Here is a 72,089-nt window from a genome sequence, read left to right on the forward strand (position 1 = left end):
ATAGACTAACTCCCTTTTGACAAAACTACACTTCCTCAAATTAATCAAAAATTTCTCTTCCCTCAACCTTTCAAGAAAACTATGAATGTGAAATAAATGTTCATCCAAAAACATACTAAAAATAAAAATATCATGTAAATAGACAATAACAAATTTTCCCAAAAATTTCTTTAGTACCTCATTGATAAGCTACATGAAGGTACTTGGCACATTGGTTAGTCCAAAGGGCATGACTAACCAGCCATATAGACCATCCTTGGTTTTAAATGCAGTCTTCCACTCATCTCCTTCTTGTATCCATATCTGGTGCTAACCACTCTTGAGATCTATCTTTGTGAAGTACCGAGCTCCACTCAAGTAGTCCATAAGATCATCTATCCTTGGCAAAGGAAACTAGTACTTGATGGTCATTTTATTTATTGCCTGAGAGTCTATACATATTCACCACTCTCCATCTTTCTTTGATACCAACACTGCAAGTACTGCACATGGACTCAAGCTCTCTCAAATTAAACCTTTCTTCAATAGCTCTTCAACTTGTTTGTTTACCTCCTCAATCTCAATAGGAGTCATTCTACGAGCAACCCTTTTTGGCAATCTAACTCCAAAGACTAAATCTATTAGATCACTAATTTTTCTTATTCACGGTAACCCTTCTGGAACATTATCAGCGATGACATCTCCATACTCATTTAATAGACCCAAAACTTCAAGTGGAACTTCACTACTACTTTCCTTATCCTTCCTAGGAATTAAATCATAACACATATGCTGATGTTTCATGCCATCCAAAAATTTCCTTCCATCAACAAGACATACCCTAGCACTGTTGCATACCTTTCCACCCTCCTTTATCAAGGGCTTCAATTTGTGGCAAACTCCATCCTTTGTTAGAGAGTATGTATTTGCATGACTATTAGGTATATTATTCCTATCAAATAGCCATGGCCTTCCCAACAATAAATTACAAACATCCATTGGGATGATGTCACAAAAAGCCTCATCATGGTAACTCACAATCTTGAACTTTACCAAACATTGCTCACTAACTAGGACCTTATGATCATCCTACACCCAAGCAATTAAATATGAATGGGGATGTTTCTCCCTCTTCAGCTTTAGATTTGAGACCATTTCTTCTGACATCAAGTTGTTAGTGTTCAGTCTCATGGCTTAGTAAGACACTTTCATTAGCCAAAACCTCTCCTCTTTCTACTTCCTTTGAAAGCAATGACTGTGAATCATCATCCACATGAGCAACCCTTGCTTGACCATCAACTCTCCTATCTACCCTTCCTTAGCTTTGAGGGCATTCGTAGGCACAATGACCTTCTTCATTGCAATGAAAATAGGTACCACAAAAGCCTCTTCTTCCTAAACCTTGTCTCCATTCTCTACCTCTTCCCCTCTCATCTCCAAAGTTATGATCACAAAAGCGGTTGAAACCATCATTCCTTTGGTTTTGGCTGGTACCCACATCTTCATTTTTCTTCTAGTTCTCATTTTGGCCTCCAAATGACCTGCCACCACCCCTTCCTCCTTGATTGTTCCCTCTTTACCTTCTATCAAACTTTTTTTTAAACTTCTCCTCAACTCAAAAGGCAAACTAGCATGCCTCTTCAATGCTAGTCATTATAACTAAAATTAAGTGCTATTGAATGCTAGGTCTTAACCCATTAAGGTAACAAGAAACCTTCTCCTTGTTTCCTTCTAAATGGCCTACCATAATAAGGACTCAACAAAACTTCACTGCATATTCCTGGATATATTTTCCTACTTGCTTTAACCCTTGCATCTTCTTGAACAAATCAAGCTCATAATCAACAAGAATGAGCTGCTTCTTTAGTTTGTCCACCATACAATCCCATCTTGTGATTTTCTCCTTTTCTCTTCTATTTCTTTCCAACTAAACCTCTTGCCACCAATTTTGGCATGGCCTTTCATTTTGGCTTTCACAAACTTAACCCTATTAGGATCCCTGATATCCTCATACTCAAAATATTCCTCTAGCTCATTAATCTAGTCGATCAACTCATCAGGGTTTAGATTTCCCAAAAAATGCCAAAGTCAATTTTAAGCCTTTTTCCTAGCTTGGAAATAGCCCTAAAAAGCTTCTTCTCCACCTAATTTAGGACTTCTCCATCACATTCCCCTTCCTGCACAATAGTTCCTTCTTCTTCATTTTCCTCCTCATTTTCATCGCCTATGGCAATATTCATCGCTCTATGGATATCCTCTTTCAATGCTTGAACTTGTCTCTAGAGGGCTCTAACCTCAAGAGCAACAACTCTAGCCCTTCCACCATGTTTCCTTCATGGAGGCATCTTCTCTCTATATCAAAACCCACAACCACATAGTCCTACTATAAACTGCCTCACAGTTGACGCTCTATCTACGCACTTAGTAAAACTTGCTCTGATACCACTTGATGAGGCACAATCGAAGACAACATGAACACAATGGGAAAAGGGGGTATTATTATCATAAGTAATATGTTAGTACATTTAGTACAACAAAAATAGACTCCACGACATGTCCTATGGGCTTATAATGTTATCAGATTCTAAAGAAAAACCCTTGTCAAAATACATTCTCCCAAACTCCACAAAAAAATTACATTTACAATTCTAGAAATGTTCTTAAGTAACTTGAATTAGGTTTAGGGTTAGGATTAGATTTTAGAGTATGCTATTTGGCATCCATTTCCTAAATAGAAGGTTGTAGAAAATTTTTCAAAATTTGGTGTAAAATTAGAAGAATCTAGAAATGGTAGTCCAACTTTTGGGAGGCATAACTTTTGATCCAGGACTCTGATTAACAAACTATTTACATTTTTGAAAAACTCTCCAAGCGCTCTATAGCCATATGAACCAGATTTTCACATCCCCCATTTATTGGGCCCGTACAAGGCCATTTAGTGCCTCAAAACTAACTTTGAATTGCTCTTAGGGGGTCTCCAAGAAACTTAAAACTACAATAAATTTCAAATCGTAAATCTTTTTTGACCTTTTTTTTTTTTTTTTTTCTTTATTTTTCTTTTTTTTTCTGGAGTGGTTTAAATTATAAGTATAATCATCTCTCCAACTTACACCCTCTAACTCATCATAATTATGGCTCAATTACAAAATAACCTATTTTCTACATTGGCATGTATTCCAGGGTGCTTAAAAACTCTAACCCTAAAAACTAATAGTGGAACTATGAGAGTTGGAATCTTTATTTCACCTATCTAATTCACCCAAGTGGGTGTATGATGGAAAAGAGCTATATTAGGTGAGTAAAGCTCACCATTGGTTATAGGAATACAACTGCATCAAAAAAATTAGAAAGCAAAACTACACAATCATTAGAGTGAGTAGTTCAAGGTCTTGACCCCATGTATATGGTTATGTAGGTAGCCTCGTAGGTGGAGGATACCTCCAGTGTGCAGACACCTTGGACATAGTATGAGAGTTGGAATCTCTAGTTGACCCAAATGGGTATCCAGAAATAGAAACACATTAAATGGAAAATAACACTAAGAATATATTTTGGGTGATACAAGATTGCCCTTACACCACTATATGCTCCTGCATTGAGCTAGAAATCAGCATTGATGTCCACTATGAATAGATAGAAGTAGAATGGTGGTCATGGAACCTTATCCATGTGAATGGACAAGATTGTTTCCCAAAAACAAGTTGTAAAACACTTAGTCAAGCTATGGAAGACAACAATATAGAGGTGATATATGGAGTGCATACCTGTTTAGGGGCAAAAAAAAATGTTTCCCAAAAACATGTCAAAATGTGAATGTGAAAGAACCTGTAGGTAAATGATTCAAGGCAAACATCAAGGTAAAAGGTAAATGTGCTCAATGGTATCATGAAAATCAATGGTCTTATAAAACACAGTCACCTCAACTAGCTCTCATGTGCGCATACCTCCAAACCTCCTACCCACAATACCCAAACAGTGAAATGATCTCAATCTTTGTTTTTCTTTGTTTATGAGCCTGATTTGGTCAAAATTTGGACCAAATTGGTCTCATAAACATAAAAAGCCAAATTTGGTCTAAATTTCAAACAAATCAAGCTCATAAATTATTAGTTTTTAACAAGGCAAGAAAGGCCTTGGTTGAAATTAAAGATCAAAAATTGACCTCAAATGTATTAGTGCTTTGACATATTAGTCCAGAGATTGTATGTTCTAAATTTATTTTTCACTTTTCTTATTATTAGGTTTTTTTAGATAGTTGTCATCTATCATTGGAAAATATTTTTTTTGGAATGATCATTGGGAAATAAGAATTTTGGAATGATTTGTGTTATGAAAATTTCATCCTAAGTGATTCATCATCTGAATATAGATGCTATCATTTGCATCTTTCTCATATTCGCGCTCTCATATTTATAAGACGATGCCAATTGTTCGGTAAATTTGTAACAAATGTATATATTTTAATATTGTGATTGCACCACTAAAATTTGTAACTAACTTATTATGATCGTGAGTTTATTTTGTAGGTCAAATCAAACCAATTCCATTATTATTTTGAGTTTTTATTTGTTGATCTTATCATGTACTACCTCTACACTTTTGAAACACTCACAACTACAACATATGTTGAATTTTCACATCTTTAGGAAGAATTAAATAAAAATAAACTGACTTAAAATTTACAACCTTATCCATAGTTCTTAAACAATAATTTTATAATTAAATATTTTGATTCAAAGTTTAATAAATATTTTGTGTTACATGTATCACAAGAATTAGTATTATTTTACATTAGTAACATTGTGATAAATAAATTCAATTTTAGTTTTTATCAAGTTTCTTAATAATTAAGCTAAGAGGCGTAACCTATAGTAGTAGAATGGGGGAATGAAGTGTTGTGACCGTGTTAATATTAAGTTTTAATGGTCGACTACTAACAAATTTAAGAACAAATTTAAGTTTATGTATCATCACATCCCGTTAAATCAATGATATAAATATAGAAGGTACAATTTATCCCTCTCTCAACCTAAACATAAGTTCATCCAATTTCATATACATTGAAATTTGAAATCTATCCGAGCTTGCAAAGAACAACATATTAGTCATAAAAGAGCAGCAGAAAAAGAAAAAAGCAGCAGATCAGCATATCAGTTCACAAGCCTTGAACCTCAAATTGAGTGGGCCTTCGATTGTCAGGTAGCTAGAAACATTTGTATTGACTATCCAATCAGATGAAAATGATCATTGACATCGGAGCTAGAAACTGAGGATAAAGTATTTGAGTTGCTTCAATCAAAGGAATGAATAATTAATGTTTATTGTTAATTGAATTAAATTAATCATCCCTCCACCATGAATTACCTTCACTTACCTACATTCAATCGCAATTAGTGCTGCTAATTTTTTATCAAAATGTTAATCTCTATCCATCGAAAACAAAAGGCAGTGTTTTCAAATATCTGTAATCTTGTTGGAGCAAGAGTAATGCTTATGGTCTGCTCTCTTTTTGTTTTCATTTTTAACCCTCCCAACCATGAATTAAAACGTGGTTTCCTCCCTTTTAGGTTTTAGGTTTACTTGTAATTTTCAAAATCATAGTAGACAAGGAGGGAAGATGGAATGGTTTACCCAAAGTTAATTAGATCAGATGATCATCCTGCTTAATGGTCAAATGTGTAGCTAAGTTAATGATACATAATTTCTTCATCCTTTGCTTTCCATGAAAATTCGCCAAGGCCATTGAATGAATAGCATACAATTGTGCTATGAAATAACAATTTACCTTTCCAATATGGTCCATTTAGGATTTCTCCATCATAAAGAGTTTTCAGTAAACCTCATTGATGTCTTTGTATTGTCATCTCAACTGTACGCGCAACTATCAAGGCAGTTTAATTTGTTTTAGGTTCTCGATTCAATGATCCATGATTGAATGTATTTCTTGGTAGTTCTATTTTGATTAATTAAAGCTTTCAGAACTAAGTATTAAGCTCGAGAGCCTAAATCTTATAGCTTAGTACTAAACGTTATGTTAATTAATCTAATTAGGGTTAGCATTAAGGTTACCTTTTAGTTTAAACTTATTATTAATATTAGGGTTAGCTTTATTCTTAATTTGGATATATGATCATGATTAAGCTAGGGTTATTCTCCTATGTCTTGGATGGCTTCTTTATCAAACATTTTCTTGGGATCTCTCGTGATTTGTGATTTCCGTAGATGAGCTAGGATCTAAAAAAGAATCACAGACCATCGATTGGATGCATGAAGAAAGGGCTCAGACTTGACATTTTAGTTGATTATATCTTTCAAGTAACAATAGATTTATATTAATCTCCATTTTAATTGTTTATAATTGTAATACAAAGATAGATTTTTGTCCATAATTTACTATGAGAAAATCATATTTATTTATGAAATATATTAATCTTTACTTCTGTAATTTTTAATAATATATAACTCAATATATTTTATGTTTTATTTGTTTATGTAAGATTACTAATTTAAATCCTATTACTTTTAATGTTATCATATTCAGATTTTCTAAAATGCCTCGTCCAAGACTAAATTTTGAGAATGAAGAGCAATGAAGACAGTATCAAAGATAATATGCTCGAAATTATATGAGACGACGACATGAACAAAAGAATAATGTTCAAAGAGAGGAAGCTAAAAGTCCTAGAAATGCTGACCAACAAATACAACATAGAGAATATGCACGAAATTATATGAGACAATGACATCAACAAATGACTAATGTAGAAAGAAAAGAAGAAAGGAATCATCGAAACCAACTTGATAGAGAAAGACATGTCAAGCGTAGGGAAACTATGATAGTGGAAGAGATTGAAGAAGAAATGAGACAACATGCAGATAAGATGAGAACACATCATACAAAAACATCTCAAGATAACCAAAATATAGTGAGAAGACAAGCAAAAAGATCTATGAGCCTAGACGACTTCAATGAAATAGAAATACAACAAATACAACTATGTAAATGTGACTCAAATCAAGGACAAGCTCAATCTCATGAAAATGGTGGGTTTAGTTTCGATGGGATGAATTCTATGAAAATAGATCGTGTTCTACAAACACCAACTAATCGAGTAGAGGATCTTATGAATGTTGACTAGGGAAATTATAATTTACAATAAGAGTTCACATCACAAATAAGAAGACAAAGACAACTGAAAAGAACACAAAATATAATGGATAAGGGGACAATCAATACTATTCAAAATAATGGGATTGACTTGAGGACATTACAAATAGTGTTTTGAAATGGACTAGATAAACTTGCTATGCCCAATATGTGCTACACTTGTCAAGAAAGTTATCTTGCAATGAAGGTTGCACGGGTCCCCGAAGGCCCTATTTGTCATTGATGTTGACAAGAAAAGAATGAACATCGATTTTCAGCATCAAACCACATGGATCCTGGTCCACAACCACTAGAGATTTCTAATCTAACACAAATAGAAGAAATGTTGATAGCACGTATCAACCCCATTCTTCAAGTTACACACGCAACTAGAAGTCAATTTAAATATAAAGGGCATACCATAAGTTTTCCACAAGAAGTAAGAGAAATAGCCAAAATCTTACCACATCGCATAAAAGATTTACCTATTATCATTGTTCGCAAAAAGGATCAACGTGCAACAAGTTATAATTTTATAGTCAATAAAGAAAGGGTTTATAGAGCACCTCAATTTAAAATAAATCATGATAAGTTCTATAGAGATGTTCAAATTGATGAAAATGCACTTAGTGAGCTTACATCTAATTCAAATGATAACATCTTTGATCAACTAAACTTAGTTCATATGGTATTTGATTCGGATGCAAATGAATATGTATTTGCAGGTCCAATAATGGAGATGGATCAAGGAAATATTATCAATCATACTACATCAATGGCCTCTAAACCACCAAATGCATGAAGAGAGATGGAACTAATTCATGCATGGATAAATAACCCAAATGTAGATCCCAGATCACTAATTGATTGGCCAGGAATTGGAACATCTCCAGTGAATGAGTATGTCACGAAAGGATTACTTGATATGGCTTTTCCAACACTATTTCCAGATGGACGATGCGATTGGATTGAACCAAGATTGAGAAGAGTATATCTTCATGAATTTGTTAAGAATTTACTTCGATATAGAGATCATCGCTTTAGAAAAAATCCATGATTTAGGTATTATATGATGAATATGATCATGCGACATCGTGCACAAAATTCATCAGCAATATTTGCCAAAAAGAGCTTGCAAGATATGCCAATCACAATCAATGAGTTACGAGAACATATAGAAAATGTCCCTCACTCACATCTAACGGATCGCTTGATGCATTTTGGTACAACTCTAAGGGGTACAAGGTCTTATTGGGAAAAATGTTGAGCTGAATTAAGTGATCTCTTGCATCAAATTGGAACACCAACAATTTTCTTTACTTTGAGTGTAGTAGATATGTATTGGCTTGACTTACATGCATTAATGCCAGGAACATAACCATCTAATCCAAAAGAGGCACAAAAATGGTGATGACAAAATATTATTGACTACCCACATATTGTTGCATATTATATGCATCTAAGATATACAATGTTTCAAAAGGAAGTACTACTGAAGGGAATGAAAGTAAAAGATTTTGGTCAAGATATGAATGGCAACACAGAGGATCACTACATGTGCATGGATTCATATGGTTAGAGGGAGCACCTAACATAGATATCCTTAATTGGAGAAATCATGATGAAATCAAGATAGTTCAAAACTATTTTGATTCTATTATACATGCATGGAATCCAAGGGAAGATCCACATCAACGAAACATATAGGTATGATATCAATTGTTCTATACCTATTCAACATATATTATGCCTTTTTTTTTTTTTTACTTAAAAAAATATGTTATATCTTTAATAATAGGTCCTACAAAATTTTACACAACATCCATGCCTTCGAAATACACAACAACTAAACCAAATAGACTTAGAACATGATTAAGAAGAGTTGCTCAATTGTGTTGAACGCCATACAATATGCAAAGAGGGTGCTTGCCTTCATAAAAAAAGAGGGAAAATGGTTTGTAGGTATGATAATTATATAGATTCATATGTTTTCTTTACTAAAAAAAATGAAAAAATAGTATACAAGCTAATAGTTTTCTTTATTTTTTAGGTACAATGCACCATGGCCATTACATCTAGATGGATCAAGATTATTTGAAGATCCAACAACAGGAGATAAAATATATGAACCAACAAGAAATGATGATCGAGTAAACACACATAATCATACCATACTTCAGTTATGGAGAGCAAATGTAGATTGGCAACCTGTTCTCTCAAGACATGCTATAATCAATTATATTGCGAAGTATGCAGCAAAAGCAGAAAAGAGTTCTAAGACATATCATCAAATGTTGGTAAGACTTGCAAATATTGAAAATCTAGATGAAGCAGCATCAAAGGCATATAAGAGACTACTAACTGAAACCCTGATTGAAAGAGACATTGGTGCACAAGAAACATGTCATATGTTATTAGAGTTGCCATTAGTAGAAAGTAGTAGAGTATTTGTTACATTAAATGTTTCAACAAAGGTGTTCAAGCTAGTGATAAAGAATGAAGAAAATAATGATGAACCTCACCTAAAACTTTTCATCGAAGGATATATGGATAGACCATATGCAATGGAAAGTGTCACACTAATAGATGCAGCTAGATCTTGGACTTATCACTATAGAAGAAAATGATATAATAAATGGCAAGCAAGGACAATGGTAGCTATTGTGAGAGTGTTTCCAAGATTTACAAATATTCCTTCACGAAACTCACAAAAATGGATTGATTTTTGTTGGTTAGAGTTATTATTGTACAAACCATTTCATAATATACAAAGAGATATTGGAATAGATGATACTGCAATTGTACCCAATTGGGAGTCCCTTAATTATAATCCATGGCATGTGGATAGGCAGACTATTGAAAATGAGTCTGAAAATAATGTTGAAACTCATGATCATTCTGAAGATGAAAATGAATTACCAAATAATCAAAATATAATTGAACATGAGTGGGGGATAATATCAAGACTACATCATGGACAAATGATGGATCTAACAGAAATAAATATGCTGGGAAGAAGAGATATTGATAGACAAAATCCATGGAGTTCAGAATATCGAGGAGAAGAATACACAAATAATGGAATACATTTTATCAATGCTATGAAACAAAATGATTTACTTATACCTGAAGATATGATGATGAGTATATCATATGGAACTTTAGGTGCTAAGCAAAAGAAAGCACTTGATATTATTATGACACATTATAATCAAGGTGAACGCGTCATGCCATTATGTATGACAATTCAAGGAACAACTGGAATAGGGAAATCATATCTAATTCAAGCCATTCGTCAAGCTCTTTATGATGCATCAACACCACAACATTCTCCCCTTTTATTATTAGCACCAACTGGAATTGCATCTTTTCACATTGGTGCATCAACAATTCATTCAACTCTAAGAATGCCTCTTACAAATTTTTCTAACTTACAGGGCACAAGGCTCACAACATTACAAGAAGAAATTCAACATATTAGGTACATGTTAATTGATGAAATGAGTTTTATTGGGAAAAATTTGTTACAAAATATAGATTCAAGATTATGTCAAGCTTTTCCAGAAAATTCAAACATGAATTTTGGAGGAAGATCGATTATTTTAGTAGGAGATTTGGGACAACTACCTCCTGTTAGTGACAAACCACCTTATGATAGTAATGTTCGTGCAAAGTTATTATGGGAAGAGTTCAAGATTATTGTTACTTTGGATAAAGTTTTCAGACAAGAAGGTGAAAGTGAAGACCAAAAAAGGTTCCGCCAATTACTCACTAATATACGAGATGCAACTCCAACTATAGATGATTGGAAGTTATTAATGACAAGGACAGATGTTTCGTTGCCCCAAAATGTTAAGGAGGAATTTGATAATAATATTCATCTATTTGCAACAAATGATAATGTTCATAACCATAATAGAAAGAAATTACATTCACTAAAAAAACTAGTTGCTCGCAGCATTGCATCAAAAGAAGGAAGTACAAATCCAAGGGGAGGTGAAAATGATGAACTAGATATTGAATTATTACTTGCTAAGGATGTAAGGGTCGTGTTAACATCTAATTTATGGATTGAAGTAGGACTTGTCAATGGAGCTCTAGGATACATTCGAAATATTATATACAAACCTAGAAATGCCCCACTAGATCCACCAACATATGTTATGGTAGAATTTGACAATTACTCTGGAATGTCATTTGAAGATGAAGCTCCAAAATTAATTCCCATTTCTCCAATACAAAGAGGATGCACACGTCAATTGCCCTTACATTTGGCTTGGGCATTAACTATTCATAAATCATAGGGATTAACACTTTCTAAGGCAACAGTCGACATTGGACCAAGAGAAAGAACAAGACTAACATTTGTTGCTATATCACGAGTTAAGTCTTTGGATGGACTTCGAATATCACCACCATTTTCTTATGATTGTTATGAAAAGATGAAGACAGGGAAGCAAGTTGTAAAAAGGAAAGCAGAGGAGGAACGACTGAAATATCTGGAAAGAGATTAATTGTATGCACTGCATATACTATATTTAATTATCCATAAAAAAAATTGATATGATAAGCATTATGCTTTAAAAAGAATAATTCAGATTAATAATATAATAGATTTCAATTTTACATGTTCCGTTGCAGATGCTACTAGCTTAGATATCTTTATACATCTATCTAAAACACGCCGAGAGATATCAATCTCGAGGTGCCTATCTATTCTCAATAACTATTTAATGAAATAGGCGCCTCGAGATTGATATCTCTCGGCATGTTTTAGATAGATGTATAAAGATATCTAAGTTAGTTTATTTAGATTCATATGCCAAATTATTTTCAAATTTTATATTGTCTTTTCTTAAAAGATTAAATGGTATTTTTCATTTCATTTATCATTTATTATGTTATATAATTGTTAAAAAATTGAAATATATTTGGTCAAATAAAAAATGTAAGAAAAATTATAAACTTAAGATTGATAAACATATTTATAAAATCAAATCACTTTTAGACTCATTATTGCATGCTCTTCTAATGTCAAATAAAATTAGATAGAAAACTTGTTAACATTTATTTTTATAATTAACACTCATCATTTAATTAAAAAAATCTATTTATACACATCTATTTAAAGTTTAATTTGTATTGCTATTTTCGAAAGAATTGCAACTTTTTTAGGAGGGAACAAGCTTACCCATAGTTGTGATATTTCTCCCAAATGTAAGGTTAGTTAACTCGATCAAAGTTAAAATCAAAGTTAAATTCTATGACATACCTCATTCAAATTGCACTGTTTCCCACATTATAAAGTTTGGTGGAAACCTAAATTCTACTTTTCGAAAGAGGTGTTAAAAGCAAGCATTAAAGCATGAATAATGAAAGTCGCGAGAATATTGAGAGAAGCGTTCAAAACAAGCAACATTGCTTTAGATCTCCCTGCCTCACTTTACTTTAATCTCACATGGTGCTCATTATTATATTCTTCTTACATCGTATACTTTAATCTGAGATGCTCCTCGTCATTATATTCTTCTTACACTGCATACAAATTAATGTAGTCCGAGCCAGAACAAACCAAATTCAGGATAGTTGCTGCATTTTATCTGTGCATCCCATTTAATTATTGCAATTTTCACGGTATTCTCGAGCAACCATCTGAGCGAATATTCGGCGGTGTTATGCGAGCTTAACGTCTAGGATTTCAGCGCAGCAGTCATCGAGGTACACTACTCGTAACTAAATTTGCATGAGAGTAGTGTTATGTTTCTGGTTTCAAATTATGCTTAATGTCACATTGCATTTATACGTCGCTCTCTTTCCTCGCTTCAATCCTTCCCTTGAGGCCTCATGGCTTGATATTAGGGGAAGCATATTAGTCTGTATCCATTTTATATTCTTATATCTTCTAAATGGTTTTTTAAAAATTAAAGTTTCTTGTGAACATCAATGGAATTCTTTGTAGAGATGGTCAAACATCCGTGGGTCACAAAGTGGCTATTTCAAAGTGCCATCAGATACTCCTTTAAAAATGTACAAATAGTCATTTATTCAAAAAATCAGTTCTGCACTAAAATGTTTAGTACTCATGAACAAATTCTCTAATAGGTGTAGACAAATCTCCCACCTAGTGCACAAAAGGACCAATTGCCAACCAAAATAACTAAAAAATGATTGACTATTAGTACGTGTTTGATAATTTTTGAGGCTCCTTTGAGATTAGTAACTAGGAATTCATGTACACAAAAACATAATGATTAGCCTCATGTTATTTTATGAGTGTTCTTCCCCTACTCAATACTCAAGATTTTTGTAAGAATCTTAGAATAGAAAGTGATGCTCAATCTCTCCTAAGCCAAAAGTTGGTCAAGACTTTGACTATACCCAAAAGCAATTTAAATGTATAATATAATTGTAGACTCTCTCTTCAACATTAATGATTGGCCTCACAATGATTTCATATTTGAATAGAATTTTTTAATTAAATTATAATTCTACATATTTATCTTATACCATGAATTATTTACACTTTATAACAATTCTTAATATATTTCTAATCCTTATTTTATCTCCTTGTCATCTATAAAATCAAGGTTACAAAGTTGAGTTCCCATAGACATAAGTGAAATTGAATTTGGATGTTTCATTAGTCTATATTTAATTGTTTTTTTCTTACATGTTGTAATCTCCCTCTAAGAGGTTTTCTATATACTTTTTTTGTCAAGCTATCCTTTTACTAAGGAAAGAAGTAATTAAGGTTTTTGTCAAACTACCCTTTTACTAAGAAATGAAGTAATTAAGTACAAACATGTGTGTATGTGTGTGCATGCACACATACCCCTTAACCTATAAGTTTCTTTTATTATTATTTTGGAATAGAATTCTAAATTATGAAACAATATTACTAGAATTATTTTTAGATTTAATGAATTAAAATTGAAAGGGGTGTTTTAAGGGAGCGGGGAGGGAGAGAAACTAGCCTCTAGGATGGTTCTTAGGTGAGTATTAAGTAATTCAAGATTATGATATATATAAATTATGTACTAGGTTTTCTTTCAATTTGATCTCTACGATTTTACCATATAGACATTTTAATTTGATCATCCAAATATGGATGCTATCATTTGCATCTTTCTCATGTTCATGCTCTCATATTTATAAGAAAGTACCAATTCTTTAGTAAATTTGTAATAAATATATACATTTTAATGTTGTGACATTGCACCACTAAAATTTGTAACTAACTTATTATGATTGTGATATTATTTTGTAGGTCAAGTCAAACCAATTCTATTATTGGTTTGAGTTTTTATTTGCTGATCTCAGCATGTACTACCTCTACACTTTTGAAACACTCACAACTACAACATATGAGGAATTTTCACATTTTTAGTAAGAGTTAAATAAAACCAAATTGACTTAAAATTTACAACCTCATCCATAGTTCTTAAACGGTAATTTTATAATTAAATATTTTGATTCAAACTTTAACGAATATTTTGTGTTGCATGTATCACAAGAATTAGTATTATTTTGTGTTTGTAACACTGTGATAAATTATATATTAAATTTTATTTTTTATCCAATTTCTTAATTATTGATTTAAATTCATATGCCAAATTATTTTCAAATTTCATATTGTCTTTTCTTAGAAGATCCAATGGTATTTTTTGTTTCATTTATCATTTATTATGTTATATACTAGCAAAAAAAAATTGACATATATTGATCAAATACAAATTGTAAGAAAATTTATAAACTTAAGATTATTAGTCATATTTATAAAATCAAATCTCTTATAGACTCATTATTGCATGCTTTTCTAGTGTCAAATTAAGTTAAATACAAAACTTGTTAACGTTTATTTTTATAAATAACACTCATCATTTAATAAAATAAAATAAACTATTTATATACATCTATTTAAAGTTTAATTTATATTGCTATGTTCGAAAGAATTCCAACTTTGTTAGGAGGAAAGAAGCTGACCCATAGTTGTGATATTTCTCCCAAATATTAGTTTAGTTAACTGGATCAAAGTTAAAATCAAAGTTAAATTCTACGGCATACGTCATTTAAATTGAACTATTTCCCACATTATAAAGTTGGGTGGAAACCTCAATTCTACTTTTTGAAAGAGGAGTTAAAAGCAAACATTAAAGCATGAATAATGAAAGTAGCGAGAATATTGAGAGGCGCGTTCAAAACAAACAACATTGCTTTAGATGTCCCCGCCTCACTTTACTTTAATCTGAGAGGCTGCTCAATATTATATTCTTCTTACATCGTATACTTTACTTTAATCTGAGATGCTCCTCATCATTATATTCTTCTTACTAGGCTCTAGGGTAGTTCTTAGGTGATTATTAAGTAATTCAAGATTATGATATATAAAAATTATGTACTAGGTTTTCTTTCAATTTGATTTCTACAATTTTATCATATAAAAAAATTATAAATATCATCATAATTTATACTATAAAAAAGAGAACCACACATAATTATGACAATAATTTTCAAATCCTTACAATTGAATTTAATCTAAGCAATTTTCATCCTTATGATATTCCATACATTTTTTCACAAATCTTTATACCGTTAGATGTAATTGGTTCTCTTCTTCCACCTAATGATAATAATATGAGTAATATATGTTTATAATTTTAATTGTGGTATAATTTATTCTCCTAATTAATAATAATAATGACATATGAACAATATATTTATAATTATTACATTCTTTAAAAATCTTCATACGAATATTTCTTATTGTAATCATGAATGTTTTCAACTAAAAGAAACATAGGTGGAACATCTGATTGTACAAGTACTTAGTCATGTCTTTTCTCACCATTTATCTTAACACTTTCTTTATCTTCTTTATCTCAAATTTTATTTTTTAATAATTTGTATGAATTTATCCTTTTTTCATATTATTTAATAGGATTCAAAATGAAATAGGTTTAGGGCCTATTTAAATTGGAAAGAGCTTCTTTTGGTATGTATGAGGTCACAAGGTCTAATATGTCCCCAATCCCATGTGTACCATAGGACATGTCAAAGTAGAAGTTTATAAATGGTGTGCTACTCTATAGATCCGTACAATATAATTTTTTTAAATATGTGTGATCGAAATAGGTATGTAGAATGATGAAGTAGCCCACCATCGAATGTTTTGTGTGAGCTGTCATACAATACACTATCCTTTTCGGATGGCAAGTTTTGTTTCCTTAATTTTAAATTTTAAATACATCCATTATAAAATAATTCACCTAAATGCTAATAAGGTTTTATTTTACTATTTAAAATAAAAATGTATTTTGTTAATAAGTATTAAAAAAATTCTAACATCTTTGATAAGTAGGAGGTATCTTTCCACCACAAGTCAAATTGTAATATTCTAATACCATATTTAAAGAAAATTGAAATTTTTAGTATTATACTAAAATAAAAAAATTTCCTCTTAATTTGTTTCTTAATATGTAATTAATTTAATGAATAAAAGTTTCCTTTTAATGTTGCCTTTTAATTTAAACTTAAGAAGAACAATTTCATTTCAATATTTAAATTGACTATTGAATAATTTTTTATTTTTTAATTAAATTTGTCATATAATATTAAAAAATAATTTATAATTCTTTTTTACAATTACAATTTTATGATATTTTTTTGAATTTAGGTATTGAGTGATTGAATTTTAACATAATTTTAATTTTAGTTTTATTTATTTTTAATATTTAATATTATAAATATTTACAAGATTTTTATGAAAACCTATGTATAATTGAATTCAAAATTGTATTTATTAAATATGTAAATCTAGCTTTACTCTTTATAAATATTTACAACTATATTGTAATAAATTTAAGTTTTAATATTAAATAATAATAAATTTAAGTGAAAAACAAAATCTTATTATCAAATACATTCTTTAAAATAAATATTTTTTTATGAGTGCATTATTCATATAAGTAACCTTGTTTTTTAGTTCTCGTAATAAAATTATAGACAACATTTTTAGCTCATTTCTTTTATGGTCTTTCTTTTTTATTCCAAATATACATATAAATATAGATAATGTATTAATTTATTATTAACAAAAAAAATTGGACAAAATTTTAAGTGACACTGTCTATAGGAAGTGAGCTAAAAAAATGGATATAAAGATAAAGATAAAAGAAAACCAAGCAATATTTAAAATGTAATATAGATAATTAATAAATGTATCCAATTGAAGAATAATTATTTTTGGTTTTAATAGTTAGTAGAGCCCACCTCACTTTAGTGGCCAACTCGGGTGGTCTTAAGTTCCATTCTCACCCACTAATATATGTGGTCTATCTAGGAGGTCTTGGGTTCCAACCTACTTGAGCTTAACAAATAATAATAATAACTAGCTTAGATATCTTTGTACATCTATCTAAAATGTGCCAAGAGATATCAATCTTGAGGTGGCATGTCCAGATTGATATCTCTTGGCATGTTTTAGATACATGGATAAAGATATCTGAGCTAGTGGCATCCACAACGCAACATGTAAAACTTAAATCTATTAAATTTTGAATCTGAAATATGTTTTTTCAAGCATGATGCTTCTCATAACCATTATCTTTTATAGATATTGAAATATAGTATATACATTGCATACAATTAATTTCTTTCCAAAGATTTGAGTCTTTCCTCCTTTGGTTTCCTTTTGACAAGTTGCTTTCCTATCTTCATCTTTTCATAATGATCATAAGAAAATGGCGGTGAAGTTCAAAGTCCATCCAAAGACTTAACTCGTGATATAGAAACAAATGTTAGTCTCGTCCTTTCTCTTGGTCCAATGGAAATTGTTGCCTTGGAAAGTGTTAATCCTTGTGATTTATGGATAGTTAATGCCCAAGCCAAATGTAAGGGAAATTAATGTGTGCGCCCTCTTTGTGTTGGAGAAATGGGAATTAATTTTGGAGCTCCGACTTCAAATGGAATTCTAGATTAATTATCAAATTCAATCATAACATATGTTGGTGGATCTGGTGGGGCATTTTCAGGTTGGTATATGATATTTCAAATGTATCCTAAAGCTCCATTGACAGGTCTTGCTTCAATCCATAAATTAGATCTTAACATGATCCTTGCATCCTTAGAAAGTAATAATTCAACATCTAGTTCATCATTTTCATCTCCCCTTGGATTAGTACTACCTACTTTTGATGCAATGCTATAGGCAGCTAGTGCTTTTAGTGAATGCAATTTATTTCTCTTATGGTTATGCACATTATCATTTGTTGCAAATAGATGACTATTAATATCAAATTTCTCATTAGCATTTTGGGGCAATGAAATATCTATCCTTTTCATTACCAATTTCCAATCATCTATAGTTGGAGTTGCATCTCTTATATTAGTGAGTAATTGCCAAAACCTTTGTTGGTCTTCACTTTCACCTTCTTGTCTAAACACTTTATCCAAAGTAACAATAGTCTTGAACTCTTCCCATAATAACTTTGCACAAACCTTACTATCATAAGGTGGTTTATCACTAACAAGAGGTAGTTGTCCCAAATCTCCTACTTTGCATATTGTATGGTGTTCAACACAATTGAGAAACTCTTTGTAATCATGTTTGAAGTCTACTTGGTTTAGTTGTTGTGTATTTCAAAGGCATGGATGTTGTGTAAAATTTTGTAAGACCTATTATTGAAGATATAACATATTTTATTAAGTAAAATTAAAAAATAAGCATAATATATATTGAATACCTATAGAAGTGAGAATTGGTATCATACTTGTATGTTTCATTGATGTGGATCTTCCCTTGGATTCCATGCATGTATAATAGAATCAAAATATTTTTTAACAATCTTGATTTCATCATGATTTCTCCAATTAAGGTTGTCTATGTTAGGTGCTTGCTCTAACCATATGAATCCATGCACATGTGATGATCCTCTATTTTTTCATTCATATGTTGACCAAAAAACTTTTACTCTCATTCCCTTTTGTAGTATTTCCTTTTGAAACATTGTATATCTTAGATGCACATAATATGCAACAATATGTGGGTAGTCAATAATATTTTGTCATCACCATTTTTCTACTTCTTGTGGATTAGATGGTTCTATTCCTGGCATTAATGCATGTAAGTTAGGCCAATACATATTTGTTGCACTCAAAGTAAAGAAAATTGTTGGCATTCCAATTTGATGCAAGAGATCACTTAATTCAGCTCGACATTTTTCCAATATGACCTTGTACCCCTTAGATTTTTACCAAAATGCATTAAGCGATCAACTAGATGTGAGTGAGGGACATTTTCTATATGTTCTTGTAACTCATTGATTGTGATTGGTATATCTTGCAAGCTCTTTTTGACAAATACTACGGATGAATTTTGTGCATAATGTCGCATGATCATATTCATCATATAATACCTAAATCATAGGTGTTGTCCAAAGTGATGATCTCTATATCAAAGTAAATGCTTAACAAACTCATGAAGATGGACTCTCCTCAACCCTGGTTTGATCCAATCACATTGTCCATCTGGAAATAGTGTTGGGAAAGCCATATCAAGTAATCCTTTTGTGACATACTCAGTCACTGGAGATGTTCCAATTCTTGGCCAATCAATTAGTGATCCATGATCTACATTTGGGTTATTTATCCATGCATGAATTAGTTCCATTTCTGTTCATGCATTTGGTGGTTTAGAGACCAATGATGTAGTATGATTGATAATATTTTCTTGATCTATCTCCATTATTGGACCTACAAATACATATTCATTTGCATCCAAATCAAATTCCATATGAACTGAGTTTAGCTGATCAAAGATGTTATCATTTGAACTGGATGTAAAATCACTAAGTGCATTTTCTTCAATTTGAACATCCCTATAGAACTTATCATTTTCTATTTTAAATTGAAGTGCTCTGTATACCCTCTCTTTATTGACTATAAAATTATAACTTGTTCCACATTGACCTTTCTTGCAAAAAATGATAATAGGTAAATCTTTTATTTGATGTGGTAAGATTTTAACTATTTCTCTTCTTGTGGAAAACTTATTGTATGCCTTTTAAATTTAAATTGACCTCCATTTGCATGTGTAACTTGAAGAATGGGGTTGATAAGTGCTATCAACATTTCTTCTATTTGCGTTAGATTAGAAAGTTCTAATGGTTGTAGACTGGGATCCGTGTTGTTTGATGCTAAAAATTATTGTTTATTATTTTCTTGTCAACATCGATGACAAATAGGGCCCTTAGGGACTCATACAACCTCCATTGCAAGATAACTTTCCTGACAAATGTAGCACATACTCAGCATAACAAGTTTTTCTAGTCTATTTTGAAACATTATATGTAAAGTCCACAAGTCAATCCCATTATTTTCATTAGTATTGATTGTCCCCTCATCCATTCTATTTTGTGTTCTTTTCAATTGTGTTTTTCTTCTTATTTGAGATGTCAACTCCTCTTGTAAATTACAATTTCTTGAATCAACATTTGTGAGATCTTCTACTCTATTAGTTGTTGTTTGTAGAACACAATCTATTGCCATAGAATTCATCCCATCAGAACTAAACCCACCATTTTCATGAGATTGAGCTTGTCCTTGACTTGATTCATGTTTGCATAGTTGTATTTGTTGTATGTCTCTTTCATTCAACTCGTCTAGGTTCGTAGCTCTTTTTGTTTGTCTTCTCACTATATTTTGATTATCTTGAGATGTTTGTGTATGATATGCTCTCATCTCATCTACATGTTGTCTCATTTCTTCTTCAATATCTTCGACTTTCATAATCTCCCTACGCTTGACATGTCTTTCTCTATCAAGTTGGTTTCAATGATTTCTTTTTTCTTCTCTTTCTACATTAGCCATTTGTTCACATCATTGTCTCGTATAATTTCGTGCATATTCTCTATGTTGTATTTGTTGCTCCTCATTTCTAGGACTTCTAACTTCCTCTCTTTGAGCATTAGTCATTTGTTTGCATCATTGTCTCATATAATTATGAGCGTATTTTCTTTGATATTGTCTTTGTTGCTCTTCATTTTCAAAATTTAGTCTTGTGCGAGGCATTTTGAAAAATGTGAATGAGTTAACTTTAAAAGTAGTAGGATTCGAATTTGTGACATTTCACTAACAAATAAAACACATAAATAAATGTATTATCTATTTAATTGAGATATTTAACATTTGTTATTCTATATAATTTCCATAATTTTGTAAAATTATAAATGTGAATATCTACAAATCTAGAAATAAAGATATCTATAAATATGTAGTAAGAATTGTAGAAAATATATTGTAAAAAAACTAAATACTAAAATAACTGTAAAAGTATATTTTGAAAAACTAAATCTATAATTACTATTTAAAAAAACATATTGTTAAAAAATCTAAATTTAAAAAGTAAATACTAAATAATAATAAAGTAATTTAAACCTACTTGGAAAACCATGCATAAAATTATAAATGTGAATATCTATAAATTTATAGATAACTTAAAATATCTATAAATGTGTTTTTAACATAAATTTAAAATGTAAATACTAAATAACAAAAAAGTAATTTAAACTTACTTGGAAATATTTTTGTTGCACTAGTTTTATTTATCTTCTTTTTTATTTTGTTGCACCAATTTTGATAGTTTTGAAATGTTTGGGGTTTTAGAATTTGTATATATATATCTCATTTTGAAATGTGACAGTTCATTTAATTATTAGTCACTTTTTATTACAACAAATGGGACCTTTCATTTAAATATTAGTCCACTTTTTATTTTAGCAAATGTGATGTTTCATTTAAATATTAGCCTATTTTTTATTATTTATTTTATAAAAGTTAACATTAACACATTCACATGCCTCACTCCAACTAATTCTGCCACTATAGGTTATGTCTCCTAGCATAATAATAATAATAATAATAAAATCTAGACATCGACCTATTATCTACAAAGAAAGTGTTGTCATTACAATATTTTTTGTTAACACTTTCTTTCTAATCAAATTGTTAATAGCCATTTTTGTTTTATAAATATAACTTTTACTTATATTTAAAATTGTATATATCTTTACAAAATTTAAATTTTACTTTAATTTTTTTTTAATTTTAAAATCAAATTAGATTTATAAATATTGTCATTTAAAAAAAACTATTTTATATAAATATTTATATATCCTTTTAAAGTTTAAATTTTTAAAAAGAATAAATTAATAATTGTGAAAATGTTCTCATTACAATTATATTTGTTTCTACTTTTTTATCAATCAAATTGTTACTTTTTTAAATATAACTTCTACTTATAATTAAAATTTTATATCTTTATAAAATTTAAATTTTATTTTTTAAGTTGAATTATATTTATAAATCTAGCTATTAAAAAAATATTTTATATTTTATATAAGCATTTATATATCTTTTTATTATTCCATTAAAATTGAAACAATAGTTATTTATGTTTTATTGATTTCAATGACTTATTATTATTATTAAATTAGATTAGATTTATATATTTAAAATTAATTTTAATATTTACCATTTTTTATACATTTTAATCAAATAAAAAAAATTATTCATTGTATCTTTAAAAAATATGATTTTGTTTAGATTAAAGGTTTGATGACTTGTACTTCTATTAAACTAAATAGAGTTATAAAGGTGATTGCAAAATGCAACAATGAGTAAAGAGGGCATCCAACAAGATGACCAAAGAACCAATTCACCCTAACATATTCTCAACCTAGAAGACCAAAATGGGGAGAGAAAATAGAACATTGATTATAAGGTAAACACCCAAAACATATTGCATAAAAGAGACAAAAAAATAGAGTGATTGCAACACAAAAATGACCTTCGGATCTCCCATGGTTTATTAGCAATCAATTTACATAGATTGAGGGCCTAGTAGATAATATCTACCAATCTACTATTCCAAAGAAAGAGTGCATGATCAAGAGAAGGGCTACATAGAAAGAAATTGGAACAAGCCAAAACACAATCCAAGAAAATTAGGAAACAACCACCTCGAAAACCCCACTATCATGAAAAGAGAGACACCTCCCAACCAATAGATGATCTAGTTTGGAATAGGCCAAAAGCTAAAGAAGAGATGGTATATTAAGAATGTGAAGCCCCTCATATTAACTGAAATTTGAACCAAAATTGGTCAATCAATCAGCCAAACCATTACCCTCCCTATAGCAATGACCAATCAAAGCCTTTGAAACCCTAGAAAGCAATCTCCATACCTCTCCCAAGACATACTGAAGTTCCTAATACAATAGAGAAGTTTTAGATAAGGTCTATGTGATCAATTGTGTGTCCCTTTCAATGAAGATATGAGAAATACCTAGTTGTACAACCAATCTTTCCCCTTCTAGAAGAGCTCTAACTTCAGCCTAATTAGTAGAACCACTAGGACTTCTTGAAGAGAATTCTTTGAACATCAACCTTTCTAGATTACCCTTTAAGGCATCATCAAAGTTCAACTTGAAAAAATCATTCCTAGGAGGAGACCACTTAACTTCCTTCCATATATCCTCTTTCTTCCTTTTCCCTACTAAAACCCCTTTGCACATGATAGAAACCTTCGTCCATCTATTCATAATCTCGTTATCATAATTGGAAAACAATGAAGAAAGAGTCTTTGTCCTATGTGTATAACCATCCAAATTCTCAATCACTAAATTCCCAATTAGAGACTAGATTTGATCAATTGAGGATACTTCCATCCTGAAGATTCTTTTTTTGTGCTCCCATCACAAACCCTATGCAATTAGAGCTAGAATAATTATCTTAATTCTGAGAAGAAAGAACCTTGATTTGGGAGAGGCCAACCCAAGAGGAGTTTAGACATTGAGTCAAGAAGAGGTCCTTGCCACCCAAATTTTTGAAAAGGTATAGACTAGCAATACTGAGAAAAATCATAGTGCAATAAAACATGATCAACCTCTTTCCTATAAGAATTACAAAATAAACAAGGAAAATTATCAGAATTACCTAGTTTTGCAAGTCTATCTAAAATGAGGATTCTTCTATTCAAAGCCAACCATAAAAAATCTCCTCCCATAGGAAGTACAGTAGACTATAAAGTCCAATTTTAGAATCTATGATGTCTTCCATCAAAGATTGGTAACCATATTTGATAGAGTAACTCCCACTACTATGTTTAGTCTAGATTAGCCTATCTTCCTTAACACTCCCATAAATCCTTCTAGATTGAAGTTCAGATCTTAAGGCTACCATTTCCACATTGGGAATTAGGAAATAAGAGAAATCCTTCCAAACAAAATACTACATACCATTTTTTAATGTTTGGTAGCTTTAGTTGGTTAAACCTATGAGACTAGTATAAATATACATATAAATATTTACATATATATAAGTGATATATCTATGTGTGTGTGTGTGTGTGTGTGTGTGTGTGTGTGTGTGTGTGTGTATTTAATATTATATATATATATATATTATATGAGATATTATATATATTTATTATTTTATTAGTTATAATGGATAGACATGTGTCATGAGGAGACATATCTCTGCATGTGTCATTTACATTATATATAAGAGGAGATTGATGCATTTGAAAAGCATATACCAAGATGGAAATGCAACTACATTTTCAATGCTCTAAGAAAACCAACATGGTATCAGAGCCAACCTATGAATGTAATCAAATGATCAAATGCACTTAGATAAGTGACTCGAATAATAGCAGACTAAGATCTGAAGTATGCATTTATACATAGCAGAGTATCTGTCTGGCATAGTCAAGAAATGACAAGACGAGGAAAGGGCCATTAATTTCTATCATAAACTCCATGCAATGTTGCATGTGATATGACCTTACAAAATAAGTGAATACATAGTGACTAGAAAAATTAGGTCATGTAGAGCATGTAACCAAACACTTCACAAATCACATCATAGATCGCATCAATAATATGTGATGTGGACCCTATGTAAGGAGCATATAAAGAAATAGACTACTCCTTCCAAAAACCCTACTACTCTAAAATAGTATGTGGCTATTGACCTTTTAGAAGTGACAATAAAATATATTATCTTGGTTTCATGTTTGGAGAATACCACTGGCCATATATGTTTCACCCACTTCAATCTAACACATATTCATGAATCAAGGAATGGACTTTGTGCCACATAGTGGAAAATCTGGCTAGGTAATAAGTGTACTGTGGGTCCCACTCATACATAAAGTTAGATCAGCCAAGGTAAGAAATAATATATGTGAAATGCATTGTACGTGGAAAGTAGAGAGTAGCTTATGCCATGGAAAAATATGAAAGGAGACCTTAAGTATCATAATCAAATTGAATATTTCATATTTTCAAGAAAAAGTTGAAATTGTAGGAGCCAAATTAGTGAGTATAAATGGTAAGTTCTTGTATAAATATTTTTAAATTATTTATTGACATGATTAGGATATATATACATATTTATTCAATTTTTATATATGTTCTTCCTGCCAATAGTGGCATGTTGTGATGGTGAAGTTGTTGAGTTTTTATCCTTGCCATCAAGGTTCAAATCTAATGGGGATGAGGTCCCCCATTTGTGGCCTCACTGGTTCATAGTTCCAGGTCAAAGCATTTACCCCTTTTTTAAAAATAAAAAAAAAAGGTAAATAGGTTCTTCCTATATTCAATTGGATAATTAATAAAGATAAGGCTCTAATAAGAGAGGATTAAAAGATAGCATGGTTTAATTATTTAGATCATTTATCAATGGTTATTTAAAATTCAAATTTTAATGTTCTTATAATTACTGAGAATAATTATTAAGGTATTTTATTATAATTATAAGAAATATGTGCCTTGATATTTTCCTATGAGAATGTTATTGTAGGAAAATGAAGATTGATTTCAAATTCAGAGGGAGATTGAGATTCAAAAGGAATTTGACTTTTCATAGATGCAAGTTTGAAAGAGAGGGAGTAGATAGAGGAGATAGTTTCATCAAACTTTGAATAATCTCAGACATATTGATTAAGAAGGAGAAGACCATGTTGAAGATGGATTCCCTAGTAATCAATAAATTGTGGTAGTCAAGAAGACTGTAATGCATGAATATACCTTGTGACTATGCGGTTTTAATGGGCCCACCCCCTGTATACATCATGAGGAAGTGACAACTTCTAAATTATCATCACTTGTATTTGTAGAAGTTATTGAAAGGTGGTGATCTTTCAATAACTTAATTTGTTATGATGGATATCTTACAATGTCCACACAGATCATGATAGATTATACTTTGCATGTGCATGTTCATGTGGTAAGCATAATGAGAATGTCTATACATATGCCTTATGAACATTTTGAGTACATGGTGAATGTTATACAAATCAATGTTTAGGAAGCCATTACACAAAGTGCATGGTGAATATCAAATGAGTTGACATTCTTGAGGCCATGACTCACAGTACTTGGTGAATATCTTGCTACTCGACATTCAAGAGGCCATTGCTCAAAGAGTACTTGGTATGTCAAAAGAGTTGACATTCAAGAGGCCATTACTTCCAATATCTATATATTACATTGAGGTAATAAATGGCCGTATGTTTATCCTCCCTAGCTAAGAGGGAGTGTTAGTGTTTGGTAGGTTCAGTCAATTAAACCTATGAGACTAGTATAAATATACATATAAATATTACATATATATATGAGAAATTATATATATTTAATATTTTATTAGTTATAATGGATAGACATGTCACTACATGTGTTAATATATATAAGATGAGATTGATGCATTTGAAAAGCATATACCAAGATGGCAATACAACTACATTTGCAATGATCTGAGAAAACCAACACCATTAACTAAGGTAGAGGTAAAATAATGAGACACCTTTGAACCCAAAAAAGGTTCCAAAATCTCATAGGCCCTTGAAAAATTTCCCAAGGAAAGAGGAGGAAAATAATTCCAAGATTAGTCTAGAAGGAAACCCTCTCACCTGAATTCACCTCCTATAACACTTTTGCACTTCACTGAGAAATTCCACATTGTTGATCTAGATGGAGGATTTGACATAGTAAAGATTTTGACTGGATCATTAGAGTCAAGGTAAATTTAATTGTGAGGATCTTAGCTAATATAGCATCTGGGCATTCATAGGCCTTCCAGGCCAACTTAGCACCAAGGGCCAAATTCCTTTCAAGAGGATTATGAAGATTGACATTACTAGACTCTTTCGTGAAAGATAATTTATCCCAAGAGATAAGCGGAATCTTCTTGCTACAATCCATATTCCTATACCAAGTAAATTTATTAAGACGTTGAACTTCAAGAAAACAATGAAAGCCCTAGGCGCCAATAAAATAAATATCAAATAATTAGGAATAACACTCAACACTAATGTGTTGAAAAGGATCCTACCAGCCAATGATAGCCAACAAGGCTTCCATGAAGCAATTTACTCTCTGCTCATAGAGAAGATATCAGACCAATAAGAAGATTTATAGTGCCCATGGAAAAAAAGAAATACCCAAGTACTTGCAAGGAGTGCTTGCCACTGAAAATCCAAAACAATGCTGAATTGCTCTCTTAACTAAATCTCTCATATTAAAGAAGATATTTTTTTACTCCTTAGAGTTAAGTTTTTGACTATATGCCTCACAATATGAATATAATGTATTATGATAACGAAAAATTCTCTCAAAGATCCCTTCCCAAAGAGAAGAGAATCATCTGCAAAGAGGTTATGTTTTAAGGAAAAATGGGAGTTATGAAATGAAAATCCCTTCCACAAACTAGCATAATGATATAAATCTTCTCAAACCTTCAACAAATAGAATAAACAAAGAAGAAGATAAAGAGTCATTTTTCCTAACACCTAGGGAAGTAGAGAAGAAGCCACAAGGAGATCCATTAATAAGCATGGAGAACTTGGATCCAATAACACAAGACATCACCCACTTGACCCACCCTCTATGAAAACCAAATCTAAGCGAAATCAACCTCAAGAAATGCCAACTAACCTTGTCATGATATGCCTTAATAATATCTAATTTAAGAACCATAGTAGGACATCACTAAAGATGAATGGAATAAAGGACTTCACGAGCCACCATTGCATCCTCAGTGGATTCCCTTCTAGGATCAAATCCACCCTGTTATTTAGAAATGACAAGTGACAAAATCTTGGCCAACAAGATGCAATGGCTTTTGTAGAAAAAGTATAAACATTATTACACAAAGAAATTGGTTAGAAGTCCACAAAAGAGAGAGAGGATTAACTTTCTTTGGAATAAGGGTAATAAAAGTAGCATTGAATTATCTCAATATGTTATAGTGGATCACAGATTCCTCAATAGATAGGAGACTATAATTCCCCATAAAGACCCAACATTTCTAACAAAAAAGAGGAGTTATCCCATCTACATCCAGAGTCTTATCAGGTGCCATGTCAAAAACAACCTGTCAAACTTCCTTAAGGGAAAAGGGTTTCAATACATGATCATTATGCTAATACATAACCAATTTAGGAATGCAATCAAGAATATCATGATGAGATTGAGTATGATACCCACCCCATCCTTCGGTAAACATCCAAAATAGGAGACCGCTTCCTTACGAATATCTTTCTCTTAATACAATATATTTCCCAAAGAATCTGTAATTTGAGAATTTGAACTTTTATGCCTTTGGAATTTTGCAAAAGCATGGAGGAATTTAGTATTCATATTATTCCAACCAACCAAAACACTCTATAATGTTCTCTCTAATACATCCCCCCCCTCAATAATTCCATCTCCAACTTCTCCTATTGTTCCTTCTGAATTTCATATACATCAAGTGTTAAACCATTTAAAGTGATAAACTCATTCTTTTTTTAAAAAATATTTGCAAAAAATTCTCTCTCTTGGAAGATGTTACGAGAGGTGGAGATATTCCAAGCCTAAATAGACCTTTTAAGTATCCCAATTTATTTGCTAGCTAAAACATGCTAGAGGCCTCTACAAATAGCTCCAAGTTGTAGAACCAAGTCAACCATAGGAAGAGCCTCCTGATCCAAAAATTATTATTCTATAATATTAGAATGAGGCATCACTGACTCTACCACTCCATTATCTAAAATTGGAGGAACCAACAGTGAATCCATATCATTCACCTACCCTTGTCAATCTTCAGAAAACTGATTGAGAACATCCAACTCCCCCAAAAACAACCGATTCCCTAAACTGAATATTATTCTATGTGTTTGGAAAAACTCTCAAATTATTTGTCAATTTTAAATCAATCATCCTACCATCCATGGGAATCCAAAACTGAGGAGATAAGTTTAAAAGGCATCAATTGTTGGGAGAATTTATGGTATTATCCTTAGGAGAAGAACCCATATTAGATCTTACACACCAAATAGAAAATGATGACTAGTTGACAAAAACCCTTTCATCCTTGATACTAGTATGCTCATATTGGGAGGTAAGGTAACCTAACTTGAGTCATCTTTCCTTAATCTTGATTGAATCATCAACTCAAATCTCCTAACAAAAGTCACCATAGGGGGATTTGAGAATGAGATATTTAGGCCACATCTTGTTATGGTGCATAAGAAGCCCTACCCAATCCCCTTTGATCTATTTTTGTGGGTTTCCTCCATGATTTCCTAAAAAATCTGATCCTTTTGTGAGAACCTTCAAACCCATGATTGCCAAAAGGAGGATCAACCTCCATTTAAGAAAATAAGGATTATATCTCCCCTATCCCCCTTATTGCTATGAAAGAGTTGAAGTGAATCAGTGGTAATGAGATCGATCATGCATCATGAAGAATCATTAGAAGACCTCCAAGCTTGGTCCACCCATCTTTTATTTTGGAAAACCCATTGTGGGCAATCACCATTGCAACCCTTATTTGAATGATAAAATTTCTTCTTGAAGTCACGAAGAGGGATGTCACGTTCAACTTCATTGCCCCACCTCTATTAACTCTAAATAGTCAGAATAAAAATTGATCCCTGACCTGCATGAACATACTACAAAAATTCTCAACCCTTACCATGTTGAAAATCACCTCTTTGTGCCATATAATAATCACATAATGATTTACTAGCATTGATTTAGGGGTATTCCTCCATGACTCTTGTCAATTTGATTTTCTAGCATGTGGCCCAATGCTATTACCATGTTTTCTCAATCTTAAGTTGTGCATCTTCATGGTAATCAATAGTTATGGTTTCTTTCGCAATTAATTATTCTCCTCAAGGTGAGGTGCAAAATGGTGAAGTCAGTGTGTCAATACTCGGAGTGGGATAACACATATCATTATCCATTTTTGAAAAAATAAACATTTCAAGGTAAAAATTTTCTTTCTACAAAACATTGATGGGGTTTTTGATGTTAGTAGTGGTGGGCCCATTGGCTACAAGCTTTCTTCTAATTGGTGGTGGGATAACACATGATATTATCCTTGTTTTTTCCATTTCACTATTCCCTTTATACATAGGTATGAAATAGAAAATCCAACCAGGTTCAACCACATGACTTCAATTAACCTAAATTTTAAGCACGTGGGTGAGTGAGCTATTACTATATTTTTCAATCTTAAGGTCTGCATCTTCATGTTAATCAATGATTCCAATTTCCTTTTCCATTTCACATTTTCATTCAAGGTGGTATGTGAAATGATGATGTTAGTGGGTCAATACGTAGGGTGCAATAACACGTTATGTTATGCCATGTTTCATTGTTTCATACAATCACTTTTTCACTTTTTCCAAAATAGTGATTGATTTTTTGTTGGTAGTGGTAGTAGGCATGCTTGCCACATGTTTTGTTCTGATTGGTCTTGTTATGAAATTGTGGTTAGTAAAGTGTTTTCATTTTGGAAACATGGTCATTTTTGGCTTTCTACGGAACAACGACAAGGGAAGAAAGTTAAGTTCTTCATTGCCATTTTGGCAGTGGTAGGTTAACCTAAGATGTTTATCATCCCAATAAATTTTTTCCACTAGCTTAATTTGACTTTTAGCAGCCATGACATGATGCTAGTACCTAATTTTTAGTGTCTAACTGCATTTTTTCACCATTTGACCATAACATTGATGTACTCTATGCTTATTACTTGTAGGGATATTTTATCCATTTTGTCTATCAATGTGCTTCAATTTTGGCCTTCTTATCATTTCTTGGATGAATGAAAGCACAAAGATCAGATTTTGTTTAGATTGTATGAACCACACGATATGAATATTTTGAATGAAACTCTTAATAAATAATGTAAGCCACATAGCAATTGTAACAATGTGAACAAATCACATCATTAAAAATGGAATGAGGCAACGACAATGGTAATGGAAAAGTGCACAAAATAAATACGAGTGGATATGCATATTGACAATTAAGTACTGAAATCAGTTATTATATCCTAGATGACATTCAAATGGTGTACGTTAAGGTTCTATAATGTTTAAATGACATGATTTGTGCTTGGTTTCATTTGAATGAGATGTCTATTTGCAATTTTCAGTGTATATTTTAAAGTTTCGCTACATTTATAACCGTCTTGCCATCTCTCGCGGTCCCTGTCTCGAAAACTCGAGGGAACATAGTTAAAAAGAGAATGTCCCAAAATAGCAGTTGAATTGCTGTTTCGCTTTGTATTTTTTTCTGACTCTAGTTGGCTTGTTTCGAACTGCCAAACTTGAACTTCATGAAATTTCTCTGCAAAGTCAAAGTTTCTGGTCAAATTGTTTTAAGAAAGAATATAATCAGAATGTATTCGCAGGACGAAACAAGTTTTTTTATGCTTGTTTAGTTGCCCAATAACATAACAACGAATCACTGTTGTTTAACACTATAAAAAATTGCAGTTCTGTAAAAACTAATCGAACAAGGAGGTTCAGTAATTTTTCACTGTCATCCCTTTTACATATGGGGAGCCTTGCATTCAGCAAGATAAATATTTAATTTTACAGGTCGCACAAAAGCCTAACTTTAAAAAAAAAAAAAATTGAAATGAAAACTACCCGATAACAAGTGACCTTTCACTGCCTACCTTTAAACGCAGGAAAAAGGATTCGCATATTGCATATACCAAATTGCTTATTTCAAATCGTTTCGTGACATTTACTGTACTCTTATTTAAACATTTACCAATGTTTCTTAGTACCAAATATTGTATTATATTTGTTGTCTGTATTTCAATACACCATAATGCAAATATTTCAATACACCATAATAGAAATAATTGTAGTAGATTTTAAATCAAATGTTTTCCTATAAATTGTCTATTTTTTATGCACGCAGAATGACTAACCCATCGGTTGAAGAGCGAGGCATGAAGACTCCTGTGCTTGACAATCCAAGTACTAAGAAAGGGGAAACCCGAACTCTAACTGAGAGTTACAATGAACATATTCGTCCACTACTAGACGCAGTTGACACTCTGCGTGATCTAGGAGTAATGAAAGAAGGTATTAATCTTCCGAGTATTGTTGTCGTTGGAGATCAATCATCGGGGAAGTCAAGTGTTTTGGAATCTCTCGCAGGCATTAGTCTGCCAAAAGGTCAGGGAATTTGTACGCGAGTGCCCCTCATTATGAGATTGCATAACTGCGAACCAAGGGAATCACGAATAGCCGTTGAATACTGCGGAAAGAAACAGATCATTTTAGAATCAGGCATTACGGAAACACTCAACTCCGTTACAGAGGAGATTGCTGGAAAGGGAAAGAGTATCAAAGACACCCCAATAACGCTCAATATATGGAAGCCAAATGCTCCAGATCTCACCATGGTAGATCTTCCGGGAATCACAAGGGTGCCTGTGCATGGACAACCCCATGACATATATGACCAAGTTTCACGTATCATAATGCGATATATAGCTCCCAAGGAGAGCATAATATTGAATGTATTATCTGCTGCTGTAGATTTCACCACGTGTGAGTCGATAAGAATGTCCCAACAAGTAGATGAAAAGGGGGAGAGAACATTGGCTGTGGTAACCAAGGTAGACAAAACCCCCGAGGGTGTGCTTGAGAAAGTCAAGGATGATGCAGTAAATATGCGTCTTGGGTATGTCTGTGTGAGAAACAGGGTAGGGAATGAATCTATTTCTGTAGCCCGGAAAAAAGAACGTGAACTATTCACAACAGATCCTGACCTTTCTAAAATTGACAAGAATATGGTTGGAATTCCTGTATTGGCTGAAAAGCTTATGCACATTCAAGAAATGAGTATCAGAAAAAGCTTGCCGGATATACTCAGAGAAACTAACGCAGCACTCTCGAATAGGCAATCAGAACTGAATTCTTTGCCCCCCAGTGTTTCATCAAACTTTGCAGAAGCCATGACAGAGTTCACAAGAGTCGTGTATTCCATCAAAGGTATCTTGCAGAAGCTTATTGTACAGGGGGATATTGAGCTGTTTCCTGACGAACTTGACATGAATTGTATTGCCGGCCTCCGTAGAATGTTTGAGAGCTATTCCCATGATCTATCAAGTGCAATAACAGAAAACACAGATGGGTTTCTATTTCAAGAAGTAATATTACTAGATGAAGCTCAGGGGGGTAGTCTTTCAAACTTCCTGCCCCATTCCGTTCTAGCCATTCTTCTGCAAAGACGGATCACATCTGTTGCAAAGAAGAGCACAGATCTAGCCATAAAAGCTTGCCAGTATATAGACAAGATTGTATGTCGTGTCATTGATATGCAAACAGAATGCTATCCAAACCTTCATTCAACTGCACGCAGAGCTTTCCAAATTCTCATTGACAGGAAAAGGGAGGAATGCATACGCTTTGTGCGGGACTACCTCGATATGCAAAAGACAATTATCTTTACCTTAAATCCAGCTTATCTGGAATCCCAACGAAACTGGGAGGGACGAAAGAAACTGTTTATGGAGGCAATAAAGAAGAGTCTAATTACTGTTAAACTTGAAGGGATTGGAGACATAAATCTGAAATATGTACCGAAAGGTAGTAAGCGGCTAGATGCGGCATTCGACATGAAGATGAGCGCCATGGAGTATTGGAGTGTGGTAAAGATCAGGCTGGCCGATGAGATTCCTCTTCACCTTCGCTTTACTTTTCATAAAATGGTTCAAGATGATATTGCGAACCTGCTTGTTAAGGAGGTTGTAGGAAGTGGTGGGCCAGAAAAGATAAGCGACATTCTTGAAGAAAGTCCGGAAATAGCCTCGAAGAGAAGGGACCTCCTCAAGAGGATTACTATGTTGAGAGAATCGAAATCTGCGTTTTCAAAAGTCGCTGGTAAGTTTGGAGCTGAAGCAAAGAACTGCCTTATAAAAATTACAGTTGTTAGATTTCTGTATATTTATGACTCTAATGTGGAAGAGATGCCTTTTATACTTATTCCATCTCGATCTGTTTGATTTTGTTAGATAATCTAGTGAAGTTCTGTGTTTTCAATCCATGGACTATTTTTGCTCATGAAATCACTCTTTAGAGATGACACTCAACGGGCTCTTCGAGCACTGTGTTTGTGCTTGCTAATAAAGAAATAAGTTTAATACATAGAACGAATCAAATAATCTGGTGACAACGAGGACTAGATTAGTCTGTTTGGTTTTGCTCGATGATCTAAAGGGAGTAATGTTATTATTTCATGAACTGTTTTAGGAATGAAATATTTCTTTACAGCCTACAGTCAATGGGCTCAATGGGCTCTTTGCACACTGGGTTGTGCTTGTTTGTAATGAAACAAGTTTAATACGTAGAACCAATAGAATAATCTGGTTACAATGAATGCTAGACTGTAGAGAGTTCTAAGCTTCACCACTATCGAATTTTTTTTCGCTTCAGTCGTTACGTGAAACGAAAATTCATAAACGGTGACGAAACAAAATGAAAAATCTCTTTTGAAGTCGAGCTTGTATTAGAATAATAAAATTTCGATATTTTCAAATAAGTCTCCAATAAGCGAAAATGTGACTTCAAATTATTTATATTTTATTTTGGCTCTATATATTTCTTTTTTAAATGTTTATTTACAGAACATTTTTTTCCATTTATTTTAGAGTTTAAATAGGGCCCATTTGTTTAGCAATCATTATGTAACATTGGATGCATAAAATATAATAATGAGTCTCTCTTGCAGTGGCTGAGATGGTGGTACACCCATACAACAATTTGGACGGAGAAGTATGTATAAACAGCAACAATAATAAATCTGAGTCTCTCTTGCAGTGGCCAAGATGGTGTTTCACCCATATAACGAGTTGGACAGAGAAATACGTTGGATGGAAGGCCCATTCAGCTGAATAGCATGGGTAGAAAGATAATGAGACGCACAATGTGTGATTGTGATCCAATAATAGCAAATGCTGTCATTACATCATTTTGTCTAATGTTGTCTTGGATGGATATGTGGTCACTACATCATTTTGTGTAATGTTGTTTTGGATAAGTAGATGCCAAAGATATAATGTAATTTATTTAATATAGTTGATAGACAGATATGATGTCTATGAATATATGAATTCAAGTATTGTAAGTTATATTTATTCTATATAGCTTTTAGGCAGCTTTGTACCAAGCAAAATAAATAATTTTATATTGGTATTTAAATGTATATTAGACATTTATGGTTATTTATTTATCATCGTTTCTTTTAAAGAGATGTAAAAAAATGATGTAAATATATTTTATATAGTTGATAGGATGGACTTGCACTATGATATTAGAAACATTGAGTAAGAGGTGTTAAAATATGATGGAAATATATTTTATATAGTTTATAGGATGGATTTTTACTATGATATTAGATAAGTAATCAACTATGAAGTGTAAAAATATGATGGAGATGTATTTTATATAGTTGATAGGATGGATTTGTACTAGGATATTAGATAAGTAATTAACTTCATATTGGTATCTTATTACATTTATCTATTATTTTACATTTTATTTATTTATTTATATTTATAAACATCTTATTAAATAGATAAAAAGGCAAAGTCATAATTTCTTATTTTATATGTTATTTATAAACATCTTATTAATTTGTTAAAGAGGTAAAATCTGATTTGTACAATAGGTTATAATAAAATACACAATAATAGACAAAATACAAATGAAAAGATTAAACCAATAAGGTAGTTGTCCGATAAATAGACAACTAAGATTACTATTCACAACCAACTCTAATAATTTATAATAAAATATATAATAAGGTTAAAAAAATACAAATCAAATGATTAAACCAAAAAGATACTTGTCCAATAAATAGACATATATAAGATTAATACTCACAACCAACTCTAATCAAGACCATCTAATCAAATGCTCAAATGAAGACTAAGATTATCATTCACAACCAAGTCTAATAGGTTATAATAAAATATTTAATAAGGTACAAAAAATACAAATGAAAAGATTAAACCAAAAAGGTACTTGTGAAATAAATAGAAATATAAGTTTAGTATTCACAACCAACTGTAATGAAGAGCATCCAATCACAAGTTCAAATGAAGATGTCTAATAAACAGACATGTAAAATTAATATTCACAACAAACTCTAATAATGTTAATATCTGATTAACCAACTGTAATCAAGACCATCCAATCACAAGCTCAAATGAAGACTAAGACTAACATTCACAACCAACTCTAATAGGTTATAATAAAATATTTAATAAGGTAGAAAAATGAAAATGAAAAGATTAAATCAATAAGGTACTTGTCTAATAAATAGTCAAATAAGATTAATATTCTCAACCAACTCTAGTAAGGTCAATATCAAATCAATCGAGTCTAATGAAGACCATCCAATCACAAGCTCAAATGAAGACTGCCTAATAAGGTAATTGTCTAATAATATACTCATCCATGTAGACAAACAACATCAATATTCACAACCAACACCAATGTAGATTATCCAATCACCAACTCTAATTAAGACCATCCATTTACTATATTTATATACATTTGTATGGGATAGGAGAAAAATTTACATTTACTCACAAAGCATATAAAAATAGATCAATAATAATCAATCACAAGCTCAAATGAGGACCATCTAATAAGGTACTTGTCTAATAATGTGCTTGTCCAATATAGCTAAACAAATAAGTCCTAATAATAATAGACTCAGATCAATCTTATTAAAGTAGCACAATCAAGTCAAGATGCAAATGTGATTGTATTTTTTTTTCCACACCCCTAATTGAAACATGTTCACCAAACGTAAAAATAAGAAAATAAGTCTCTATATGGCACTAGTCACGGACCCTAACAAGATTAGTTTCAATTTCACAATTATTATGATAAATCATGCACATCATCTTTAATTGTGTAAACCCTCAATGGTGCAAGAGCAGCTAGGACTTAGGTCCTATAGTTTTGCCGTGTAAACCCCAGCCAAGGTTGAGATTATTTATAAGAGTCTAGACTAGACCTAGGGTGTGTTTTTTAGTCTTTTAGAGTATGTTGGAGAAACAAAGCAAAAGTATTGCTGAGAAATTGTAAAGTTGCACAATATTGTCACAATGTTGGCAAATAGGGTCCAAGAGAACACTAGGGTTAAATTTGAATTGGAATGGATTGGAATAGGCTCAAATAAATTCAATAGACCTTTTTGTACCTTCATTCCTTGGGGAGGAATCTAGGAAAAACAAAGTCTAGAAGTTGTCCAAATATTGCAAAAGTTTTAAAGATGCAACTTTGACAACTTTTGGAGCAATTTTTGCAAAAGTGGGATATCAAGTTGTAGGTGGTTATCCATGGCCATCAAGTGGTTGAGGAAGCTAGATCTTGGTTACAAGAGAGCTTCCAAATTAGGAGGCAAGGTGGTTGGTCAATTCTAGAGAAAGTTGCTTAATGGAAGTTAACAATATTGTTTTCTACACATAACAATCAAGTGTATTTCATGATGTATGGATTGTTTGTAGAATTTTTTGGTTTTGGTGTGTTAGATTAGACCATTTTACCATTTTTTACATATTTGACAAATTGTGTGAAGTTCTTAGTTGTGTAATATAAAAATAACCGAGATCTATGATTTTAGTGGTCTAAATTGAGTGGGTTGAAGAAAATTGAGTCCTACTATGATTTACACATTAAATATTTTATGACCCTTCTGGGATCGCTAGAAGTTTCCCACAAGTCCATTATAAGGAGGTTGAAATCCATTCTTTCACAACTGGTTCTAGAATGTTGTTTAACCCTAGAAATACTCAAATTTGGGTTTGGGTAAAGGCCAACAACCAAAAGTTTAAAAACCCTAGGAATCTTTAAGTACTCTTAAAAAGGTGTCCTAAAACCCTAAGGATGTAGGGGGTTTGTTAAGACCTTAAAGAGAAAATCCCAAAATACTAATTTTGGAGGGTTAATTGATGTCCTAACAGGCCTAGTAGTCTTTTAAAGCCTAACTGTGAGATCAGGTAGGAAGATTGAATAAAATGAGCTCAAGATTGATAAAATCCATCCTTGTTGACTAGGATAGCTACCTCCACACCCCTATAAAATTACTTGTGTTATGGAGGCTAGAAGCATGGCTAGTTTTTTCTTGAAATCAAGATGGTGTAGAAGAATTAATGGTAGGAGGTCTAGTAAGTAGCTTTCCTTGAAATTTAATTTTATGATAGAAGATTACCTTGAGCATGGCTAGGAAATTTCCTAGGTGAATAAGGGTGAATTCCAAAATTTGAATCCATTGGAGAATCCATGATGGTGAAAAATTGCAGAGTTGTCAAAGAAAGTGTAGGCTTAGAAAGATGAGAAGAAAGAGTTGAGGGACAAGTTGGGGGCCTTGGAAGCCAAACTTGGGGAAGTAGTCCTCAAGACTAAGGAAGTGACAAGAAAGGTCACTAAGAAGGAAGAGCTAGAAAAACTCAAGAAGGTGTCAAAAGAAGATGAGATACCTATCCTTGATCTAATTCTAACCAAGGAAACATTCCTTAGAGAAATCAATGCCTTAACTAGAAAAACCTTGGAAGGTGTGCCATTTTTTAGTGGCAAGATGAATGCAAAACATGGACCATGGAGTCGATAGAAGGCATGTAGAATTACTTTGACTATGAGAACATCATAGCGGCCCAAAAGGTAAAGGTAGAAAAATAAATAATGATAGGAATTTCTTTGACATGGTGGAAGTTTATCCAAGATGAGAGGACTAAGCAAGGTAAGAAACCTCAAGAAAGTTAGAAAGGCATGGTGGTGAAGATAAGAGAAGCCTATCTTCCTAAGGACTTTGAAGCCCAATTACATATAAAGAGGCAGAAAAAAAAAATTTAAAAAGGAAAATTATGTGAGCACATATACATAGGAGTTCAATAAGTTACATTTGGGATCTAATGTGAAAGATGTTGCAAGCATCAAGATTCTCAAGTACATCAATGGGTTAAGATGGAACATTTAAAAAGAAATTAAACTATGGAGTCCTAATATTGTCCACAAGTTCTATTATTTAGCCCTTAAGTTGGAAGAGAAGCTTAAGAAAAGGCAAGAATATAAATCTAGAGGTAGAGGTAGGGGAAGATAAGGTAGAGGCTAGAGAGGGATGTTTAGTGGAAAAACTCCAAAGACTAGGGTACAAGGAGAAGCTAAACTAACTGAAAAAAGTGAGTCCATTAGTTCAAGGGGTGGTCCTAACAAAGGTAGAGGACCAAACAATAGTTAAAGAGAGGGGTCAAGCAGCTAGGGAAGAGGACCTTCCTCCTTTGCCACAATGAAGTGTTATACTTGTAATCAGTATTTTCACCCTTCCTATAGATGTCCAGAGATGGGGTTAAGCTCATTAGTGGGAGAGAAGAGGGTAGCATATGTTCAAGAAGAGATTTATAGTGAAAAATTAAGTGAAGCACCTTTGACCTCATAAGAAGGTGAAAATATGATGACTAGAAGGACTCTCAATAAGGAACCTGTTAAGGAGGAGCCAAGCCAAAGAAGATCATTATTTAGAATCAAATGCAAGGTGCAACACAAGGTATGTGAAGTTATCATTGATCTAGGTTCCATTGATTACACAAGGTATATAAAGTTATGATCTGAATAACTCTAGGTTAAAAATTATGACACAATAGTATCCTATATGATTGCATAGATAAAAAAAGTGATTCCATTGCTGCTAGTTATCCGAGAAATAACTTCCAAAGGATAAATGACTCTTGATGCTCTGACAATATGTATTATTTGTATTTGTCTTTCTCTCCTTCTCTTTATATATATTAGATTCCTTTTTCTTACAAAGATGCAAGTATATATACCATAAAATGGAGCTATAACCTTTAAGATTTTGAAAATGGTCCTTATCCATGGCGACAATGATTTCTTCCAAGCAAGACTAGAGAGCTACTCTTCATTGTCGAAATGTATTGGATGGGTCATTTATCTTTGTATTTTGTGTAGAGGAGTCAATTTATATTACCTATATTTGTTGACTATAACCTCCAAGTGAACACAACCTTTGCTAAAAAAAATCATTCTTTTTCCATTGGTGAGTCACAAATGCTTATGATGTGAGGATGTTCTCTAATGATGACTATTTGTTGGAGACATCGATCACTCAAATAAATTTTTGAATTGCAAATTAGGGTGTGCTCTTAGTTTTGTAATCCTTTTACTCCCATAGTGGAACAGAATCTATTGTAGAGAAGTTGAACATGTGCTGATCACATATATATTATGTGAGGACCACCTTTTTCTTTGAGAGGTCTCCCATGAGTTGGATATGCCTTGGGGTCAACTAAGGCAATACTCTGATAGTGAGAGCTTAGAGAAAAGGCATGGAGTGACCTGGTAGGGAAGGATGGTCAATAATAGAAAAGGTGTGCAGAAATCATTTGCCACAACAACACATGTCATCTATCAACGAAGGTTCTCATGAATGGATTGTCTTTGGCAGGAAGCTACTTACTTCATGAATATGTAAATTGAAGTTTACCCCTACAATCTAGCACAATGTGGAGTCATGGGTGATAGATCCATACATGATCACAGTTTTTTTTCTTTTCTAAAATATAATTTACTTGAATCATATACTACATAAGGAATGTTATATTATTATTCTCACTAACTTCATCAAGAACATCTTTGCAATGAAAATATTCATCCATTAGTGGGTCTTATTTATGTTCAAATATATTACATCCAACTTAGGCACTTTCATCATCTATAAATTTACTATTTAGTTTTGTGCCTATTGTAGGACTTTCTATTAAAGTATTTATTTAACTACAAATGACATAATGTTATGCCTATTCTCTACTCCATTTTGTCCTTGATTAGTTTTATGACAATAACTATGTGAACAAAATATCAATCTAATTAGGTTATTAATTTTATTATGATCAATAATCATATTACAAATTGAATGTTCCAATTTCACTAAATAAAAGTAGAACTAAATTATTGGACTTTAATCTAATTCATGGATGTCTAGTGAACCATGTAATAATGATCTTGGACCACTTGAAATTACAAATCAAAACCCAAATATCTAGTACATTTGAACCCTTTTCTAGCATTACCATTTTGTTATCATACTCATCTTAGTTCAATCTAAATCATCCTAGAATGAATGTTTAAGACTAGAATATTCAACTTTCATTGACTTCAAACAAAAATATATGGGTTAGGAAAATATTTTTTTTAAAGAAAATAATATATAATATATAATATGATTATAAAAAAGAATAATTTTATAAAATATTATTTATTTCTCTATGTCATTTTTAACAAAATTCAAGCGAGATGGGCCTAGAATTTGATGGTCACCCTTACTTGTGATGTGATTTTTTTAATGGCGACAAACTTATTTTAATGCCTTTTGTTTTATATTTTAAGAGAAAAATTGAATGTCAATTTTCTTGTTTAAAAATAATTAGTAAATTATTTTAAATTTAAACAGAGTATAAATTAGAAATAAATAAATATTAATTAGTACAATATGTAAAAGTCTTTATAAATAGTTTATAATTATAAATTTATAAATTTATGTAAGTTATTTTAAAATATTCCAAAATACATTATATTGTATTTTAACAAGATTCTTAATTAATATAAATATAAACATTTAAATAGAAATAGATCTAAACATTATATATATATATATAATACTAAGTTGTAATAAATATATGATATAAATTATTTACTTTTTGTACTGATGTTTGCTAAAACGGTCAAACTAAAATCTTCTCAAAATGACCCACAAAGTAATTTTGACGATCCGTAGGTAAGTTTTTGTCAATTAGTAGACATATAATTTTGTCCTTTAAGTACCACATTTTAAACTCAGTGAGACGGTGAGACATATATTTCTAAACTTGGATTGAAGCTGACAACTTATCATCTCATTATCCTCTCGCACGGTGTTCAAGCTGACAACTTGGATTGAACTATCCTACAGTCCACTCTCTACATTGAAGGTGGGGGATGGCCCAGTGTGGACAGGTAAATGCCAGAGGCTCCGCCACCGACCATATATTACTTGGGTGGGAGGCCCCCTTGCATGTAGGGAGCTTTCCAGTTGTTAGTGATAGCCTGAACTAGATGGAAGGAAGGTGAATATAGCCTCCCACCCTGTACATGGAAAAATGAATTGGCCTGCATAATTGCACAAAATACAAACACATTTTTTTATTAGTCGAATTACCATGGGACCGAAAAGCTTAACCGTACTGCTAGCGCTTGCATGCCTAACATTCATGCTATCTGGGCACATAGATGGAAGAGATATTCTAGTGGGTGATGGAAAATAGTAACTCAACTTCAATTACGTGACTTGGGCAGAAAATGAGACGTTTATGGTTGGGAACACCTTCGGTAAGAAAATTAAATGTGATTTTTAAAACATTTTGTTATATTTAAGTTTTAAATATTCTAACAGCGCATCTGATTATGAATTTCTCTATTTTTGTTTGATTTACTATATGCATGTGCTCTATCTATCCATCTATCCATTATCCATCTATCATCTCATATATCTTTAGATCATTCTCTCTCTCTATCTCCCTCTTCTCTTCTTCCTATTTCTCACCCTCCCATTCCCCTCTCTTTCTCTCTCCCTTCATAGATATTGTGCACTTCGATATTTGATTCTTATCCATGTATCTATACACTCTCCCCACCCCCTCACTCTCTCTATATCCTTCATTATTTGTCTATCACTCTAACTATATGAAATGAAAAACCTAACTATTTAAAATCAGTAATTTAAAATTGTCTTTATCTCACCATATCTATCTTGTCTCTCCATCTTACTCTATATTTATATATCTCCTTTTCTATATATATCCATATGTCTTTCTTTAATACAATGACTTTCCCTATCTACCATTCACCTCTCATTATCTATATTCTATTATGTCTATTTCTTTTTGATCTTCTCTATCACCTCATATATCTTTATCATTCTATTTCTTCATCTTCTCACTCTCCTCTCTCTTCTTCCTATTTCTCTTCCTCCTTCTACCTTCTTCTTTGCCTTTCACTTCATATTTGTCTCCCTTACACACATCCTCCCTCTCTCTAATTTTTTCTCCCTATTTTTTTAATACCAATATCAATATTTTCACCTCTCTATCTCTCTTTTGTCTTCATATTAGTCATCTCAAAGTGAAGAATGATTATTATTATGAGTGAAAATCAATACATCAACTTTGAAAAATCATGAACGAAACATCAATTAGAAAAATCATTATTAAAATTTGAAACATTATCATATTTAAAAACATTAAAAAATATTCTATGCATGCTTACCTAAAATGTTAGAATAAAGCATTCATCTCCAAAGTCTAATAAACATGGATTATATACCTACTTATCTCTAATATTAGATAACCATTAATTAAATCAAAGCATACTAAAAAATTAAACGCATGCATACATTTTCCAACAAACTAAAATATTTCATTTTATTGCTTGTGTGAAGAGTCCCAACTCACTAACCAATGCACTTTAAGATTTAAAAAGCTAAATATTTTATTATTTTATTATTTCTCTTCAAAGGAGCATTTCAATTACACTTTTTATGGAGGCTGAATCACATTTATAAAGGTGTGATTGAATATTTATGAAGTGTAAAAACTTAATAAATTGATTTTCAAATTAAGATAAAAGAAAATAATATAAACATTGAAAATTACGGCCACATATGAAGAAAATTAAAATGAACAGTTTGTTCTTCTTTAGACATAGATCTACGAACGTTGCATCCTTCTAAAGCCCCTCAAACTTTCATAACAATTTTTTTCTTCTTCACTCCTCTCCTACGAAAATCGGTGAATAGATCCACCATTCCCTCCACATTTCTCATTTCCTTATGTTTATTTCTTACATGAATAAATAGAAGAACTACACTGGTCTAAGGTCAAGGGCAGCTCAAGACAACGAAAAAGCTGAGTATGAATATCATCATTTTCAGGCATTTCAAAAATCCTTTTCACCACCCGACATTCTTGTTTGTTTGCATTCTGGTGGCCACTGATAGCATGAAATGTCAGAAAAACTCTGCAGAAGAAAAGATATTCAATTTTTACTTCAGATGCATCCTTCTTTTTCTCTTCACGTGATGAAAACAACATCTTTTTATTGGCACCGTTTTCCACTTTGATGACATAAGACTGAACAAGCATTGCATCATATTTATTATAGTTGCAAACAATCAACAAATGTGTGATAATACTCAGTACAAAATAAAATGAAACAAGGTAGATTGGCTAAAGAAAGGAACCCCATTAATAATAGCCTCCGTGGGCGTGTTTTGCAGAAAAAGATTCAGATAAGATATAGACACAGTTCTGAGAACTTTCCTGTGGTCATCTTCCAACGTGTCTCACTCACAGTTTTCTGGCACTGGTTTCATTCTTAGTGGTGATCACAATAGACAGTTTCCGACACTATTTCTTTCACTTTGATGTAACAATCCAAATATTTCTGTCCCCAGTGAAGCAGCCGCTGAAGCAAACTGCGGCAATGGCTCTCTCTTTTTGGCATTCGACAACGCCAGAAAATCAAAAAATTCTGACTAAAGTCCCATAGGGAGAAAGCCTATCGGCTTAACAAGTTTGATGTTGATGCATGACTAAAGGGCCGTGCTTCACACTGATTCTTCACACTGCTTTTGATACTTATTTCTCCTCTTTGTAAAGTATAAAACAATAATTTTACCCAAGAATAATTTCACCCAAACCTTGTAGAAGTTGTTTTCCTCATAAATGAGTATATTTATGTTGAGAAGATTCTTTATTTTGATATTAACTAACTTTAAATCAAATGAAAGATTTAAAAAGTTTTGAAATACTTTTATACAAACAAATATTTTAAAAATTTACATAACAAATATATATGTATATATATTATTTTAAAAAATATAAATATATTTTTAAAGATAATGTCTATGAAGACACATATTAATTGATGAGAGTCAATCAAAATCAACTATACCGATTTTTTTTTTTTTTAAATAGTTTATTTTAATTAATAATAAAAATTTAAAAAATTTAAAAAATTTAAATTTATAATAATATTAATATTATAAAATTATTTTTACAAATATAACTCATTTAAAAATACACACCTTTACTTTCATGGGAAATGATTTAAAGTATTAATCATTTTTAAATATAAACTTTTACTTTCATGTGAATTGAAGATAGGAGATTTCCACAATCCATGAAATATGTATTTGTATTTCTGGGTCAAGATTGTGTGTAAATTTTTAATCATTAACATTTCAGATCATACTTCATGATCCATCAAGTATGAGAAATAAGATCATAAAAAATGGATAGAGATCTAAGAAACATTCGAATAATTATTTGGATGAAAGAAAATTCAATTAAAAATGTTTTTCTCTATAATAAAATGATTACAATATGTCTCTATTATAAAATCAAATGTAGCATTACAAAATTCCAAATAAAAATGTTTAACTGTATAATAAAATGATTGCAATTTGTCTCTAAAAGTAAAATAGAATGTAGCACTACAAATTTAATATTGAATATTGTAGTTCATACATTGTATGATGCAAATCTTGATTGGAGTCAACTTATGTATCCTTTAAAATAAAATCAAACCTAAAGCTATCACAAACAAGTCTGAAAATGTGCAACCATAGAGGAACAATCCATGAACTGAAATGTACCCAATTTACCCTTTATACTACTTAGATGTTTCATACCAAATCACATAATGATTCATATTTTATTCAAAATAATATTTCCAATTGAAAGGAACATTTTTAAGTCAATTAATTCTATTTATTTAACTAATATAATTACATTGTTTTAATTAAATACACAATCTAAAATAATTGTATTTTACTCATTAAAATGTTAACATTGTCTTAGAGAATAATTAATGATGAAATGTAAGTTTTATGTAAAATGAAAATACTATATATAATAAAATATGAAAAATAATAGTTGAAATATAATACAATGTGAAATAGCTAATCTAAATAATCTACATATATTATTTCACATATAATGAATTTATTTCAAATTAGATATTAAACAAATTATAAATAAATAAATATTTTCTTTATAATGATACTTAATTGATTAATTTAAGTCTCCATTTCAAAAGAAACTATTTTAGCTTGTTGTATATAACAATTTAAATTGTTTTGGGCTTGTCCCTTTGGTGAAATGGTGGGGCTTCTTTCTTGTATAGCCTACAACCAAGGTTCAAGTCCCCACAGGGCCATTCTCTACTGTAGATCTTAATTGAGAATGTTTTTTCCATTGACCCTTGGTGAAATAGAGGGGCTTCTTGCCTGTAGTGCTTACAACCTAGGGTTAATAAAATTGAAGGCTTGTCCCTTTGGTGAAATGGTGGGGCTTCTTTCCTATAGGGCCTACAACCAAGGTTCAAGTCCCCATAGGGCCATTCTCTACTATGGATCTTAATTGAGAATGATTTTCCATTGACCCTTGGTGAAATAGTGGGGCTTCTTGCCTGCAGCGCTTACAACCAAGGGTTAATAAAATTTTAGGGCTTGTCCCTTTGGTGAAATTGTGGGGCTTCTTGCCTATAGGGCCTACAACCAAGATTCAAGTCCCCACAAGGCCATTCTCTACTATGGATCTTAATTGAGAATGTTTCTCCATTGACCCTTGGTGAAATAGTGGGGCTTCGTGCCTGTAGTGCTTACAACCAAGGGTTAATAAAATTTTAAAAAATAGTATCATTTTCAACATCAAACTTTTGGGAGTGAAAGCTAGGGCTCCCATCTGGCTCCTGCATCTGGCTTTGGCTTCGGCTCCTACACCTGGCTTTGACTCTGGCTCATGCACCTGGCTTTGGCTTTTGGTCTCATCTCCTACATCTATCTTTGGATCTGGTGTCTAACTTCTACATTTGGCTTCTATTCCTGCATCTCACTTTGGCTTTAGCTCCTACGCCTAGCTTCGACTCTGGCTCATGGGCCTTACTTTAGCTTTGGCTCCCATCTCTAGTGTCTGACTTTAGATCTGGTGTCTAACTTCTGCATCTAGTTTCTATTCCCGTGTCTAACTTTATGGTGGTTGCTTCATCTTTTTCTTTTCAAGTTAGGGTTGTTCCTAATGGGAATATTCATTTTCCTAGTGCTATTGGTGGTTCAACCATTTCTTATGTTGATGTGGCTACCTATGACACTTATATGGTGGTCAAACTGTGTGTCTAGGGTTCTGAGTGTGTTCGGGGCTTCAAGATACTGAGCCTATTGCGGTATGTAACCCATTTAGGTTTAATTTAAAATTTTCTCCAATTGACAAGATTTCCAACAATATGGTTGATTTCTCATCCACTACTACTATCTTTCATTTTAAGGGTTTCTAGCTTTCTCTATCGGATCTGCATGCATTGACTTCCTATGTTTGGGAGCCCATCATTTCAGAGACTACCTAGATTTTCCCTTTGGCTAGGGTTTTTTCATTGTGAAATTTGAAATTTTTGAAGATATAAATGCCATTTTTTACTATGGTTTCACTTGGGAAGAGAAGTTTCCCTTGATGTTTAAACCTTGGCATAAGGATTTCAACCCATTGACATAATCGCTTAATAATTTCCCTCTATGGGTTAGGCTATTGAATCTCCCCCTTCACCTTTGGGAAGATTCTGTCTTAGAGGAGGTGGGGAAAGCCCTTGGTGTTTTCATGATGACTAATATGGCTACATCTGATGTTTTTCAAATGATGTATGCTCACATTATGGTAGAGTTTAACATCACTAAGGGACTCTCAAAAATGATTTCATTGGATTCTCCACTTGGTTCTTGGAATATTCTCCTTGGGTATGAGGGTATGCCCTTCCGTTGTAGGCAATGCCACTTGACTGGTCACCTAGTTGACATCTTCTCTTCTAGGAAATCTAGACCAAAAATACCCCCTTCTTGGTGGAAGGGGGTCTTGGATGACCACTACACAGTCTAAAAGGTCCCTTTTGTGGGGAATGGTGACTCTTTGCAAGATACTTTGGTGGTGGATTTCTCTACTATCTCTTATAGATCATCTTCTCCTGGCATCTTGATGAAGGATCCTCCTTTGGATCCTTCTATGGTGGCAACTAGTCTGTCTTTAGATTTTGCTGTCCTGATTACTGGTGTGGATTCTACTACTGTCTCTATTAGTCTGTCCCCTCCTTTGGTTCCTTCTGTGGTGGCAGATGGTTTGTCTCTAGATTTTGCTGTCCCAATTATGGGTATGGACTCTACTACTATCTCTATTAGTCCATCCACTCCTAGCATATTGATGGTGGATCTGCCTTTGGCTCCTTCTGTGGTGGTAGTTGGTTTGTCTCTAGATTCTATTGTCCCATTTTTTGGTGTTTCCAAGGTTGTTCCTCCTAATTTTTAGGGTGTTGTTGTTCAATCTCAGGCTTCTACTATCACTTCCTCTTCTATAGCCTTTTCCCTAGCTTTAGGGGTTTCAGGAACTAGTTGTGATGGTGCTAATTTTTAGTGGTAGAAGGCTACTGGTTTGGTGGAGGATGGATGGACCGCAGTAAAAGGAAAAAAGGTCAAGCCCTCCAATCCCTCTTTTTATATTACATTAAGGTCTAAAAAGAAGGGTTCAAAAGGGAAAGTATGATGTGGCTATCCTTTTTGGCTCTTTTGGCTTTTATCATGTTGTTCTCTGTAGTGTTCCCTAGCTCTTTTGTCCTATAGCTCTTTGTATTGTGTCTTACCATGGGGTTTCAAGAGCCAATCAAAACCTATTTTTATGGTTGTAGTGTTCTGTATTATTAGTGTTTCTACCTTGGTCACCTTTTTTTTGGTGATCTGTTTCACCTTGAGTTGTTGTTTCATAAAGGGTTTCAAGCACCTTTCAAAACTTGTTCAGGGTTTCAGGTGCTCATTCAAAACCTATTTGTGTGGTTGATGAGTATTGTGTTATTTGTGATGCCACCATGGTCACTATGTCTTGTTTAGTGACCTATTTCACCTTTGGACTATAGTTTTGAACTTGGTTTGGGATTTTTTGAAAATTTCTTGATTTGTAAAGGGTTTTAGACCCCCTTCAAAACCTATTTTTCTTATAAAAAACAATTTAAATTATTTTTAATGTTAGTTTAGTGAAAATAAGTAAATTAGTAAACTTGTAAATTTTAATTCTCAGTAATAAATTTGAAGTATAATAATTTAATAAACTAATATTTATTTTAAATTGAATTGGTTGCCAATGGTCATAAATATGAACCTTATAGATCATTTTGTATAAAGCTACGTGTAAGCACTACAAGACTGGCAGTTAATGAGTGACTGACAAAGTATGGTTGGGATGGACAATGCATTATGCATGGTAATTGGGCTAGAGAAATTTGTTGGTTGCATAGCTGGCTCCATCTCTATATATGTTCTATTTGGCGCATCTATTAATGAGTTGATAGATTGTTTTTTAATGCTCCTCAAATATTTTAGTAGAAGAGATGGTTTCGTTGAAATAATTGAAATGACCCATCCAATAAAATAAATGAATAAAGTTGAACAAATGAAAGGAATGGTCTCATTTAATTGATTTTTACTATTACACAATGCCTTGAGTAAAGAAACATTGCCAAACAAATCTGGTATGCTTTCGTTAAATTGGTTGTTACTAAATTCAATTTTAGTTAAAAAAGAAATTTTGCCAAGACAAGAAAGTATGCTTGGTATTCTTACATTTGTAGAAAGATTGAGAAGTCTAATATCGGTGAAGAAAAAATAGGAGGAATCATCACATTGGATCTTTTAAAACATATATATGAAGATTTCATATAAGAGAGATGTCCTAGATATCACACCTTGACTGAAGTAAACTGAATTAGAGACAATGATGTGCTACAACTACCCTTAATCCCCCATTGGTCCTGCTACCACTAGTGTTGGACAATAGCCTCCACCCCTCTTGCAGATATGTCGATGGTGCTACCCCAGCCACTAGTGTCATTCAATGAGAAGGAGAATACTATGTACTTATTACCACATAATTCAAGGATTTGTTTACTCAAGGATTTGACATCAACTAACAAGTAATTCATGGTAAATAAACTATTTTCTTATTTTTGTCCCTCCAAATCTGTGGGACTCGTCTGATTTAATGGAAATCATAATCTTGAAAGAATTGTAGTTAAGAAGAGAATTAAAGTTGTAGAGGCGATGATGGACAATCCCAACCAATTAATTTAAAATTTGTGTGATCTTCAAGAAGGGCTCATATATTTCAACCGGTCGCAACACATTAATAACAAAAGAAAGGAAACACATATGTTCTTTTTCATGGGGTCCTCAGAAGAATGTAAGGTCCAATTCAAAAGTGCATCCATTAGTTGAGAAAGGCTTGGACAATAAGGTATTGCTCAAGTTTGAAATGGATGAGATTCCCTTAAAATAATAAAGACATGACTCTTTTTTATTGTCATTGGACAGTCTCTCTCTTTGCAACCAAATGAATCCTCCTACTTACTCATAGGTTGAGAATCCTATGACATGTTGATCATAGAAAATGAAAGTATTGCTCAAAATTTGTGAAGACAAATTTCAGAGAATTGTAATGAAAATTTTATTCTAGTATAACAAAATCACAACAAGTAGTTTGAGGAAAAGGGGAAAATATGATTTTTTTTGGAAAAAATTGAATTGTTAAAAATTAGAATTGATAATTCTTCCTAATTCATTTCTCATTACCATGAGTGACTTGTAGATCTAAACAAAAAATAGTAGGATATGAAAAAAATATCAGAATAGGAAAATAAATATCACTCTCCTATTGCTACCATCTTGTCAGGTGCTTGTAATGAGATAAGAGTAGACACAAGAGGAAATTTCTAAACAATAAATTTATTACCTAATACACTTGGCTTCTAGAAATAGATAGAATGTAACATGTTAATGACAATGCATGCATGCAGAAGGCCACGTGAAACCACTTGCCACCACTTCACCTATTGCCATAATTGTTGAACTCAATTTTATGTAGAATTTATGGAAAACAAAATTAAAAAGATCATTAGGAAAAAATACCTCAACGAATGAAAAATTAGAAATTTTGTAAGGAAAAATTCAGTTTATAAGAAATTAATCTTACAATCATAATGTTTACCAAATGTTTTATTCTTTTCATAGAAACCAAGGAATGAACTATTGAATAGGAAAGACTTGAAAACTATAGTCTCTACCTATAGATAGGCCAGACTAATAACATGTCGACTTGGTTATACTTTTACTAACCCATTATCATCATTATTTTTGTACTAGGCACATTACTCTTTTTTTTTTTAAACCTGTGAAGATGATTACCTTTATGCCTTGTCTAGGAAAAATAAGTTTATGCATATTCCAAAGAGTGAAAGAGTTAAAAGGGAGCATGATAAAATGTACTTTAACCTCGTGGAATGGATAAAATTTGTCTACCTAGTAACAAAGAGTGCTTAAGAGGCTTAAATTAGCAATGCAATGCACATGTTACATTTGTGGAAGATAAATAGACAAAAATCTTAGTGCTTCAGGGGTTTTAAATTGCATTTTAGTGTGTAAAGAGTATGTTAAAGTTGTGGTAGGTAAATGAATGAAAAATTTGGCCTATATTATTGTCCAATTGAATATAATTATATGTAAAAAAAAATAATAGAAATATGTTGTAAATATAGACATTTTAGAGCAAGTTATTTTTTTCAATATTGGAGGTAATTTTGCAATTTATACAAATTTAAAATTTGGATGATATTTTTTTCTAATTTGTACATTATTGTTTAAGAATATTTTGAAGCATCTTTAGTCTAACAATTTATTTCCTAGAGAGTTAATGTTCATGACTTAATTTTTAGTGATATACATATCTCCCAAATAGATGCCTTAATTTTTAATGGAACATAATATCCCAAATGAGAGTAAACTCCTATATAATCTTTAAAAGGTTTTCAGAGAGGTCATGGAAGAGTATACAATTCATTTTTTTAGAAATTAGAGTAAAAATGGTGAAGTATTACAAATTAGGATTTTTAATAACTTCACTCCTAAGGATACAAACTATTTGTTTTCTAGCAGTTTTTTTTTGGATAGTGATATTTACGATTTGGAAAGTTATAAAAAATAAATCATTTGGATATCAATTATGCTATGATCCACGAGAATAATAGGTAGACGAGCCATTAACATCAAGCAAATATACTATTGACATTAAGGTCAAATAATTTGTCAATTAGTGACTTAAAACTTAGTCAGTTGATTACATTACTACCAAGCTCCATGAAGAAAGAAGAGTCTTCTAAGCTCTAGAAAAAGATATAAGTTGTTCTTGAGTTCATTAGTGTAATCGATGAAGGTTTTAGTGTTAACCGTGCTCTGGTGTGTCTACTGCATCTATCAATGACTACCAAGCCATAGTGTGTTAATGAAGTAGAATGATGGTAGTATTGACTGAGCTTTAGTGTCAACCAAGTCTACCAAGTTCTTCAGTATTCATTGAGTCACCCAATGCTAATCAAGTTCCTACTACTCTAGGGTGATCAATGTGGACCGAGCACTAGTGTCAAACAAATGCTAGATTTTTCCAAGTTGATAGTTTTGTTGAGTGTCAGAATATCACCCTAGTGGTCTTCAGAACCCAAGTTATAGCAATAAGGCAACTTAGTGAAGATTGTTTGAATTAGGTTTTGTAGTTGAATCTAGAACATAATTTATTTGATTGGCATATATGTAATACAACTCATCATATCCAAAGCATCGAAGTGCATCAAGTAAGTAGTATGAGTGTGAATTAAGAAGGCTATAAGAAGTAAAACAAAAGTAGACTTATCTATCATAGTCAGGTGATCATTTTATTTCAAAGGAATCTCATTCAACAAACCAAGTTGTAGATTATATAGCAGCCACTGGTTTATCCTAATAGGCGCATAAGTCAAATCTTCTAAAAAGGTGGACTTAACAGTCTTTTCCAAATCTCCTAACAAAGTACATACTTCATTGTATGTTGTAAATCCTTTCACAAGGTGGACCTAATAGTCCTTATTGCTCCTAATAGGGAAGATCATCAGAAATGATCAATTGTAGGCTTTGATAGGCTAACTTTATACTATAGTAATAAAGCTTGTGGGTATTATCCCCACCCTAATTTTACTTCTATTTGGAAGGTTTTTGGGTTACCAAATATTGTGTTAAGTTTTATGAATGTTTTATTGCTTTTAGTGTTTCATTCATGCAATTAGATCAGATTATATTGTGAAAGTTTAATTAGTGAATTAAAATATAAGTTTTATTGGTTCCTAATTCACACCCCCTCTCCCCCTCCATAGTCACCTAGTCTATATTACATTTCCAACAATTGGTATGAGAGCATTGGTTCTCACACTAGAAGTTTAGCAACTTGAGAAAAGCTCAAAGGCAATGGAAGTATATATACTGGAGAAAGCTATTAAAAATGAAAAGTTGGATCTATAATTTTGCATAGAGAAATTCAAGAAAATGAAGGAGTGCCTCTCTGAATCTTTGAAAAGAAGAAAAGACCTTGCAGAACAGATGAATGACAATCTCTACATTGAAGAAAGAATTGAAGACATTTTTAAATAAATAAGTTCAGATAAAGGTGATGCAAAAATCAACGATCTACTTGAAAATAATCTTACTCTTCATGAAGAAGTCAGAATGCTGAAAAGAGAGTAAGAAATTCAATCATTCATAATGTGTGAAGTCATAGAACAAAAAGACAAAGCCAAAGAAGAAATAGAAGAAAAGGACATTGAAATTCATCAACTATCTCTTCAGGAAATAGATCTAATTGATCAACTCAATGATGCAAATCAAGAGCTTATTAACTTGAGGAAAAAGAATGAAAGATTGCAGAATGATGCTAGCATAGAAAAGAAAACTAATGAGAGGATGATGAAATCTCAAGAAAGCATGAATTAGTTGAATGAGAAAACTCAATTTAGACACAAATGCAAAGCTAGATTAGGATACACAATAGAGGGTGAATCATCTCAACAAGGGGCTCAAAAGAACAAAAGGCCTACTTGTAATCATTGTGGAAAGATAGGTCATACATCAAACAAGTGTTGGGGAAATGGAAAACCAAGATTCAGTGGAAAGTGTTATAGTTGCAACAAACCAAGACATAAAGCAAGTGAATTCATAGAGAAATCTAAGTTTGAAAGAAATTGTTTCAATTGCAACAAACAAGGGCACAAATCCTCAAAATGTGAGACAAGGAAATGGAACCCAACATAATAAATTGTCAAACCTATATTTGGTTGGTATTACAAAACATGGTGCAGATGTCACTATTGTGGTGAGTATGGGCACATTAGAGAAAATTGCATAAAATATCACATGAGGAAGAAATACACTACAAAGAGATGCTTTGTATGTACAAAACTTGGACATCTTGCAAGAACTATATGAACTATGGAAGAGTTGTAAATGAAAAGAAAGCAAAGGATGACAATATTAGAAGTCAAATAAGGCAACAATGGATAAAGAAGTCTCCAAAAAATTCAAGCTAGAGTAATAAAAGTGTTGACTCCCAAGTTAATGAGTTGGGTGACTCAACCATTTTGAACTAGTTATTTATGGAGATTATTGGAACTATGATTCAGAAGGAAATATCTCACATCAGTTCCAGTCAACAAGCAAGAGATCCATATCAACATTTCAGATGCACTAGGATCACTGAGTTGGAATGATAGTTGAAGTAATGTCCAAGATATTACCAAGCATGGTCAAGTTCCAAGACCTAACTAAGCTTGGGTGTAGATGGTGAAATCAGAGTTCTTACTGAGTTGAAGACTCTATTGATTTCAAAGTTCTTACCTAGTTTAAGTTCCTTCCAAGTTTAGAGACCTTACTAAGTCAAAGGTATCTCCAATTGTTGAAGACTAGGATAAGTTGGAAATCCTATCAATGAGCTAAGTATTGTATGATGCATTAATGATGACTTTAAAAAGGAGAAATTGAAGGTTATTGTTTCACCTCAAATTTTTAGAGCTAAGAGTGAAGAGTATTCTAGAGCCCCTAAGCGATTCATAGCAATTTCATCAAAGTTTATTCTTGCCTTTGAAATATTACCAAGTAGTATGGCATCTTCCACTAGCAAAGTGAAGAAAGCTTTGGAAATGTTGGCTTGAGGTATCAATTTCAAAGCCCTAGAATTGAAATTGAGTCTAGTGATTGCGGAAGAACTTGACCTAGTTAGAGCTCAATCATAGATTCCTTCAAAGGTACTTATATTTCATAATATTCAATCATATTATCACTATTCTATATAGGAATTAGGAACCCTATAAATGAACCAATAATATAATGGGCTGCGTATAGACGAGAACTTGAAACTTGAGCGCAAGCATTTGGAAATGAAGGGTTTGATGTATATCTTGCACATGCCATGAGATTTTCAAGGAAAGTGGATTAAATTTATTCTAAGCTAAGCTCATGACATGTATTTATGGTTGGATCAACCAATTTAGATCACCAGGAAGATGATTCATAGAATCACAGGGTTACCTATGCTTAACAAGGAAAAAACAACTAAAACCCTACCTTGGGTTAAACTAGCTAAAATGACTCTTGTTGAGTGGGATGATAGAGGGATGAAATTGAATGGTGTAACTACATGGATATCAAATTCAGCATCCATGTTATTGCCCAAAAGATCTACAACCCGAGCCATCTGAACAATGTTCTCTCTGAAGTTGTTGACCTAGCATACAAAGTGGTGAAGAAGAACTTGTCTTTTAACCTTGCTAGGTTGTTGTTGAACCAACTGAGAAAAACATGAAGAGAATTTGAGTTTCAAAGAATAATCCATCTAAGTTTGGATCTTTTTTGACCTGCTTGTTCTTTTATGTACAAAAGTTTTTCCCTTCCAAAAGAAATGTGGCATGGAAGAAGGATACACCCATTATATATTAGATTAATGAGTTCATAACAGAAATAGGAGATAATTTTGAAGGCATAATGAATTCGTACTTTAAGATTTTTAAGGAGAAATTGCAAAGAAGATACAAAATTCCCAAGAAACTAGTGGAAGACTCTGAGCAAGATATCTTTTTTCTTGTGGATTGTGACAAAGTATATATCTACGTAGTAAGGCCAAGAGTGGCATGGGTTAAGTCTCTTGGATATGGGGTTAACATTGATGATACACGAGATATAATTAAGGTTCTTGTGAATGATCTAGTGGACCCCAAGGCACCATATTTTGGTACCTATGAAGAAGCCAAGGATAGGATTTCATTGAAGATCAAGCTTCCTCAAGCCTTGAAGAGAGGAAGAATGAAAGTTGAGAAAATCTTGAAGGAAACCAAGAAGAGCAACTCTCCTCTTTTACTGATAGAAGACAAAGGAGATGACATTGAAGAAGAGGAAGGAGAGGAATAACATGCAGAGGAAGAAGAACTTGAAGAGGAGGAGCCTCCCAAGAAAATGGGGAAGGTCATCATAACCAAACTTGTTAGAATCTCTCTTGCAGTATTCAAAAAGAGATCTAAAAAATCTAGGAAGAAATTGAAATTATAGGATGAATATGAAGAAGAGGAAGAAGTGTTCAAGAGGTATTCCCCTACCTTCAAAAAAAGACTAAAAATATTGTAAAATGGAGGAGGCACGACATATTTCAACTCCCTCAAATATGAGATAAGGACTAAGGAAGAGAGGAAACTAGTTGAAGAAACCTTAGTGGCTAAGATGGAAAAGTGGAAGTACTCTTTAGAGGAATTGACCAAGTAAGTTCCCGATGTCTTATTGAAGGCAGTTGCACCAAAATAGAATAATGCAGTAAACATTGCCAAAGACATTAGAGAAAAAACCCCAAGACAACTTATGTCGAGTCTATCTAATAAGGAAATGAAGGAATCATTGGAGAACAATGAACAAAAGCTGATCCCTAAGTTCAATGCATTCCTCATTCTATCAAAAGACATTGAATCTATTTTGAAATCTAACACAACTTCATGGAAGAACATCTACAGTTTGCACAAGCGTAATAAGGAGGTTATGCAAATAGATGATAAAGAAGATGTTGAGAAAGATGATGAGGAGATAAATGATGATGACATTGATAATGTGGATGAAGATGCCAATGATGAAGAGGATCAGACAATAGAAGGAGATCATTTTGAAATTCAAAGTATTAAAGACTCAGATCCAAAGAAGATAGAAACATCTAGGTAATGGCCACCCTTCCACTCTCTCAAAGAAAAGTCTGTCATACCCAAATTATATGAGGAAAAACACAATGTTTTTTTTCAAAGATAACTTATGAAAGATATATGAAACTAATCATAGTTAATTAGGTTATCATATGGTTAAGATTTAGATTACCTAACTCCTTGGCTTTTGAGGTTGCAACATCCTTCCAATTCCATAACCAAAGTGATCCTTACAAGGTGTTAGGATATAACACACCATTAGGTATGGTATGAATCTGACAATAGGTGTAGGGTTACAATAAAATTCATCCTTGTTAAACTATATATATGATTTTATAGTCATATCAAGGTTCTAACTATAGTCTATTCTTGTTGCCTAGTAATTATGGTGCAAGGGTGGAGGCCTTCCTATGATATAAGTACTTCATAAATATGAGATAGATTCAATAACAATTATACTATTATGCTTCCCTTGGCTAAAGTGCCATGCTTACTTCCTTGATAATGCATAATTATATATATGAATGTTAATTATTACAGTTATTCATTATGTTTTTTTTGAAGTGTTGGATAATGGGGTGGCAACATTCCTTGGAATACAATGATTTAATTATATGATCCAAAGATATTCTTTCTCTCAATTGAGGGTCATGACCTTACTCAACAATTCATAATAAAAATCCAACTTATTATTCATATTGAACCTACCTTCCATGAATCCCCTATGAAATTGATTCTCTTATAAATAGTGTTAGGGTGGTGAGTATCCCTTAGGTTGATTATGTATGTATGCATTACTACCTAGGGACTAATATTTGAATGACCAATAAACTAGATGATAACACACCTATATGAAGTCATATAGTCAACTCATATTCATTTTGTGTACTAATGAGGTATTTCCAAAGCTAATTTAAACCTCTAACAATATCTACCTATGATGGTTATATCATAGAGTAGATATTCATTTACCCTTATAACTTAATCTTATACCTAGAAGATATTGGATGTATTCAAGCATTATTACCAATTATGGAATGTTTTGATTATGTAAAATCAATATGTTGAACAATGCAAGGTATGCTTATGTATTTAAAATTAACACTAATCCAATGAACCCAATACTTGCTTTCTCCTTTATGTAATTCTTTTTTCTAGAACCCTACAATACATTATAATCTAATTATTAATTCAAATCACTTACAAAATCCACATATAATTTAAACCAAATTATATATATTTTTCTTTTCTTTTTTAAATTTCCAAACTAAATATCTCCTAAGACTATCTTCCTAAACATTTCTTTCTTTACTATTTAAATCTAAATACTAACAAATTTTAAATCAAAATTTACTACTAAATTAAACCCCAACTATCCTACCCCACACTCCACTTCACTAAAATAGCTAATGACTACCCACCATTACCACCATCCCAAATGCTCACTACTTTTATTATTACTAACTTAATTACCAACCAAACTATTACAAATTTCACTTTATTGACTTATAATCCATCCATTAACTTTAATTCCCCAACACCTTGTGTGTTTCCAAAAGAAGCTTCTTCATGCATGTGTGAGAGGAGGGCAGCTTTTGGAGGCACTCATGAATAAGGGAAGGAGTGGGTGGTAAAGGAAACCATTTTAAAAAGCCCCCTTAAAAACATAAAAAGTAAGAACACCTTTTTTGGCAAATCACATCATCACCTAGACTTGGTACACATGGCAAGAGGAGATGTAGGTGATGTGAAGTAAGGGGGAGGTTGGCCAAGGGCATCTTGGAAAGGGTGCAAGTGTTGGCAGCTCCCAAGGTTGTAACTTCCCAACCTTTTTGACCAAGTTGAATTGTACCCCTTTTTTTATATAGATTTTTTTATTACAATCTTTATTAATATAAAACTTTGGGAAGGGTGAGAGTTGACTCAAAATCATCATTAAGTTGTTTCTTGATTTTGAGTCAAGCATGGGAAGGGTGAGTGAGGTGAGGGTTTATCTAGCCAATTATATTTTATTGTTCTCTTGGTTTCATGAAAGTATCCTTTAAGAATATCCTTGTTGAATATTTTAATGGCCTGTAATAAGTGGGATTGACCCTTTTTTTACTTCCCATACAAAATCTAGGCAACAAAATGTGTATTTCTAGGCCATGGGTTGTTTTGAATATACTTGTCTAATGACTTCTTATTTATTTTTCCTTACTCAAATGTTGTTATATGGAGTGTTGAGATTAGTACACCAATTTGAATGTCTAAATGAACCTAATGGGATCACTCAAATTCTGAAACTAAAAGATCATTTTCTTTTTTCCCACTTGTAACTATTAATTCAACCATGTTTACATTTGAACCTAAACAATTATAAGATCAACTAAGTCATTTTAACATCAACTACATACAATTGATATTCATGTACATGATGCCATTTTTTCCTTCCTGAGCCACTATGTAGATGATACCATCCTTTCTTACAATGCCAAATATATGTTGACATCAAATCTAACTTTACACATTCAGAGTAATATACAATAGGGGGTATATTTCCTTCACATTACAAGAATATCAATGAGGTTTTTCTGTCACAACATATTACAAAAAAATGACATAGATAGGATTGGTTTCCATTCAACACTTGATCTTTCAACACTACAAGAATAAAAATCCTTATTTCTTCATAGATCCTAGTCTTATAAAACTACAAAAAGAACATAAAACCAAGAACCATGGAGGCTCACCTCCCATCATAGGCTTTTATAAAGCCACCCTCTGAGTAGGGGAAACAAGTCCAAATGGGGTACACTCAAACATGTCACAATGCATGCAAAACTCAATCTCATAATACATCTACAAAACCCTCCAAGTTTTACACAATGATTCACTATTGCAATCATGAAACAATGGGTGAAGGTGGGCTCTCCAAAGAGGAGAATGCCATATCCATAAACACATATTCATTTACAATTTCATAATGCCTCTTCAAGGCTATCAAATAAATCCTTCTCATCCCATCAATACACTTATACCTCCCATAATACTAATACCTCTTCAAGGCTATTAAACAAGGTATATGGCTTCAGTGGAGCCCATACTCCATGAACAACAACAAAAAACCCTCTCCAAGAGGAGAATCTCTCAAATTCAATGTTGAGCCCAACTAACCCCTTCACCCAAGGCTTCTCTTACCTCCCAGGGGTGAATGAAGCCTTCACACCCATAAAAAAATAATCTCACATTCAACAAAAAAAAAAATCAAGGAAGAAAACCAAAACTATGCATGAAACAAAAAGCACAATCACAACACAATTCAATATTACAATAACAACACATGTTCCCATAGCAATACTCCATACTTGTAGATTCATTGTGCAATGCTAAAAAAAAATGGACATGGTATGAGCACCACCCTTGGTCCAAGCTAATGGCAATGCTAATTGATGAAGAGCTCCCTTAGCCTTCCTTGGAAACCTTAACTGTCTCTAAACTTAGAGTGGGTGAACATCCACTAATTTGGCATGAGCTCCCTAAATGGACCTCCAGTTTCATTCCCACCTACCCTTCCCACCCCCTTGTATCTTTCTACCAATAGGAACATAACCAAGTGGAGGGGTGAAGAAAGATGTCATGTGACACTTTGATTTTCGAATTGGATTGAAAATGACTAGTATAGAGGGTCTCCTAAGGCCCCTAGACCAACTCATGGTTATATTTAGACCCCCAACCTATACTACTATCTTGTGGGTGACTTATTTTCACAAAAATAACACTTGGGAACCATTGCTAGGCCCTCTAAAGTTCCTATCACATTTGAATTCTAATTGCATCATGAAGGTGACTCATCCTAACACTCTCCCAAGTGGGTTCACTTGAATTCATAATGGGGATTAGATTTAGGTTAAATAACTTCATGCCCAAAAGCCCTATATGACATGTCATTTACACATAGACAACACGAGTGTCAAATGACACACATTAAGATACTTTACACAAAAAAATGACATGTCTCTAATTATTCATGATTTCTAAATTTATTACACCCATGCAAAATCACATTACAAGATAAAAACAATAAAATGAGGTTTTGAATCTTCCAAAGCTTCACCTTGGGTTTACAATGTTCACATAGGTTTGGATCTTATTTGCCCCAAAATTTTCATGGTTCCATTTCCTGCACACTAAACCCAAGCATCAGTAGTCCAAGGAGGTCATATAGAAAAAAGTCATAAATGCATTAAATTCAAATGTTGCGTAACCTATATTAACATAATTCAATTAAATTTCCTTTCCTAATTATTTCAAATAAATCATTCAAAATGTTAGAATGTCAAAATCTACATATCATAAATCATCATAATCAAATTAGCACTTCACATCACATCATAATCCATTTCCTATCATAATAACAAAATATTGAATCTATTTTGCTAAATCAGCCAACATGAAAATTAGTTCCAAATCAAAACCACCAAAATGCAATCATCACAACTAGTATACTTGATTCAATTAAATATAGTTTGATTACTAACACTATCTTATTATCATTATGAGATATTACCTACTAAGGCATATGTCTCTAGAATCACTAATGTTAAGAAATCAAGATGTTTTCATAATCATGTCTTCATAGGTTCAAAATCAATCATTAGGTAAACCCATTATATCTGTTAGTCAATGTATTATATTTTCATCTTAATCATCATTCACTGTAACCTATCCACTTAAAACTACTTTTACAAAAATTAACTTATGATATTTACATCATGCTGAGGTCTACCGAATAGGCCTTTATCTAAATTGATAACAATTTCTATGTATAATAAATGTTAGTACTCACAAGGGTAGGCGTTAATTCATCTTTTCACCATGGCCTCCTAAAAAACTATCCTAATAGATCATAACATACTATGAACCCATCAGAATAGTTTCCTAAGTTATAATATCTGAAGTCTTTATTCCATAGGGTTTTAGCTTACCAACCTTATAAATTTTTGGATAAAATACTTATGACAATAATGAATTCAATGTATATCAGTCTAATAAGACCTCAGGTCCAATATTAATAAGAGGGATACCAATCATGACATACCTAAATCTTGGAACTTGCTTATCATCACTCTATCATAAGGTGTAGGGTAACAATCTATAATTCACATACATTGCACAAGAGAAAATGACGTGACATCTCGTCTCCTTACATTTTCTAGTTTTAACAATATCCATGTTATTTAGGGTTTATAATATGGTACTAAGAAAGGCCTTACAAAGCTTTAGTGCAATATAGCTCAGCGAAGATCACTACCGAGTCAATTGTGGTAAACATTATTTCATCAAGCACCCAATTGATAGTTGGAACAATCTTACTGAGTGCTATGATGAAAAATTCATCTACTGAGAAACAAGTTCTAGTTGTTACAATAATTGATCAAATTGAGTCACAACCAACATTAGTAAGTTTTCTTGTTATAACTGTCATTTCTTCATTAAGAAAAATTATTTCTTTATTGAGTGCATATACAATAAGTGAAATTATAGTTTAGGTTAAGCCTCAACTAAAAATAGAGGAATTTAAAAAAGGAAAAGAGATTATTCTATCTGCTAAAAAGGATACAGAGTTAGTAGCCTCTAATGAGGAAATTGATCTAGTGAAAGATATTGTAATGCCAGATTGGGATCTTTCCAATCTAACCCCTAATAAAATGGATACCCTAGGTGAGCTATGGAAGAAAAGGGCTAGACAAAAAAAGCTTAAAGAAAAGAAGAAAAAGAAAAATTAAATTCTTGAATATATCAAAGACATATTTATTGATGCACTAAACATAGAGGTTGATGAAAAAAAATCAATTCTAGATCAATTTGTTGACACTGTTCACAAGTATAATGAGAAAGTGAATGGACAAGACAAACTTCTATAGAGGGAAGAAAGGAAATTTGAGAATAAAGTTTTGGAGAAGGCAGCTTAGCAAATAGCCATTGATCAAATAGAATTATCTACCATTCTTGCTATATTTGAAGATTCTATAAATAATATTGTTACTTTATTTGTAAAGTTAAGTGATACATCAAATTTTAATAAGGAAATAAAGGATAAATTATCAAGATAGATGTTCATATGAAGGAAAGTGCACATCAGTTGTCACTTGATCCTAGCAATAGTTCTACACATTTTGTGACAATCAAATATTTGATAGATCTTCAGGGAAAATCGTTGAGGGAAAAGGCCAAGATAAGGGCCACACCATTATAAATATAGGTCATGATACTTCCTAACATGGATGCAATGCAAAAACATATTGCACATGCAAAAATATTGATCCATGACAAAATTTCTCTATAACTGATCACATGATAGAATTATTAGTTGAGGTGCATATAGCTTTACACAATTCAAAAGTTTTACAAGACAATGTCCATACATTTGAAGTAACATAGTGATTTCCTTTCACATTTTTGTATTACCTTGTAGTTATGCAATTTTGGCATTTGTGTCAAAATCAAGGGGGAATGTATATCATAAATATAATCAAGGGGAATGTATAAATACAAGAAAATATATGTAAAGTAAGAGAGATGTATGTACACGACATAACATACGCTTACAAATTTTTTTTTGAAAAATAAAAATAAAACAAAATTAGAGGTTGCTGAGTAGTAGTAGAAGACAATAGTCAAAACAAAGTTATAGACCTAGACATGTTGATAGGGGAATTTTGACTTATATGTTGAGTATTCAAATTTTTGGTATAATAAGTTCATTTTTCACTAATGCCAAAGGAGGAGATTGTTGAAATTAAGGTCAAGTTATTTTAAAATTAGTGACTTAACACTTAGTTAGTTGATTACATTGCTACCAAGCTCCATATGTAGAAAGAAGAGTCTCTAGAGTGTAGTAGAGTCTACTGAGATCCAAAAGCAGATATTAGTTGCTACCGAGTTCATCTATGTAATTGATGGAGGTTTTAGTGTTAATCAAGCTCTGGTGTGTCTACTAAGTCTATCAATGACTACCGAGCTACTATGTGTTAATGAAGCAGACTGAAGGTAGTGCCAAGACCAAGCTTTAGTGTTAGCTAAGTCTATAGAGTTCTTCAGTATTCATTGAGTCACCTAATGCTAACCAAGTTTGTTCTATTATAGAGTGATCAATGTGGATTGAGCACTAGTGTCAAATGAATGCTAGAGTTTGCCAAGTTGACATCATTTCCAAGTGTTAGAATATCACCTGAGTGGTCTTTAGAACCCAAGTTACAATAGTAAGCTAACTTAGCAAAGATTGTTTGAATTAAGTGTTGTAGATGACTCCATAAGGTAATTTATTGGATTGGTATATACGTAATACACCTTATCATATCCAAAGAATCAAATTGAATCAAGAAAGAAGTAGTATGATTGTGAATGAAGAAGGCTAAAAGAAGTATAAGGAGAAGATAAGTCTTATCTATCACAATCAGGTGATCATTGTATTTCAAAGGAATCTCATTCAGCAAACCGAGTTGCAGATCAGAGATCAACCACTGATTCATCCTAACCAGTACATCAATCAAATCCTCTAACAAGGTGGACTTAATAGTCTTTTCCAAATCTCCTAATAGAGTGCATACTTCATTGTATGTTGTAAATCCTTTCACAAGGTGGATCTAATATTCCTTATTGTTCTTAACAAGGAAGATCACTAGAAGTGATCAATTGCAAGCTTTAATAAGGTAACTTTATACTATAGTAATAAAGCTTGTGGGTATCATCCCCACCCTAGTTTTACTTTCTATTTGGAAAGTTTCTAGGTTACTAAATATTGTGTTAAGTGTTATGAATGTTTTATTTCTTTCAGTGTTTCATGCATGCAATTATATTAGATTAAATTGTGAAGGTTTAATTAGTGAATTAAAATATAAGTTTTATTGGTTCCTAATGTTAGCTTAAAGAATAATTTTGACAACTGAGTGTCAATACACTTAACCATTTTCCCACTAAACAATGCCGAACAAAGAGTAAGTGCTGAGTAATATGAAGTGCCGAGTGTCAACAAGTGCCGAGTGTCAACAAATGCTGAATGTTAACAAGTGCCGAGTAATAGTAGGTGCCGAGTGATACAGTTTTGTTTAGGTGCTGAGCTATTTAGGAAACAACATGTGCTAAGCTTTAGCAATGCTTTAGGAGCCAAATAACTCAGAATATCTGCATAAGAGTTTGAAATTGCACAAACTATGATGCAAACAGTTTTTGCAATCGACATAAGGAAAATCTCAAAGGATTTAATCATGAGATTGAATCTTTTATCTTTCCTATGCAATCTACATGTAGCCAATAAGAAAAATGATAAAGGCATGCAACCAATCAGCAAAAGACAAGTATTGAACGGAAAATTGAGATTCAATGTGGATCATAGATCCATATCTAACCCTAAGTCTTCGAAGTCTTTATAAGGAAGACAAAATTGCATTGTAAAGACATATATGAGTGGACATACAAGGGTGCACAAGAAAATTTACTTTTAGAAGTGAGGGTTATCAGATCACAAAAGGATCAAGATCAGAGAAAGTGAAAAAGGTGCTTGCATTCAGCAATCAAGGATTGTAATCTATCAGGTTTATTATACCTAATACTTTCTAGCAATTGTATTAGAATGAAAATCCTATGGTGATAGGTTAGCTTAACAGCTATTTCTTAGATCCTTTAATTAGGTGATTAAAATCCTTTAACAGGGTGACACTTCATGTTAAGTGTTTGTAAATCCTTTAACCAGGTCACTATTAAAACAATGTAAAGCCTTTAACAGGGCAGGCCTTTAACGGGGCAGACCATCAAAAGTGGTTGAACAATATTGCTGCAGTAATTTTTGTGGGTATCATCCCCACCCCAGTTTTACCTTCTTATTCCTGGAGGGTTTTTGGGTTACCAAATTTGAACATTATGAGTTGTTGATGTATGTGTTTAGTTTCATATTTGTTTGATGTATTTACATGCATGCAATTTACTTTCAATTAAAAGTTTTATTGGATAAAGTGTGATACTTATGATTCACCCCCACCCCCCCCCTCTCATAAGTACTCTTTCCATATTTGAATATTTCAACAATTGGTATCAGAGCTAAATCCAGGTTCTCACAAGGAAAAGCCTAACAGCTTGGAGGAAAAGATCTAAAGATGGAAGCTTTGAAACTTGGAAAGATCATTGAAAATCAGGTGATAGATGTGCAACTTGCTCTGTATAGCTTGGAGGAATTTAGAAACAAGTTGAGAAATTCATTAAAAAAAAGGAAGGATCTAGCCATAGCCGAAAATGAGATAAACTACAAAGAGATTGATACCACCAACATATTCTCCAACGGAGACACTAAAGAGTTTGATGCAGCAATAGCAGAATTGATGGAGAAAAAGAAAGCTCAAACAGAGGAGATACGATCTCTCAAGATGGAACATGAATCACAGGCCATAATGATATGTGAAATTACTGAACAAAAGAAAAGATCAGTTGATGATAAGGTCATGATGGAAAATGACAAAAGAAATCTTGCAAACAGACTTGAAGAAAAATGTATTGAATTGACAAGGATCTCAAACATGCAGATGGATACACTTGCCCAAATGATAAACCTTCATCATGAAATCAATGTGAAAGATATTGAGATCTCTACTTTGAAGATGCAAAATGAACGAATGCAGAATGAATTGAATAGAGAAAGAGAGGTGACAGAGAATCGCAACAAGTCAAGTGAAGCCATCAAATATTTTGAGCAATTACTTAAATGCCCAAGATCAACCCATGATACATCAGGACTTGGATACAATAGCACTAAAGTTGGAGAATCATCAAAGAGTGTAGAACAAAGAAATGATAAAGGTAAAGATGTTAAACCTACATGTCATTTATGTGGAAAGAAAGGACATACATCTAATGTATGTAGAAGCAAGAATGCCCATCAACATGATAAACCTAAAAGTATAAACCATTGTCATAGATGCAAGAAGCAAGGTAATCAAGCATATGAATGCAGAACCAAAACTACTAAGACATCAAGATTTGATGGACATTGTTATAATTGCAAAAAGTATGGACATAGAGCTTTTGAAGTTAGATCAAAGCCTATGTGGACATTAAATCAACCAGCAAAGACATCAAACCGTGAATTTTGGGATTACAACACCAGGTACAGTTGCCACTATTGTCAAGAATATGGACATATATCAGAGAACTACATAAGAATACATTTTAGAGGGAACTACAAAAGATGGTTGAGTCAAACTACATGTTTCAGTTGCTTAAAAACTGGTCATGTCAGCAGGAATTTCCCAACAAGGTCAAAAGCATCAAGTTCTGAGTTCAACAATGAAAAGGCAAAGATAGATGTTGGACATATCAGAATTGAAATGAATAAGACATGGAAGAAGAAAGATGAGTATAGTACATCAAGTGTAGAGATCACTTCACCTAATAGGTCAAGTGATCACACTTCATCAAATTAAGAAAGAATAAGTGTGTGGGATTGATAAACCAAGATTACATCATACATCAGTCCCAAGACATAGAAGAACTAGAAAGAAGAAATCAGCATAAGCAAAGATGCTAAGTCAAAATTGAGAATTTTGCAAGATCTGTCAAAGTTGTCTTCAGGTGTCAAGTTTCTAACAATGACCGAGTTGATAGATGATGCCGAGCTGTGAAATATCAATACGAGCCAAGAAAAGTAAAACACAATGGGTGCTGAGTCATGTTGAAACCCTTCAGGTGCCAAGTAGATAGTTGTCAGCGCACTAAGCATTAATTACTCTGTTTTGAGGGGTACATAAATTCAATTTTCAATCATTTTTCCCACCATTCAAATGAGAAGCAAGGTTGAGAAGAGCAAAGAAGATCAAGGTCAACTCATAAGGCATTTGTGAAGATTTCAACAGTGATTCAGGACAAGTTTCATCGATTTGAGGTATTTTACTTAAGTGTCGAGCTATGTAGAATTTATAAACTTGTTTAAATCATAAAACCCTAGTTTGGCAAACAATGGCATCTGGGTCAGGAACCACTAAGGGTAGAGAGAGTCATGAGATACAACTAGTCAGCAATGAAGTTAAACAACCTGAATTTAAGCCCATTCCAGAGGTAGCATACAAGAATGATCTCGCAGGTGCATTATCAGTTATTTTGGATAAAGTTGTTATGGTCCAAGATTTTTGCAGATGTTATAACTGCAAAATCAAAGCCATAGGAGATTTAGAAATCTATAATACATATGACAAACTATGTGAGAACAAAAGACTAAAAGATGAGTTCTCAATAATAGAAAGAAAAGGATTAACCAAAACCCTAGAATTTTTTATTGTTTTCAAAACTGAATGGGTACGGATAGTTCTGAGCAGAATACATGATGGAGCTTTTTGGTTAGAGTCAGGGCCAATAAAATTCACCAAGAAAACTGTTCATAGGGTTACTGGTATTCCAACCCTAGATCGGCCAAAGACCCTGTGAAGTGACAAAAGGGAAGTAATAGAGAAAAATACAGGTGCTAAATGGAACAATAGAGGAATGACTATTGACACAGTCACAGATCCCCTACTAGATTTTGCTGTGAGAATCATTTCACACAAATTCTATCAATCAAGCAGGTTAAACAATGTACCTTGTATAGCAGTTGATGTTGCATACAAGATAATTAAAAAGGATCACACTTATGATTTAGCAGAGCTCATGTTTCAACAGATTAATGAAAATTTGGGAGCTATAAGGAAGAGCAAGGGAGCTCAGTGCAAATTTGGATCAGTTTTGATGTGCATATTTTTCTATCTGATGAATGAATTCCCTTCTATGGGTAAGGTAAGATGGAGTCCAGACAAAACAATTGTTGAACAAATCAATGGATACATTGAACAGATGGTTGAAAATTTTGATGCCCAAATGACTAGTTACTTTGAGGACTTCAAAAAGTCCATGAAACAAAGAATGAGGATTCTAGTCTCATTGATTGACAAATATGAAAAGGACATTTGTTTTCTTGTATATATAGATTATACCTATATACAAGTAGTTATACCTAGAGTAAGATGGCTTAGGCCACTAGGTTATGAACTTGATATTGATCAAGCTTCTGCAGCAATAACAACCCTAATTGTAGAAGAAGCTGATAAAAATGCAAAAGATTTTGGAACCCATGATGTTGTTAAATCAAGGGTGATAACAAATTTGAAGACTACTTCTGCAATAAAGGAGAAAGAAAAAATGGTGAGACAAATCAAGAGAAAATTTGGCGTTGAAGAAGAAGGAATAGTAGAAGAGGAAGGAGAAGACATTGAAGAAGAAAGAGATAAACCTCAAGGTTTGACTCAAGGGTTAGGAGAAGATAAAGAGGAAAGTGCTGAGGAAGAAGAAGCTAAGGAAGCACCAGTTAAAAGAAAAGCCACAAGTCCTCCTGCTCCTCAATCCAAGGGGAAGAAAGTAGCTGCTCCTACACCAAAGAGACCTACCACAAGGGTTGCAGCACAAAAAGCCCAAGAGGAGGAAAAAGGAAAGAAGAAAGACTCAAAGAAAACTGTTGTCGAGTCAAAGAAAAGAAAATTTATTCCCTAGCCTGAAACAAATGAGGAGAAGATAAAGTTAGAGGACAACAACCAATTTCAAGTGGTAAGACACAAACCTCAGACTGCTGTTGATAAATTATGTTCAAAAATTAGGAATGATGATTTGAAAGGTTTAAAGAACCTGAATTTTTCTAAGCTCACCAAAGAAGAGAAAAATAAATTAGAGGAATCTGTGTATGATATGATGGCTGAATATAAGCACACACCTCTAGAATTAGATGCATCTATGCCAAAAGAATTGTATAAAATTATGGAGGATAAATGGCATTTTTGTTTACAAATGGAAAAGGAGATAAGGGAGTCAACATTAGCTAGATTTTTGGCTGATTTGACTAAAGATCAAGTAACAAATGCAATATAAAGGTGTAATAATAGATTCACTCCCAAGCATAGAGCATTCAATATATTACAGAATAAAATTGAAGAGGTAGTTACAAAATCCACAAGATTGTGGAAAATAGTTTACAAGAAAATAGAAGATGTGTATAATGAAGAATATAAGGCAGAGGCAAGTGCCAAGATAAGAGAAAAGAAGATGTCAGGAAATAAGGAAAAAGAGAAGGAACAAGTGGAGAAGAAAAGTGAAGAAGAAAAGGGAGAAAAGGCACATACAGAGGAGAAAGAGGAAGAGAAAGATACAGCTGAGCTACAAGATCAAAGTATGCAAGACACACAGGTATCCCCTCCTAGTCCTCCTCATGCCACCATCACACTTGCAGATACTATAAAAATAAAAGATATTATAGACATTGCAAATCCAAAAATCAATCCATTAACTGCAGAGGATTTAGAAATCCTTGACCAATCATCACTAGTAGCAAAATTAAGTTCAAATCCTGTATTGGTCAGTGTTGATGAATTATAGAATCTAGAAGTTTAAACAAAGATAGTCAAGGTAAAAGAACAAGTTCCATCTTCGACCATACAAACTACTGGTATTCTATTTCTTCCATCACCACCTCCACCAAGTGTAGTCACTTATACACTTCAAATGCCGAGTGCAACAGTAGGGGAAATAAAAGAAATATCTGAACAACCAACAAGTTCAACCCCACCTAGAGATCATAAAAGGCATACTCAAGTTGAAGAAGAAGACGAGACAAAGAAGAAGGAGGAGTCTGCAATACAAACACTAGTTGCATTACCAAAATTTAGTACTCCAACACAGACTCTTTAGCAGCCGAGCACAAATGGGTTATAGCTACAAATCAGGACACCAAGCTTGAGCTCATTAAAGGCAGTCAGGAAACTTCACTATGGAGTTCCTGAGCTTGATGAAGAAATAAAGATCTCATATTATGAATCTAGCACTCTTATTGAAGAGAAGATCAATGAAATTCAGAGTGCATTGGATAGAAGAAGGAGACAAGAAGCACTGAGAAAAGAACACAAGCATAAGCTTACCTTGAATGAAATCAAAGACATATTCATAGAAGCTTTTTTCTTACAGTCTCCAGATGAGTCAAGACCAATTATAGAGCAACTATCTGATATAGTTGACCAAGTGACTAGTGAAGACCAGGAAACAAATGCTAGATTGCTCGAATGGTCAGAAAGGAAGTTCCAAGGCAAGGTAAATAGTAAAATATCAGGTGATATAGCATTGTCACAAGAAGAACTGGCAAAGAAAATTAAAACAATTAAAATTGTACTAGGAAACATCTTTTCCCTGTACAACAAGTTGTGTGATTTTTTGACATTCACACAGGACACTAGCCAGAAAATACTGAGCTTGGAGAACAATCTGAAGATTTCTAGCATGCAACTCCCCACAAATCCAACTCAGAGTGAGAAGCATTTTGCCCAATCGCTTCACACACAAAGAGAGTTAGCTATCTTTGCAGCAGAGGAGGCAACCACAAAAGCTAAATTG

At 32.6% G+C, this 72,089-nt stretch overlaps 1 protein-coding gene across 1 annotated transcript; it reads left to right on the top strand.

Moving 5' to 3' along the window:
* The first annotated feature begins 12,560 nt into the window (after positions 1-12,560).
* On the top strand, positions 12,561-35,704 carry LOC149547198 (dynamin-related protein 4C-like). Its single transcript, XM_089791546.1, has 3 exons — positions 12,561-12,844; positions 32,392-34,364; positions 35,212-35,704. The coding sequence occupies exons 2-3, from the start codon at positions 32,393-32,395 to the stop codon at positions 35,376-35,378; spliced, it is 2,139 nt and encodes a 712-aa protein (XP_089647672.1). The 5' UTR covers positions 12,561-12,844; position 32,392; the 3' UTR covers positions 35,379-35,704.
* The last annotated feature ends 36,385 nt before the right edge of the window (positions 35,705-72,089 follow it).

The sequence above is a fragment of the Cupressus sempervirens genome, chromosome 7 (genome assembly GCF_028749045.1).
Source record: "Cupressus sempervirens isolate cs-2001-9-10 chromosome 7, ASM2874904v1, whole genome shotgun sequence".
NCBI lineage: Eukaryota > Viridiplantae > Streptophyta > Pinopsida > Cupressales > Cupressaceae > Cupressus > Cupressus sempervirens.

Excerpts from the sequence above, each read along its gene's own strand:
- LOC149547198 (XM_089791546.1), top strand. The coding sequence starts at position 32,393 with ATGACTAACCCATCGGTTGAAGAGCGAGGCATGAAGACTCCTGTGCTT. Across the intron at positions 34,365-35,211 it reads TGCGTTTTCAAAAGTCGCTG|TGGCTGAGATGGTGGTACAC; the intron begins GTAAGTTTGGAG and ends TCTCTCTTGCAG.